Below are 60,948 nucleotides of genomic sequence, written 5' to 3' on the forward strand. Positions count from 1 at the left end.
CAGGCTAGGTAGATTAGCCATGGGGAATGCAGGGTTATAGGAATAGTGTATGAGTCTGGGTGGGATGTTCTTTGGAGGGTCAGTGTGGACTCAGTGGGCTGAATGCCTTGCTTCCACACTGTCGGGAATCTATGAGTTAAGTCATGTAGACAGTATGTTACTCAAATTTCTTATAGCTTAATGCATAGTGGTCTACCTCACTATGTTATAAAACAGGTAAACAGAACACTGTTTTGAAATAAATGACTATGAATACAGAAATAGTTACAAATTAATTATTTGTTTCAGCTATTTATAAACCACATAAACCTCTAAACCAAACTTAAAATAAATGATATTTAAAAAATGTAAGTTACAGTTTATGTCGCAGACAAAAAACACTAATGTCATTTTGCACCCAAATGGCTCTTCCAATAAGAAAGGTAGTGAAACCAATAGCTGAATTAGTAATAAGCATGAGTGACAAAATCAAGGTGTAATGGCAGACAGACAAATATTTTAACAAGTCTGCCAAATTACTGTTCCTGAATAAGGGCTCCTGCCCGAAACATCGATTTTCCTGCTCCTCGGACGCTGCCTGACCTGCTGTGCTTTCCCAGCACCACTCTAATCTTGAAATTATTATCAGAGTTGAGCACTGGGGAACCAGAGTTGAGAGTGTGTTGCTGGAAAACACAGCAGGTCAGGCAGCATTCAAGGAGCAGGAAAATCGACATTTCGGGCTGGAGCCCTTCATCAGGAATGAGCGCAGCAGATCATTGGAGAGCCAGTCAGGGTACAAATGCTATCAATAAAAATTAGACCCGGATGGCAGCTTTGGACATTCATAGAGCAGTTGTCACCTCAATTGTACATTGTGAGCAACTGGCTACCTGTCATAATTACAGGTTAGTACACAGAAATATCAAAGCTGTGTTTCAGCACATGTGGCCAATCAGGAAGATGCTTTGCCTTATGTGTGGGAAATCATGTCTCACTAACTTGTACAATTTTTTGAGGAAGCGACAAAGAAGATTGATCAAGGAAGAGCACTAGATGTTGTCTATTTGGACTTCAGAAAGCTGTTCAGCAAGGTTCTGCAAGGTAGACCAGTTAGCAAGGTTTGGTCGCATGGAATCCAGGGGGAGCTAGCCAACTGAATACAAAATTAGCTTGAAGGTTGGAGACAGAGAGTGGAAGTGGAGGGTTGTTTTTCAGACTGGATGCCTGTGACCAGTGATGTGCTACAAGGATTGGTTAAATGAAAAATTAATTATTTTTAAAACTGATTTAATGTGAATTTAATATGATTAGTGAGTTTTCAGATGACACCAAAATTACTTATGTAGTGGACAGTAAAGAAGGTTATCTTGGTTACAACAGAACCTTGATCAGATGGGCCAATGGACTGAGGAGTGGCAGATGGAGTATAATTTCGATAAATGTGAGGTGTTGCATTTTGCAAAGCAAGGTTAAGGCAGAACTTATACAATTAATGGGGGGGGCCTGGGGTATATTGTCGAACAAAGAGTCCTAGGGGGTAGGTGCACTGATCCTTGGAAGTGGAGCTGTGGGTAGATAGGGTGGTAACGAAGGTGTCTGGCACACTTGCATTGAGTACAGGATATCATGTATAGGACATTGGTGAGGCCAGTTTTGGAATACTGTGTTCAATTCTGGTCTCCCTGCTATTGGAAAGACGTTGTTGAACTTGAAATGGTTCAGGAAAGATTTACAAGGATGTTGCCAGGATTGGAGAATTGCGTCTAGAAGGACAGGCTGAATAGGTTGGGGTTGTTTTCCCTGGAATATCAGAGGTGCAGGAGTGATGTTAAAGAGGTTTATAAAATAATGAGGGGCATGCATAGGTGAGTATCCAAGTTTTTTTTCCCAGTGTAGGGGAGTCCAAAGCTAGAGGATATAGGTTTAAGGTGAGAGAGGAAAGACTTAAAAGGGACCTGAGGGGTAGCTTTTTCACAGAGAGGGGGTGTGCGTTGAGCTGCAGAGGAAGTGGTGGAGGTGGGAACAATTATGACATTTAAAAGGCACCTGGATGGGTTCATGAATGGGAAGGGTTCAAATGCTGGGAAATGTGACTAGATCGGTTTAGGGTATCTGGTCAACATGGCTGATTTGCACTGAAAGGTCTGTCTCCCTATTGCACAACTCTATGACTCTATGATTGAGTGTTTTTATTTGTATGTCTTTAAAAAGTGAGGAATTAACTGTTTTAAGAAGTAACTGTTTTAAAACCAATGTTTGAAAAAGTTGCTGGAGCTTTGAAAGCAAGTGATCTGACATTCATGGCAGGCATGTCAACAGCTGTTTGAATAAGTATTAATTGAAATTCGAATTGTACACGATCTAGAGCCAAGTATGAGTACCGATGCAGTTCTTATTTGCAGTCAGAAATTGATTGGTCTGTGGACTGACAGAGGCTTTTGCTTGCCAGCAACTGTTTGATTGGACAATTGGACCCCAGGCATCTGAGCAGCTTGGAGTAGAAATCAAGTTACAGAGACAGAGACAAAGAAGTGTGCCGATCTTTTTCCAGCCCAGAACTAACTGCCTGTTCTCTGCAGTCAGAACTCAGTTCAACCCGAGAAAAAAAATAATTACCTTTCCTGCGACCAAAAGTGCTGAAGATCACAGCGGGTCAGGCAGCATCCATGCTGAGAAACCAAGGTAACGTTTCGAGTCTAAATGATCTTCATTACTTCACCTAGACTTGAAATGTTAATTTGCCTTCTTTTCATGGATGCTGCCCGACCCGCTGTGATCCCTAGCATTCTTTTTGTTTTCAGTTCAGATTTGAGGTGGGTTCTTTATGCAGAGAGTTGTGAGAACATGGAATGCGTTGCCAGCAGCAGTTGTGGAAGCGAGGTCATTGGGGATATTTAAGAGACTGCTGGACATGCATATGGTCACAGAAATTTGAGGGTTCGTACATTAGGTTTACCTTACATGAGAATCAATGGTCGGCACAACATCGTGGGCTGAAGGGCCTGTTCTGTGCTGTACTGTTCTATGTTCTATTCAAGCATTTGCAATTATTTGCTCCTACTTTGCCTGTAACAGTTATTGTAAACTATGACAGTTGAAATGATAAATCAGATGTTTTTGAAGTGAATGAATTACTCTGTAATTCCGAAAAACTTATGGAAGCATGAAGAAAAAGTGAACAACAAGGAGTTTGGACAGCTAAAAAAAAGTACCATTTCAACATGTGAACCGGAAAGTAAAAACCGCAGAACTGACCTTTCAGGATTTTTTAAACTCTGTCAATAATCTACTTACGTGTGTGTGTGTGTGTGTGTGTGACAGAAAGAGTTTAGCAGGGGATTAGAATTTTAGTCTGTAGTCTCATGTGCAAATGGTATATAATTGTTTACCTGTAGCTATACTTTAATTACTTATAATAAATACTAATTATTGTTCAGGACAGGAACAGTTACTTTTAATTAATAATAATTGTTGTTCAGGACAGGAACATGATCCATGCTTTCTACATTGGTCTAAAAGTCAAGTAAATTGGAGTACTGTTTGCACTTTTTAAAAGAAATTAACATTTGGCGCAACTTCAGGAATAGTGAATCTTAATTTACGGTGGGCTACCCTAGTGGATTTTAACAGTGTGAACTCACCAGTTGGACAGACCACAGATCAGCCATTGGTCCCAAAGATTCATAGCTCCTCTACAATGGAATTTGAACAACAGATACTACCACATCAACAAGTGACACAGGAAAAACATATTCTGGAAGGGGAATAACATTCAGATAAACAGCCAGTATCAATGCACGTGTGTCAATCAGAGATTTAAAGATGATGTGTGCATTGCACGTGCAGAGGCCAATGAGAATAACAAAATAGTGATGCATGCAAACAGGTATGTGCATAGTATATAAGTTAGGTCACTCACAATGTAAATGTTTTTTTATTCTTTCTGTATGAACGGAGAGATGTTTAGATTCAATAGTATACCAATTTGCTTCCTGGTTTGCCATGGTCATATAACCTCTACCATGAGGCACTGATTGCATCCAATTTACTGTTAGTTGAATAAAGACAATGTAAAAGCCATACTCTGAACCGTGAGCTTGTAACAGACTAGATTATGTCTTAAATACAAGGACATGCCTTATGCAATGCTAAGTCTCATCCTGAGAATTCACACAGTGTTAGGAGTTCAGGGTAAGGATGAAAATATGCTGATCACTTAATCCTACCAGAAACAGCAAGAAGCAAGTACAGCTGCATATATACAGTAAAAAAATCTTTGTTAAATATATTACATAACTGCTGAACTTGCTCAGAAAAGTGTTCATAAAGTTACTCTACGCATACTCAGCTGATGCAAATCTCTTCTGTCTGTGATGTTGATGGAGAGTAAATATTGCCCAGGACAACACAGATACATTCTCTGCTATTTGAAATCAGGAAGAAGCTTCAGTTGAATGTCTCATCCAAAAGTTAGCATTCTGTCAGTGTAGGGCACCCTCAGTATTGCATTGGAGTGTTATTCCCCCAAGCTCTAAAGTGTGACTTTCAACCTGTATCTTGGGATTCAGAGGTGAGAATGATACCAGTTCAGCTACAGTTGAATTGGATTGTAGGAAAGACAAAGAAGTACAAGTGTATTTAGGAAGGCAATTTTATGACACAAAAATAGCAGAAACTGCTTCTCCCCAATTTTTTTGTCACAAAATGTTGACGGTTCTGACATGCAACAAAATAGGACCATAAGAAATAGGAACAGAAATCGGCTACTTGGACCTTCAATTCTACTGCTCCATTCAATAAGATCATGGATGAACCAACATTCCTCGTGTCCACTTTTGTGCCTTTTCCCCGTAACCCTTGATTCCCTTACTGTTGAAGAAATGATCTACCTTATCAAGCCCCTTTAGAATCCTATAAGTTTCAATGGGGTCACTTCTCATTTTTCTAAACTCCAGCAAGTAGAGTCCCAACCTGTTCAGCCTTTGATCACAAGACAATCTCTCCATACCAGGAATCATCCCATTGAACCTTCTCTGAACTGCTTCCAATGAAATATATATTTCTGAAAATAAGGGGTCCAAAACTACTCACAGCGCTGCAGATGTGGTCTTACCAGAATCTCATACTGTTGAAGGAAGACCTCCCTACTCTAATACTCCAACCCCCTTTAAAGAGCCAACATTCCATTAGCTTTCCTGATTACCTATTGTACCTGTGTGTCAGCTTTCTGTGCTTTGTGCACAAGTACTCCCAAGTTCCTTTGTGTTGCAGTGCATTGCAGTTTATTTCCATTTATATGTTACCCTGTTATTTTGTTCTTCCTTCCAAAATAAACAGTTTCACATGTTGTACTGCATTTGCCAACTTTTGTCCACTTATGGAAGCTAGCAATATCTCTCTACAAATTATTTGCATTCCTGTCACAACTTGTCTTTCTACTTGGTTCTGTGTTGTCTGCAAATTTAGTTACAGTTCATATGCCTTCTTCCTCCAAATCATTAATATATATTGTAAACGGTTGTGGTCCCAGCACTGTTTCTTGTGGAACCCCAATGGTTACAGGTTGCCAACCTGAAAAAGAGCTCCTGATCCCCATTCATGGTTTCCTGCCCATTAGCCATTTTTCTATCTGCCAATATACTACCTCTAATATCATGGTTTCTTATCATATGACTTCTGTGAGGTATGTTATTGAATGCCTTTTGGAAGTCCAAATACAACATGACTACTATCCATCTGGCTGAGGCTTCCTCAAAAAAACTGCTAATAAATGAGTCAGATATGATTTCCCTTTCATGAAGTCAAGCTGACACTGCTTGATTAGGTTATGATTTTCCAAATGTAGTGCTATTACTTCCTTAATAATTGATTCCAATACTTTTCCAACAATAGATATTTCTATTGGCATATAATTGGCATATAGTTACCCACATTTTGCCTCCCTCCCTTTTTGAATGGGGATGTCACATTGGCAGTTTTCCAGCTCTCCAGTTCTCCAGAATTCAAGGAGTTTTGGAAAATTACAACTACTGTATGTATTATTTTTATAGCTGCTTCTTTTAGGATCCTAGGATACAAGCCATCAGAGTCAGGGGACTTATTTACCTTTAGTCCAATTAGTTTGTCTAATATACTTCTCCAGTGATGTTGACGTACTTAATTCTTCCCCTGATTTCTTTAATATTGATGGGGTTTTTGAAGTATCATCCACCATAGAAACAATTTAAAATATATGTTTAAAATGGGATGAGGTTTCACCCACAACGACAATAATATGTTTTGCACAAAAATTAAATGAGTGTCTGAAAATAAATATTATAAAGGAAAGCTGGAGAAGGGATTGAAGTGAATAAGTCACTCAAGAGGTAGCATTGGCACAGGCATAAAGTGTCAAATGGCCATTTTCAGTGTTGTAATTTGTGTAATTTGTTATTAGGAATGAGATAGAGGTTGTATTTGCATGCCAACTGTAATGCCAGAACCAAATACTTTATGGTTTAAACCTAATTATAATGCAGTCATCATCTAATGTCAATGGAAGAATGCCAACAATGGAAAGCAGAGCCAAATCTAGGGTTAAATTGGAATGAAATATTCAAGAGAAGGATCTTACACTGCTTTGTTTCAAAATCATATCCATCCATAACCCTTGAATTGTCAGATATGGGTGTGGTTTTCCAGATTTCCACATGAGTCGATAATCCTGTATCTGTTCACCTCAGCAAAATGGCAGGCTGATGTGCAGCAAACATCAGTCCACTAGTTTAATTTATCGCCATTATAGATATATAGTAAATGCAATTATTTCAATTAATTCAAGTACTAGATCAAAAATAGGTTTGATAATATATTAATACACTTCAATGTAGCAAAGCATATGATTTCTAAAAAAAAATTCATTGAAATTAAATGAAGAATTTAGGGTGTATGATACATGTACACATTCATGTGAATACTTTAGCCCATAGTTATTCCATTCAAGCACCTAAAGCGCTCTGCTAGGAGGCGTCCAGTCTCCCCAATGTAGAGGAGACCGCATCGGGAGCAACGGATACAATAAATGATATTGATGGATGTGTAGGTAGAACTTTGGTGGATGTGAAAGGCTTCTTTAAGGCCTTGGATGGAGGTGAGGAAGGAGGTGTGGGCGCAGATTTTGCAATTCCTGCGGTGGCAGGGGAAGGTGCCAGGACGGGAGGTGGGTTGCAGGGGGAGGCGTGAATCTGACCAGGTAGTCACAGAGGGAACGGTCTTTGTGGAAGGTGGAAAGGGGTGGGAAGGAAATATATCCCTAGTGGTGGGGTCCATTTGGCGGTGGCAGAAATGTCGGCGGATGATTTGGTTTATGCGTAGGTTGGTAGGGTGGAAGGTTAGCACCAGGGGCATTCTGTCCTTGTTACGGTTGAAGGGGTGGAGTCTAGCAGAGGCATTGAGTATTAGGAAGGAGGGCGATTATGCTCGAACTGTGTAAAATGTTGGTTAGACCATATTTAGAGTATTGTGTGCAGTTCTGGGATCCACATTATAGGAGGGATATGATTTCACTGGAAAAGGTGCTGAGAAAATTTATCGGGACATGTACATGGACAAAATCTTAGACATCTACAGCATAGAAAAATGCCCTTTGGCTCATTGACTCTGTGCCAGTCAAAAATAGCCACTTAACTATTAGAAATTGCAGGAGAAATTCAGCAGGTTGAGCAGCATCAGTGGAAACAGTGAGGTCTGCAGATGCTGGAGATCAGTGTTGAGAGCGTGTTGCTGGAAAAGCACAGCAGTTCAGGCAGCATCCTAGAAGCAGGAAAATTGACATTTGGGCTGGAGCCCTTCATCAGGAATGGCGTGTTCCAGCAGCACATTCCCAGCATCAGTGGAAAACAAAGGTAGCCAATGTTCTGAGTACAGTGACCCTACTTCTTTCTTCTGTCTACCCTGTCTATGCCCATCATAATTTATACATCTCAATCATGATCCTCTGCTCTAAGGAAAGCAACCTTGGTCTATCCAATCTGTCTTCATGACTAAAGCTCTCCAGTTCAGGGAACATCCCAATAAATCTTATCTTGCTTAGTCTAACATTACCATTAAGTCAGAAACTAACCCTTATTTAATGATGAATATATGAGACCAAACCAGGAGAACACCAGGGATACCAAAGAATCAAATGCCAATCTGGTGAAGCAAAACGTAGGGCTAATGGTGGAAGTGGCATGCTATTAACAGAGCTAAGTGATCCCAAAAGTAATGGACCAGATCAAAACTCTGTAATCCTAAACCTTTAATTGTTAAATTTGATTAACAGTTAAACTAACATGTGGAGGCTCAGCATGTAAGTCCAAATGACAAGGCCAAAGCATTTATATCCATTTTCAATCAAAGGTACCGAGTTGGCAAAGGTACTAAGTCTGACAAAACTTAGCAAATCTGACTCTGGTGTTCTGATGAAGAGTCACCAGACATGAAACATTAACTCTGTTTTCACCTCAAAGATGCTGCTAGACCTTCTGAGTTTCACCAGCAAATTCTGCAGTTGTTTCAGATGTCCAGCAGCCACTGTTCTTTGTTATATGGTATTGAGCTGACAATCCATCTTAATCTCCTCATGAGTTCCCCACCAGCACAGATGCTAGTCTTTATCCAATTATGTTTCTGGATTTCATGTGGTGTAAATTAACTTGGCATCTTTGCTGGTGAGGAACTCATGAGGAGGTTAAAGCTATTTCTGCTTAGCATTCTGGATACAGCAATGACTATGACACTGGCAATAACCAGCTATAGTATTGAAAACTTGTGAATGGGTCTTTGCCAATGCTATCACGTGGCACTAACTCATGAATGACTTACTGACCAATACTGAGATGATTTTCATCCAGACCAATCAACTCATTAAAGCCCTGATCCAAATACTGAGTCACTGCTCTTGAATTCAAGGTGGTATATGCCAAATGTTAGAGGAGTCCTACTAAAATTGAAGCTGATAGGGTGTGCAGCCAGAAGTCGTGGTACACATTGGCACCAACGACATAGGTAGGAAGAGGGGCGGGGAGGTCATTCAAGAGCTCAAGGAGTTAGGCTGGAAGCTAAAAGCTAGGACAGACAGAGTCGTCATCTCTGGGTTGTTGCCGGTGCCACGTGACAGAGAGGCAAAGAATAGAGAGAGAGTGCAGTTGAACACGTGGCTGCAAGGATGGTGTAGGAGGGAGGGCTTCAGATATTTGGACAATTGGACTGCATTCTGGGGAAGGTGGGACCTGTATAAACAGGACGGGTTGCACCTGAACCAGAAGGGCACCAATATCCTGGGGGGTAGGTTTGCTAGCACTCTTCGGGGGGGTTTAAACTAATTTGGCAGGGGGATGGGATCCGGACTTGTAGTCCAGCAAGTAAGCTAGCTGTGTGTCAGGATGTCCAAGACTGTAGGGAGGCTGTGGAGAAGGTAGCACTGACAGGGACTACTTACAGACACAGAGATGGGCTCAAGTGCGTATACTTCAATGCAAGGAGTATCAGAAATAAGGTGGGTGAACTTAAGGCATGGATCGGTACCTGGGACTACGATGTTGTAGCCATCACGGAAACATGGATAGATGAGGGACAGGAATGGCTGTTGGAGGTTCCTGGGTACAGATGTTTCAGTAAGATTAGGGAGGGTGGTAAAAAAGGAGGGGGGGTGGCATTGCTAATTAGAAATGGTATAACGGCTGCAGAAAGGAAGTTTGAGGGGGATCTGCCTCTGGAGGTAGTATGGGCTGAAGTCAGAAATAGGAAAGGTGCAGTCACCTTGTTGGGTGTTTATTATAGGCCCCCCAATAGCAGCAGAGATGTGGAGAAACAGATTGGGAAACAGATTTTGGAAAGGTGCAGAAGCCACAGGGTCGTAGTCATGGGCGACTTCAACTTCCCAAATATTGATTGGAAGCTCTTTAGATCAAGTAGATTGGATGGGGCGGTGTTTGTGCAGTGTGTCCAGGAAGCTTTTCTAACGCAGTATGTAGATTGTCCAACCAGAGGGGAGGCCATATTGGATTTGGTACTCGGTAACGAACCGGGACAAGTGGTGGGCTTGTTAGTGGGTGAACATTTTGGTGATGGCGACCACAATTCTGTGACTTTCACCTTGGTTATGGAGAGAGATAGGTGCGCACAACAAGGAAGTTTCTACAATTGGGGGAAGGGAAATTACGATGCTGTAAGACAGGATTTGAGGAGCATACGTTGGGAGCATAGGCTGTCAGGGAAGGATGTGGTGGAAATGTGGGACTTTTTCAAGGAGCAGATACGACGTGTCCTTGATATGTATGTACCGATCAGGCAGGAAAGAAATGGTCGTGTGAGGGAGCCTTGGTTGACGAGGGAGGTTGAATGTCTAGTAAAGAGGAAGAAGGAGGCTTACATAAGGTTGAGGAAACAAGGTTCAGACAGAGCAGTGGAGGGATACAGGATAGCCAGAAGGGACCTGAAGAAAGGGATTAGGAGAGCTAAGAGAGGGCATGAAAAATCCCTGGCGGATAGGATCAAGGATAACCCCAAGGCATTCTATGCGTATGTGAGAAACCTGAGAATGACGAGAACGAGGGTAGGTCCGATCAAGGACAGTGGTGGGAGACTGTGTATTGAGTCGGAAGAGATAGGAGAGGTCTTGAACAAGTACTTCTCTTCAGTATTTACGAACGAGAGGGACTGTATTGTTGAAGAGGAGAGTGTGAAACGGACTGATAAGCTAGAAGAGATATCTGTTAGGAAGGAAGATGTGTTGGACATTTTGAACAACTTGAGGATAGACAAGTCCCCCGGGCCTGACGGGATATATCCTAGGATTATGTGGGAAGCAAGAGAGGAAATTGCAGTACCGTTGGCAATGATCTTCTCGTCTTCACTGGCAACGGGGGTGGTACCAGGGGACTGGAGAGTAGCGAATGTTGTGCCCCTGTTCAAAAAAGGGAATAGAGATAACCCCGGGAATTACAGGCCAGTTAGTCTTACTTCTGTGGTAGGCAAAGTAATGGAAAGGGTACTGAGGGATAGGATTTACGAGTATCTGGAACGGCACTGCTTGATTAGGGACAGCCAGCACGGATTTGTGAAGGGTAGGTCTTGCCTTACAAGTCTTATTGAATTCTTCGAGGAGGTGACCAAGCATGTGGATGAGGGTAGAGCAGTGGATGTAGTGTACATGGATTTTAGTAAGGCATTTGATAAGGTTCCCCATGGTAGGCTTATGCGGAAAGTCAGGAGGCATGGGATAGAGGGAAATTTGGCCAATTGGATAGAAAACTGGCTAACCGGTCGAAGTCAGAGAGTGGTAGTAGATGGTAAATATTCAGCATGGAGTCCAGTTACAAGTGGAGTTCCGCAGGGATCAGTTCTGGGTCCTCTGCTGTTTGTAATTTTTATTAATGACTTAGATGAGGGAGTCGAAGGGTGGGTCAGTAAATTTGCAGATGATACAAAGATAGGTGGAGTTGTGGACAGTGAGGAGGGCTGTTGTCGGCTGCAGAGGGACTTAGATAGGATGCAGAGCTGGGCTGAGGAGTGGCAGATGGAGTTCAACCCTGCCAAGTGTGAAGTTGTCCATTTTGGAAGAACAAATAAGAATGCGGAATACAGGGTTAATGGTAGGGTTCTTGGTCAGGTGGAGGAACAGAGGGATCTTGGGGTCTATGTACATAGATCTTTGAAGGTTGCCACTCAGGTGGATAGAGTTTGTAAGAAGGCCTATGGAGTATTATCGTTCATTAGCAGAGGGATTGAATTCAAGAGTCGTGAGGTGATGTTGCAGCTGTACAGGACTTTGGTTAGGCCACATTTGGAGTACTGTGTGCAGTTCTGGTCGCCTCACTTTAGGAAAGATGTGGAAGCTTTGGAGAGGGTGCAGAGAAGATTTACCAGGATGTTGCCTGGAATGGAGAGTAGGTCGTACGAGGATAGGTTGAGAGTTCTCGGCCTTTTCTCGTTGGAACGGCGAAGGATGAGGGGTGACTTGATAGAGGTTTATAAGATGATCAGAGGAATAGATAGAGTAGACAGTCAGAAACTTTTTCCCCGGGTACAACAGAGTGTTACAAGGGGACATAAATTTAAGGTGAAGGGTGGAAGGTATAGGGGAGATGTCAGGGGTGGGTTCTTCACCCAGAGAGTGGTGGGGGCATGGAATGCGCTGCCCGTGGGAGTGGTAGAGTCAGATTCATTGGCGACCTTTAAGCGGCATTTGGATAGGTACATGGATGGGTGCTTAATCTAGGATAGAAGTTCGGCACAACATCGTGGGCCGAAGGGCCTGTTCTGTGCTGTATTGTTCTATGTTCTATGTTCTATCTATGATAGGAATGTGGGGGAGAACTTTACCTTGCATAAAGGAAAATGCTTCTAGGTATTGCAGATCACAATCTCAGCCCCAGGCAACTTTCTAAGAGTTCTTCAGTGTAGTGCCTCAGGACCAATCATGTTAAGCTGCTTCTTTCAACATAAAATGACAAGTGGGATATTCACTGATGATTGCACTATATTTAGTTCCATTTGCAACTCATATAATGAAATAGTCAATGAACATATGAAAAGTTTGGCCTTATTGAGTTTGAAGTGAAATGTCTCATATAATATTTGCACCAAGTTGTGCCTAGCAAAGACTACCTTCAACAAGAGACTATCCAATCCCACCTCTCCTCCATATTCAATTGCATTATCAACACTGATTCTCCCACTTCTAGGTTCCTGAGTTTCACCAATGATCAGTAATTTAACAGGTTTAACCATATAAATAGTAGAACATAGAACAGTACAGCACAGAACAGGCCCTTCAGCCCACGATGTTGTGCCGACCACTGATCCTCATGTATGCACCCTCAAATTTCTGTGAACATATGCATGTCAAGGAGTTCTCCTAAATGTCCCCAATGACGCACGGCACGGTGGCACAGTGGTTAGCACTGCTGCCTCACAGTGCCAGAGACCCAGGTTCAATTCCCGCCTCAGGCGACTGACTGTGAGGAGTTTGCACGTTCTTCCCATGTTTGCATGGGTTTCCTCCGGGTGCTCCGGTTTCCTCCCACAGTCCAAAGATGTGCAGGTCAGGTGAATTGGCCATGCTAAATTGCCCGTAGTGTTAAGTAAGGGGTAAATGTAGGGGTATCGGGGAGTTGTGCTTCGGTGGGGCAGTGTGGACTTGTTGGGCCGAAGGGCCTGTTTCCACACTGTAAGTAATCTAATCTAAACCCTGCCTCCACAACTGCTGCTGGCAACGCATTCCATGCTCTCACAACTCTCTGTGTAAAGAACCCGCCTCTGACATCCCCTGTATACTCTCCTCCAACCAGCTTAAAACTATGACCACTCGTGTTAGTCATTTCTGCCCTGGGAAATAGTCTCTGGCTATCGACTCTATCTATGCCTCTCAATACCTTGTATACCTCAATTAGGTCCCCTCTTCTCCAATGAAAAAAGCTCAAGCTCAGTCAACCTCTCCTTATAAGATAAGCCCTCCAGTCCAGGCAGCATCCTGGTAAACCTCCTCTGAACCCGCTCCAAAGCATCCACATCTTTCTTATAATAGGGTGACTAGAACTGGACGCAGTATTCCAAGTGCGGTCTAACCAAAGTTTTATAGAGCTGCAACAAGATCTCACGACTCTTAAACTCAACACCCCTGTTAATGAAAGCCAAAACACCACATGCTTTCTTAACAAACCTGTCCACGTGGGTGGCCATTTTAAGGGATCTATGTACCTGCACCCCAAGATCCCTCTGTTCCTCCACACTACCAAGAATCCTATCCTTAATCCTGTACTCAGCTTTCAAATTCGACCTTCCAAAATGCATCATTTCGCATTTATCCAGGTTGAACTCCATCTGCCACCTCTCAGCCCATCTCTCCATCCTGTCAATGTCCCGCTGCAGCCTACAACAGCCCTCTATACTGTCAACAACACCTCCAACCTTTGTGTCATCTGCAAACCTGCTGACCCATCCTTCAATCCCCTCATCCAAGTCATTAATAAAAATTACAAAGAGTAGAGGCCCAAGGACAGAGCCCTGTGGAACACCACTCACCACAGACTTCCAGGTAGAATATTTTCCTTCTACTACCACTCGCTGTCTTCTGTTGGCCAGCCAATTCTGTATCCAGACAGCTATGTTCCCTGAATCCCATTCCTCCTGACCTTCTGAATGAGCCTACCATGGGGAACCTTATCAAATGCCTTGCTAAAGTCCATATACACCACATCCACAGCTCAACCCTCATCAACTTTTCTAGTCACATCTTCAAAGAACTCGATAAGGTTTGCGAGGCATGACCTGCCTCTCACAAAGCTGTGTTGACTGCATTTAATCAAGCCATGCTCTTCCAGATGGTCATAAATCCTATCCCTCAGAATCCTTTCTAACACCTTGCAGATGACAGACGTGAGACTTACTGGTCTGTAATTGCCGGGGATTTCCCTATTTCCTTTCTTGAAGAGAGGAATTGCATTTGCCTCTCTCCAGTCCTCAGGTACAACTCCAGTGGAGAGCGAGAATGAAAAGATCTTCGCAAGTGGCGAAGCAATTGCATTTCTTGTTTCCCAAAGCAGCCGAGGACAAACCTGGCCAGGCCTGGTGACTTGTCAATCTTAATGTTTGACAAAATTTTCAGCACATCAGCTTCCTCTATCTCTATCCATTTCAGCATGCACACCTGCTCTTCAAAGGTTTCATTCACTACAAAGTTTATTTCTTTCGTAAAGACAGAAGCAAAAAACTCATTTAGGGCTTCCCCTACCTCCTCAGACTCCACGCACAAATTCCCTATGCTATCCCTGATCGGGCCTACTCTTTCTTTGACTATTCTCTTATTCCTCACATAAGTGGCTACTTTGAAGCTAGTTATTCTGTGATACCTCACCCAGTGACTCTTTTAACTTTTTCTAACAAAGCACAAATCAGCAGTGTTATGGATTAATACTCAAACTGCCTGGATCAGTGAAGCTCAAACCACATGCAAGAATCTCAACACTATCCAGGTCAAAGAACCCTGCTTAATTTGTACTAACTTGTCATTGATTCCCTCCACCACCATCACCCAGGGACTGCAATGCATGCTATCTAGCAAGATAAAGCAATGCACCAATGCTTCTTTAAAGGCATTTTCCAAATCAATTGCTTCTATCATCTAGAAGGAAAAGGGCAGCATGTGTCCGAAACACCACCACCTGTAACTTCCCCTCAAGTCTATTACCATCCAAATACGAACATGGGAACAGAAGTAAACCATTCAGACCCTTGAGCCTGTTGCACCATTCAGTTAGATAATAGCTGATCTGTGGCATAACTCCATTTACCTGCTTTTGCCCCATATCCCTTCATACCTCATTTGATAAAAAAAATCTAACTCAGATTTAAAATTAACAATAGATCCAATATTTGGTTCCATTTGTGGATGAATGTTCCAAGCATCTACCATCCTTCATGTGTAGAAGTACTTCCTAACATTTCTCCTGTGTGGGCTGACACTAAATCTCAGACTATAACCTTTAGTTCCAGAATCCCCTATTGGTGGGAATACTTTATCTTTAACGACCCTGTCTTTTTCTGTTAATATCTTGAAGACTTTGATCATATCCACCCCTTAACCTTTTAAGCAAGTGCTGGTTGACAGTACATTTGATGATGATCCCTTTTGTAATTGAGAGTTGATTGATTCGGTATTAATTGGCCTGGTTGCATTGATCCTTCTTTTTCTGTACAGGATATATTTAAGCAATTTTCTACATTGTCAGATAGATTCCAGTGTCATAGCTGTGCTAGAGCCATGGCAACTTCTAGAGCACAAGCCTTCAGTTCTATTGCTCAAAGATTGTCAGTACCCATAGCCTATCCAGCATCTAGTGCCTTTGGCTGTTTCTTGATTTCACATACAATAAATTGAAATTTCTGGATACTGGTGTCTGTTATGCTGGGAACATCTGGAGGAGATGGAGGTGGATCATCCACTTGGCACTTCTGGCTGAAGATTGTCACAAATGATTCAGCCTTGGTATTTGTACTGTTGCACTGGGCTCCCCAATCATTGGAGATTGGAATATTTGTGAAGCCTTCTCTAGTGAGTTGTTTCATCATCCATCACAATTCACGTGTAATTGCTACTTGTGCTGTTTGGTATTCAAGTGTTCCTGTGTTGTACGGGGTCCTGTTATAGCTTCAGTTGATTGACACTTCAATTGTGGGCCATCAAAACCAGTAGAATTACATTCAAACATGATCTGAAACCTGATAGGGTTGGCATATCCACCACTCTACCATAACCAACAAGCCAGGAGATTACCTTTGCTTCAATGAAAAGTGAAGGTAGATTTCCTTCCATAAAGAGCATTAATGAAAGGTAAGAGGGGTTTTTTTTACAATAATTGTTTCTCCTAAAACTCAAGTTAATCATTTGCGGTGGGGTACAAACTGAGTTCCCGAAGTATCGTTCTGGATTATTAGGCCAGAAACAATATCTCTATGCTATCCCTTGCCCTGGTGGTTATGGTGGCTGAAATAAAGTTTTGTACATCTGTAAGACAAGACTGTTGGAACAGCAAATGTTGTTTCAAGTTGTATTGCTAGAACAATACAGAAACTAAAATTGACAAAGTACAGGAAGCAGCACATTTCAGGTTTTATGTTGAGGTTTGGTGCATGAAGCTATTGGTTCATTGACATAGGATTGACATAAATCCTAAGAAAGGTATGCTGTACTTTGAAAAAAAAACTTTGCAGGAATCTTCATGCAACCCAGTGGCTACTGCCACATTATATTAGCAAGGCAAAAGTGAGGACCAGAGTTTAGATCAGAGTGGTGCTGGAAAAGCACAGCAGGTCAGGCAGCATCTGATTCCTGATGAAGGGCTTTTACCTGAAACGTCGATTTTCCTGCTCCTCGGATGCTGCCTGACCTGCTGTGCTTTTCCAGCACCACTCTCGTCTAAACATTATGTTAGCAGCGCATCTAGATTAAATATTGTTGATCTTGTTTTGACTGTACCCAGATTATATTTTACTTTATTGCGCACGCCTTACGTTGACAATTTATAAAAGGTTGCATTTATTGACACCTTTTAGAACGGGTCAAATGAACCACGTTGCCAGACCCGCCCAATTTTTTTTACAAACTTTTTGTTGTCTAAGTGGCTGAAAGCACCGCCCTCTCTTTTGTTCCGGCTGTATCCCCGGAAGAGCCGATGGCTCAGTCGGTGTGAGCGGTGGTTGCGGTTGAAGGCACAGTTATTCCGCACAGGTTTCAGAATATCGCGGTGCAGTGCGATGAAGTAATGTAAAATGCAATCAACAGTTGAGCGTATTTGTGACAAACGATCGTGCTCCCTTATTCCTTGTATTAACTTGTAGCCCAGCCACGCCTGGACGTAAACGTGTGCGACGTTTGTCAGCATGATATGCACCAACTGTTTCAACGTGTATTCATTTTCCGGGTCCAATTTACATTTTTAAAAATTATAAAATTCATTTGGTGTTTATATGATAAAAACTTTTCCAGTACAGGCATGTCAGAGGTTCAGTAGCACGATACACATTAAGTAAGACGTGGTCTAATGAAACAAACTGTTGTGTGCGTGTTGTCAACATCTGCATGGTGGAATGATACAACACAACAATCCCACAAAAAGCCAAAGTCATGTTTCTGCATTGATTTTCCAAAGAGATATGAGCACCTACACCCACATCACAACCATTACAGAAGCGACTGTGTAGCGTAAACAATCGCCTTCTGGAAGGAGTCCCTTCCCGTTGGCCGAATATTGACTGTTTATTCCATCTTCCTGTGTGTGGGGAATGTATGATGAGTTGGCTGCCGCCTGCCGCAGGACACCGCCATGTGCCTACAATCCAAGGGTGTCTTCCGACTCACAACTCCACCTAACAACACGACACAGCCATACACAGCATTCATCTCCAGCCAAAAAAAAACAACTCAGTTCAGCCACTCTTCGGAAGCAAGAGCATCGATGGTCTCCACAGACAATATACTTCTGTTTTAATTGCCATATGCGAGGCGGACGCATGCAATTCGTTCTGCACTCTGCAGTGTGAGATCATTCATGCACGAATCCTTTCTGATGTTGCTGAGCCTCAGCCCGGTTTAAGAATTTTGCTTGAATATATGTTTTAGAAATCTAATTTTCCTTTGATCGACTGGCTTGGAATAAAATGCGCTTGTGTGAAATGTTAACTCCAGAGGATGTCCTTTTATCTTAAGTACGCGGATTCCGAGTAACTGACTGCAATTTGCGAATGCAAGGAAAGAAAAGGTTTTGGCGATCTAAGATGAAATTTCCAGTAGAATCATCAAGAAAACACACTAGTTGTGACCCTCCAGGTTCGTAGCTGTATTGAATTTGAGTGTATGTACGTGTGGTATTTTATTCCATGAATTGAACAGTATTTGCCCATAGGGTTAATATTCGGTATATCGTTCAGGTATATGTACATACACAAAGAGGTAGACAGTGGTGGGAACTATTGCCCTTTGGGGGCCAAATCTTTTTTTTCTCGTTTCTCTTTTATTTACGAACGAGAATTCGCTTATCGGGTTCCCAGTCCAGGGTCTGACAAATGCCATTATGATACGATGCTACACTGTTAACTGAGCAGTTACACCAGGGTGTCTGGGTGTATGACTGAGATTTGAATAGTAAGCTCACTTTGAATCTGCCAATCTTTTATTCATTCCAAACTGCATCTCGGCAATACCCAGTTACTTCGCCCGCTTTCTTTTTTCATTTCATTACCATTGTGATTTAATTATTGGTTCCGATTACGAGTACAGCTGGGGTGTAAGTGTGTAGCTGCTTAGTGTTTTTTTTGCATTATTGCGTGGACAGGCAAGCACACAGCAAAAACCCGCAGTCCGCTGCGGCGGGAAGGAATGAACAAAAAAGCCTCACTATTGCTCGAGAGCTAATTTGTTGAGACGAGTGTATGCTATTGACAAAATTAAACCAGGAACTGATATGTTTATACCTCTTCAGCTCTAACCGTGTCCGCATTCGCTCTCCCCTATTTGCTGCTTTGCAATATTCCCGTTGAGGTGATTTGTGAAAATGGTTCTTTCACTGCAGCACACACACACACACACACACACTGGTTCAACAATTTCAAAACGTTCAGCGGCAAGACTTCCCCGATGGAAAACTGCTGGATGGATGTACGATAATAACCATCTCAACTGCTCCAGCAGTCAATTACATCATTCCAAACGGCTTTTAATTTCTCCGAAACAGACTCAAGCTCTTCATCAAGTCTACTCATTTCCCTGTGGCTTGAATGCAAATATCCAAACCGACTCTTTGCAGCCAGCTGCCGGGGTGGGCCGTTGTTACAGGGTGCATTAGTTGGCCACGACCCCCAGTGGAATGTTGCCGAGGAGCTGCCGTTTCGTTGCATGCAGACCGTTTCCGGTAACCCTACACGAGATACCAGTTTCTGTTAACGTTTAGAACGATTCTAAGCCACTGCTGCTGTCTCCTGTCACCCATCGCATTAATGGCCACCAAAACAATACCAGATAGATATAACCTTATGTATTCAAATACATTTGTATCTAATCTAAACAGACCTTTTGTAATCAGTTCGAGCACATTTAGTATTGTCAGTTGCTGTTAGTGCAAGTCAATGGACATTATTTTGCCTGGGAAGATCAAAGTGTAGGTCCAGGAAGAAAGGCATTTTGAATTTTGTAGAGGAGAGGCACACATCTGCATGTATTTTCCTGGGTCCATTTACCCACACATTGGGCGCAGTGCCCAGCTGTACACGCACATGCTGCACCCTCACACTAGAAGCAAAATCAGTCGATGAGAAACGGCAGGGAATAACACGACCGACACGAGGGAGCGCTGACGGCACGCCCCTATTTCATCCAAAGAAAATACTACTCCGGCGACAGCAACACTATTGCATGACACATTGTACAGAGCCAACCTGAAAGGGCTGATTTGCGCACAATTTAAACAGGGCGTTTCGCTGAACCGTACACCTCCAGGAAGCATCTGATTAAAAGGTCAAACTCGAAAGAAAACTATGAAGTTAGTATGTATCTTGAAATGATATCAGACTGACAGTTCAGGCCGCAAATGTCCTTCTTTAGTGCCCAGAGCTGTAGGTTTGACCCCTCTCCACACTGGGATCAGAGTTACTCTTCAGTTGTTTTTGTTTCAGTCGCTGTCCAATCCACAGTGCAAGCCTGTGATCCAAAGACCAACGGGCACTACCCGGTGCCCAGGCTGTCCATATCCTCCAGGACCACGGTGGTAGCCAGCATGGACAGTGGCCCTCAGACATCGCCCACAGTCATGAAGTGGAAAACGGTGCTGGCTATCTTCGTGGTCGTTGTCCTTTACCTGGTGATCGGAGGCACCGTGTTCCGAGCTCTGGAAAAACCTTTCGAAAGCAAACAGAAGCATAAGATCACGACAGAGAAATCCAGTTTCCTTCGAAATCACCCCTGTGTGAACCCCGGAGAACTTGATGCACTCATTGAGGTAAGAAAATGAATGCACACATGGGCTGGCCTCAGATTTAACTCCAAACACATCTCCCAGTTGCAAGTGGTTGGATAAATGCGTCGGCCGCCAAACTTGCCCCACCAAAGAAAACATTATTTTGAAAGGATAGAACTTGTTTTGGTAAAGGGAAGTAGTTGTTTTTTTTTGTTTTGAGAAGGGGTGGATGTTATTGGTCAGACTTAATGCTCAGATCGCACTGACACGCCATTTCCACATGCTTTTTTGTACAAAGATCACCTTGTTTCACAAGTAACCGTCACCAGGTGCTTAAAGTCCAAGAAAGGGTGAAGTTATCCCTCTTTCAATGAACACTTTTCAAGTAAATAGCTTAACTATCTCATGTTAAACGTAAAGGCTGCATCATGTTTATGGCCAAACCAAATCAAATTCAGATTATTCCTACGTTCGAAAGGTAATACTCGAACAATCTACACGGCATGTGATTTAGAACTCCTGTCCATTTCTGGGAGGCCGTGTTACTCCAAACACAAGTACATCCATCTCACTTTTGATTTTGACTTAGTTTAATGCATCATTATTACCATGTAGCGATAATTCCTGTCTTCCAACAGTTCACAGACAGTGGCATTCAACAATTAAGTGTGCAGCCCTTTTGGCGCTGACATAGGGCCTTCCATTTCACCAGAGACAACCAGTCAGATGCTGCTATTAAGAATACAGGAATAAGAACAATGGAACCTGGGTTAAATCAAGCCTTTTTAAATAAAAAAAATCAATAAACGCAGTATGTTACATTTAAACTTGGGTAAATATATTTCTGTTTTACTGTAGTCAATGGTAGTCATGATTTGGAGATGCCCTGTTGGACTGGGGTGTACAAAGTTAAAAATCACACATCAGCAGGTTATAGGCCAACAGGTTTATTTGGATACACTAGCTTTCGGAGCACTGCTCCTTCATCAGGTGAGCAAACCTACAAAACCTTGTGTTTCCAAATAAACCTGTTGAACTAAACCTGTTTCACTGTTTTACTGTATATAGGGAAAGATTTGCAATTAAACACCCTTCCACACCACTTCAGAATATTCTAAAATGTTCTACAACCTATTAGAGACTGTTAAAGAGTAACCACTGCGATAAACACAGCAGCCAATTTGCACGTGGCAAGGCCTCACATATAAGTATTAGATAATGGCCAGATAATCTGTTTTATTTTGAAATGCTGGACTGAGGGATCATTGCTGATCAGGAATGAATTTTGGCGGAACTCTAGTCGTTTTTCATATAGTGTCACTGGATTAGTTTTTTTAAAATTGAAATTGACACATTGAGAATGCACAGAATCACAATTCCTGAATCATATGAAATAAAGTAGGAAGTTTTACTAGAATTGGTTCCAAAAAAGGCCACTGATAGATACAGAATACTGATAGAAAGGATGTTATTGTAAGATTTGAAACAATTTTTGTGGGCTGTTTTCTATAACTTTGTTACACTTGATATTGCTAGTTGAACAAGTATCAAGACCTGTTTATCTGATGAAAGGTCACCAACCTGAAATGCTAGCTTTACCTTCTCCTCCTCCTGAAGAAGGGCTCATGCCCGAAACGTCGATTCTCCTGCTCCTTGGATGCTGCCTGACCTGCTGCGCTTTTCCAGCAACACATTTTCAGCTCTGATCTCCAGCATCTGCAGTCCTCACTTTCTCCTCATTGATACAGCCTGATCTGAGATATTCCAAATTATTTTGCTCTAATATATAAATGTTTGAGCATTATCTTAAATATTCAAACTAGAAATGTCCAAACTTATTTTTAAAGTGGGCCATGAAATAGAATTGGGCTTATCATAACAGTTCCAGTATAGAACACGTATTAAAGAAAAATTTAACTCAGACAATAGAAATACTTCCTTTCAAGCTTTGTTACAAAAAATGTTAAATTTAATACTATAACTTCCACTTGCTGTTGGTTTCTGAAATGACCAGCTTGAGGATAGTTAAAACAAAAACATTACATATTCATTTGAACCTTTGACAAAATAAAATGTCTCAAGGCCCATTGCGGGAGCATTAAAAACAATGTATAACACTGAACCGCATTTTTAATAATTTTTTGATAGGATCAGGGTATTGCCAGCAAGGCTGATATTTGTTACCCATCCCTAAATGCAAAAGATTTCAATCACTTAAATATTAGGCCAGGTGACTAAATGCTTGATCAAGGAGTTGAGTTGAATTAATAAGTGAAACCAGGAAAATAAGGTAGGCAGGTGGAAAGGTGAAGGGAGAGTGATCCAGAAATTGAGATCTCAGCAACTTCATACAGACTCACCAGTAGTGAAGCAATTAAAATTGAGGATGTTCAAGAATCCAGAACTAAATAAGCACAGAAAATTTGGAAAATTATGTGACTAAAAAAATTTTAGAAAAATAGAAAGTGATACCCTGGAGAGACTTGAGAACAATGAAGATAATTTTAAAATCATAACTTTTCTTGACAAAGAACCAGTGTAGGTCAGCAAGCATGGGAGTGATAAGTGAATGAGGAAAATCACAGACAACAGTGTTTTGGATAACATCAAATTTTTGGAGGTTAGAATGTGAGAGATCAATTTTATAATCCCTGTAAAGACTGTTGACAGTTAAAGTGAAATTTGAACATTTAAAAGAAATTATAGAATCAGATCATACCAGATAGTCACAAAGTTTCCATGGCACAGAAAGTAGCTATTTAGTTCATTGTGTCTCCAATGGCTGTTCAACTAAGCAAACCACCTAGTGCCATTCCCTTGCCTTTATACCATAACTGTATGAGTTCTTCCTTGTCAAATACTTGTCTAAGTCTCCTTTTGAAACCAAAGTAAAACCAGTCTGCACCACACTCTTAGGCAGGGCATTCCAGCTCCTTACCACTCACTATGTGAAGAAAGGTTTCCTCATATCACTTTTTCTATTTTTACTAATTAATTTAATTCTATGCCCTTGTTGTTTAAATAATTCATATGTAGGACATGCATGTTGCTGGTTGGCCAGCATTTATTGCCTGTCCTTGGTTGCTGTTGAAAAGGTGGTGGTGAGCTGCAGTTCCTGTGGGAAGGTTGAGCCACAATACCCTTAGGGAGGGAATTCTAGAATTTTGACCCAGCGATAGTGGAGAACTGGCGTATATTTCCAAGTCAGGATGGTGAGTGGCTTGGAAGGGATCTTGCAGGTGGTGGTTTTCCCTTGTATTAGCTGGTCCTGTCCTTCTAGATGGAAATAGTTGTGGGTTTGGAAGGTACTGTCTAAGGATCTTTAATGAATTTCTGCAGTGCATTTTGCAGATAGTACACACTGCTGCTACTGAGCATTAGTGGTAGAGGGAATGGATGCTTTTGGCAGTCATGCCAATCAAGCAGGCTACTTTGGCCTGGATGGCATCAAGCTTCTTGAGTGTTGTTGGAGTTGCACCCATCCAGGCAAGTGGGGAGTAATATTCCATCACACTCCTGCCTTGTGTCTTGTAGATGGTGGACAGGCTTTGAGGAATCAGGAGGTGAGTTACTCGCCACAGTGTTCCTAACCTCTGACCTACTTTTGTAGCCTTTGTGTTTATGTGGCTATCCTGTTGAGTTTCTGGTCAATGGGAACCCTAAAGATATTGATAGTGGGGATTCAGTGATGGTAACATGAGTAAATGTCAAGGGCCAGTGGTTAGATTATCATTTATTCAACATGGTCCTTGTCTGGCATTTGTGTGGCATGAATGTTACCTGCCACTTGTCAACCCAAGCTTAGATATTGTCCAGATGTTGTTGCATTTGAATATGGAATGCTTCAATATCAAATGGTGCTGAACATTGTGCAATCATTGGTGACCACCCCCACTTATGATGGAAGGAAGATCAGTGATAATGCAGTTGAAGATAGTTGAAACTAAGACACTACCTGAAGAACTCCTGCAGATGTGTGTAGCTGAGATAACTCACTTCCAGCAACTACAACCATCTTCCTATGTGTCAGGTGTGACTCCAGCCAATGGACGGTTTGCCTCCTAATACTCATTGATTCCCATTTCTGGGCAGATGTAACTGTACTAAAAGAACTTGACTAGATGAGCTGATTCATCAGCTGAGGGAGGTATGTCATAATCAGCAAGAGGTTTCTTTTCTCATGTTTAACCTGAAGCCATGTGGTCCAATATTGAGGATTGCCAAGGCAGCTCCTCCCCAACTACATACTACAGTGCTGCCACCTCTGCTGGGTCTGTCCTGAAGGTGAAGAAAATCACTAACCCAGGGTTGGTGATTGTGGCAGTGGGACATTGTCTGTCATGTATGATTCTGTGAGTATAATTGTGTCAAGCCCCATTCAGCCTCCAGATGATAGTAAGGAGCATGTAGCAGAGTCAACGAGGTTGTTTCTTCTGTTGTCTTTTCCTGGCATAGAGGTTGATGCCTGGTGGTCTGTCCAGTTTCACTTTTTTGTTGAGATGTCGTAGAGATTGATGCAAATGAGTGGCTTGGTAGGCCATTTCAGAGGGCAGTTGAGGATCAACACATTGCTGTGGCTTTGGAATCACATGTAGGCCAGACCAGATGATGGTGGCAGATTTCCTTCCTTAAGAACATTAGAGAACCAGATAGGTTTTTCTGACAATTAACAATGGTTTCATGGTTATCAATTCCACCATCTGCTGTGGTGGGATTTGAATCTGGGTCCCCAGAACATTACTTGAGTTTCTTGATTAATAGTCTAGAACAAATACACTCAGGTTCCTCTGCTCCTGTAAGAGCAAAATACCTCAGATGCTGGAAATTTGAAACAAACTCAGAAAATGCTGGAGAAACTCAGTAGGTTTGGAGACAAGGTTAGTATTTTGAGTCTGATATTCCTCTTATTCAGAACCTGAAGGTTCCCCTTGGCTCAGTGAGCTGCAGCTTCCTCGTCTGTCCCCAAATTAAATTGCTGAATGCCTGTTTCTGTGAATGAGAATGTAGAGATAAACACCACAAAATAGTACAGTTCCATATCCATTTCATATCCATGACAATGTGGCATATATGGGATCTTACAAACAAAAATTTGCATTAATTAAGCCAGCTTTGATTCTTAAACCCACAGGAATAATTCAAATTTTGAGTGAGACCAGAGTAAGCTTCGTCTTAAACTTCCCTATTTACAATGGTGCTTTTACCTTAGATTAAATTACTTACAGTGTGGAAACAGGCCCTTCGGCCCAACAAGTCCACACCACCCCGCCGAAGCGCAACCCACCCATACTCCTACATCTGCCCCTTACCTAACACTGCAGGCAATTTAGCATGGCCAATCCACCTGACCTGCACATCTTTGGACTGTGGGAGGAAACCGGAGCACCTGGAGGAAACCCACGCAGACACGGGGCGAACGTGCAAACTCCACACAGTCAGTCGCCTGAGGCGGGAAATGAACCCGGGTCTCTGGCGCTGTGAGGCAGCAGTGCTAATCACTGTGCCACCATACCGCCCCTTCATTTCGTCAGAGAATGACATAAGTAATTTAAATCATTTATTGAGGTATATATAGATTTAGAAATGGGTCATCTATTGTTTAAGTTTATTTTCATTTTAATTGCATGTAAACGCATAAATTTGAAAGCGAGTTAGGCCATTTATGCCCTCAAGATGAGTCCGTGATTTGATAAGAATCATGGCTGACTTGACTGTGGCCTTTACTTTCTTATTTACTTCCAATACCCTTTGAACCATTGTGGATCAAAAATCTGTCTAATTTAGGATTAACAATATTCAATGACTCTGCCTCCACTACTCTCTGGGGAAGAGAATTACATAATACGAGAGAAACAAATTCTCTTCACCTCCAGGTTAAATGGGAGATCCTATATTTTTAAACTGTCTCCTTTTAATTTTAGTCTAATCTATAAGGGAAAGTATTCTTTCAGCAACTACCCTGTCAAGTCCTCTTGGGATTTTATATGTTTGAACGAAACCATTTTACAATTGTTCTAAACCCCAATAGATACAGACCCAATGTGTCCAAACTTTTATCATCAGACAACCCCTTTATCTGAAAATCAGCTGAATGAACTTTTTTTCTGCACTACTTCTTATGTAATTATTTCCTTCCTTTGGTAAGGAGACAATACTCCAGATGTGATTTTACCATCACCATGTACAATTGTAACAAAACTTCCTTAATCTTGCATTCCTTGCTCCTTATAATTATGACAACATTGTATTTTATGAATCATGTACCAAGACATCTGCAGCTCTTTGTATAGCAGAGTTCTGCAATCACTCTCTACCTAAGTAATAATCTGCCTTTCTGTTCTTCCTGCCAAAATGGACAAATTCACATTTTCTCACATTCTATGCCATCTGCCAAATTTTTTCCCAAACATTTAACTTATCTATATCTCTTTATGTCCTCTTCATAATTTACTCACCTATCATTTTGCTATTCTATCAGCAAGTTAAGCAATCGTTCATAAAGTCGCTTCGTCAAAGTCATTGATATAAATTGTAAATAGCTGAGGTCATGGCACTGATCCCTCTGGCACTCCAATAGCTACAGCTTGGAGAAAGTGAGGACTGCAGGCGCTGGAGGGTCAGAATCAAAAGGTGTGGCGCTGGACACGCACAGCAGGTCAGGCAGCATCCGAGTAGCACAAGAGTCGACGTTTCAGGCATAAGCCCTTGGTCAGGAATGAAGGGCTTATGCCCGAAATATCAACTCTCCTGTTCCTTGGATGCTGTCTGACTTGCTGTGCTTTTCCAGCGCCACACATTTTGACACTAGCTACAGCTTGTCAATCTGAAAATGATCCATTTATACTCACTTGCTATTTCATGTTAGCTATCCAATTCTTTATCTATGCTAATATGTTACCCTCTACCCCATGCGTTCCCTGTATAGTGATCATTGATGTGGCATTGGACTCAGTGGTTAGCACTCACAGCGCATGGGACCTAGGTTCAATTCCAACCTCAGACAACTGTCTGTATGGAGCTTGTACATTCTTCCTGTGTCTGCATGGGTCTCCATTAGGTGCTCCGGTTTCCTCTCACAGAACACAAATGTGCAAGTTAGGTGGATTGGCCATGCTAAATTGCCATGCTAGTGTTCAGGGATGTGTAGGCTAGGTACATTAGCCATGAGAAATGCAGGTTTACAGGGAAAGGGTAGGGGAATGGGTCTGGGTGGGAAGCTTTTTGGAGTGTTGGTGGGGACCTGTTGAGCTGAATGGCCTAGTTCCATACAGTAGAGATTTTGTGGATTCCATGGGCACATTGTCAGATGCATTCTGGAAATCCAAGTGCACCACACATACAAGTTCCCCTTTTTTCATGTTACATGGATCCTCAAAAAATTTAATAAATCAGTCAAATGTAATTTACTTTTTGCATACCATATTGACTGCCTGATTGACCGATGTTAAGCTAACTGGTCTAATTCTGACCTGATTAAATAAACACTCTGAAGTATAATTAATCAAGGTCAATTTACAAGTTCTCTAACCAAGAGAATCTATTTAACTTACATTTAACGCTTTTGTCCCCAACCAAAACTTCAGTTTTGTAAAACTATACCTCTAAATTGCATAAATTATGGAGTCAGGTATTCACAATACCAATGGAAATGTTTAGAACAATCAGAGAGAATGCTGGAGAAATTCAGCAGGTCTGCCAGTATCTGTGGAGAAAGAAATAGAGTTAACATTTTGTGTCTGGTACAATGCTTCTTCAGAACTGGAAGGTAGTGGAAATATATTTTTATACTTTTGACAGAGGCAGAGAAGAAATAAGTCAGAAGGGTTGTTAATGGTGGAGAAAGAGAAAAAAAATGTAAGTTGGGCATAAATTAGCATGTGAAAGAGAAACAATGTGTTCTCTCTACTAAGGACAAAATAAAGAAGACAAGACTGTGGGGGTTGGTGTAGGGAATGGTGGAATTGGTAGAATATAAGAAAATGGAGAGCAGACATAACACTGCCAATTTCTGAAGTTATTGAGTTCAGTATTGTGACATTGAGACTGTAACGTGCCTAAGCAGAAAGTTGAGGCTTTTTTTTCCTGAAATAACTTCACAGAGGCTGGTGTCCCATCACCAAGTCAACCTTTATTTACACATGGAAAGTCCTTGATGCTGATCTAGCTCCCTCAAGAGCCAGCTCTCAGAGTGCCAAGATGTCTGATACTCCTGCTGTTTTTTTCTCTGCGGTAGTGAATGTCAGTTTTTTTTTAAATGTTATTTTTTCTCCCACTCTACCGCCTAACTGCGATAGTGCTTATTTTTTTCCCCAACACCCATGTTGTGTGTGTGCAGGTGTGAGACACAGTGAAAGACACAAGGTGCACAAATCTTTATTCAAATTTCTACCACCAGGAAGAAAAGAAACACCCAAGTGGCCAGTGACAAGCAGTGCCCTTCACATCAAAGGGCAATGCTGTGTGAGCAGACAGTGAAGGGGAGGGGGAAATAATACACTTCACTCCCTGCGGCACCCACCTCTTCCTGAACAACTCCAGGGTGTTGGTGGACACCGCGTGCTCCTTCTCCAAGGACACCCGGGCACTAACGTAACCGCGGAAGAGGGGCAGGCAGTCGGCCCTAATGACCCCCTCCATGGCCTGCTGCCTGGACCTGTTGATGGCCAGTTTGGCCAGGCCCAGGAGCAGACCCACGAGGAGGTCTTCAGACCTGCCCTCCCTCTTCCGTACCAAGTGCCTGAAGATCAGGAGCGTGGGACTGAAGTGCAACCAAAAGCAGAGGAGGTGGTTTTTAAGAAAATCAAAAAAGGGAGTGCAAATGCCCCCACCCAAAATATACATGGTCCACGGACTCCACAGAACAAGCAGTTGGGCTGGGAGTCCGGGAACCACCGCAATCTGCGGTTGCAGGGGACTGCTGCATGCAGCACCCTCCACCCCAGATCCCTGAGAGAAAGGGGGAGGACTCCCACATACAGAGCCCTCCACTGGGGATCTCCACCGCCTGGTGGCAAATGGCCACGCCAAGGCGTGTCCGGACAGTGGATGAGGGAGAAGAGGTGGATTGTATGCAGCAGCAGTCGATACAGGGCCCGCCTTTTTACATCCTTGAAAGGGACAAAATTAAAATTCCGGAGGCGGCTCAGGTTGTGGGGCACAGGCTCCCGCGGGAAGTACAGGACCTTGGGGCCAATGTGAAATTCCATCCGGGCTGGGGTGAGCGCAGACAAGATCCCACCGCACACCTGAGCGTCCTCCAACTGGTGCACTACGTCGGGTCAGAGCACCGCCGTTTTAAGGCGTCAGATGGCGGTGGCCATGTACCGGACGTCTACTGCTGCCTGCTCGCTATGTCCTGCGGCAGCGTCCAGCCCAGGCCCCCAGCATGTCCCGACCCAGGTCACCCTCGCAGCCACGGCCCTCCCTCTGACAGCCACTCGAACCCACGAGTACGGAGGTGCGGATTCCTGAGCAATGGCTCCATGATGACAGCCGCTTTGCGATTCGACCATGTTCCAGACAGTGATCAGGTCCTGGTAAAAGACAGGCAGTGTCTTGAGGGCGACCTCCAAACCGTCACAGTCGACGAACAGGAGCTGCGTGTCGTAGTTGAGGCTATGCACCTGGCGGAAAAAATACGGTTGCCAGGGCGCACCACCTAGGAGGATGCTCGATGTAACGGTATCGTTGCAAGGTCTGAAGGCGGAACGTCGCGACCTGGGAGTGACTGACTGCCCTCCTCAATAGGGCGACTCAGAACCTGCGCAGCGACCCAATGCATCTTTTTGTCCCAGAAGAAGTTGACCAACGTTCTCTGGATGTCAGCGACAAAGCCAGGAGGAGGGACCAAAGTGACCAGCTGGTACCACAGCCTGGCGGCCACCAGCTGGTTTATGACCAGCACTCGACTCCTGTAAAATAGCACTCGGAGCAGTCCTGTCCAGCAGCCTAGGCGAGCTGAGACTTTGGCCTCCAGCTCCTGCCAGTTGGCCAGCCAGGATTCCTCAGCCAGGCTGAGGTAGACCCCCAGGTAGAGGAGATGGGTGGTACTCCAGCTGAAGACCTGTAACTCCTCCGGCAGAGAGTCCACCCGCCACGGACCGACCAGTAGTCCAGAACATTTGGCCCAGTTGATCCTGGCGGAAGACGCTGCCGAGTACACAGCCTGGCACTCTCGCATCCTCCCCAGGTCAGCCGGGTCGGTGAAAGTGAGGAGCACGTCGTCGGCGTAGGCCGAGAGGACCACCCCCGTGCCCGCGCCGCGCAGAACCTGCCCCGACAACCTCCTCCGCAAGAGGCGCAGGAAAGGCTCCACGCACAGGGAATACAGCTGGCCGGACAGGGGGCAGCCTTGACGCACTCCTCTCCCGAAGCGAAGGAGCGCCGTCAGGGACCCGTTAACTTTAATCAGACACTCTGCGGCGGCGTACAAAAGTCGGATCCGGGTGACAAACTGCGTCCCGAACCCGAATGCCTGCAGAGTCCCGAGCAGGTACTCATGATTGACCCTGTCGAACGCCTTCTCCTGGTCAAGAGACAGGAAGGCGCTCGGCAGACCAGCCCGTCGACAGAAATGGATCAGGTCCCGGACCAGGTGGACGTTGTCGTGTATCCACCAGCCCGGGACCGTGTAGGACTAGTCCGGGTGAATCTTGTGGGCCAGCATGGAAGCCAGGCGAGAAGACAACACCCTGGCGAAGATTTTGTAGTCCGTGCTGAGGACGGAGACTGGACGCCAGTTCTTCAAAGAACGAAGGTCCCCCTTCTTTGGCAGCAGGACGATGACCGCCCTGCGCCAAGAAAGGGGCAGCTGTCCGGCATTTAGACACTCCCCAGGACCTGTGCGTAGTCACTCTCCAGGACGTCCCAGAACACCCTGAAGAACTCCACAGTCAGCCCGTCCAGCCCCGGGGTTTTGCCCCTCAAGAGGCGGTCAGCTCTTCTAAAGTGACGGAAGCGCCGAGCCTTCCAGCGTCCTCCGGGCCAAGCTGCGGCAGGTCCTCCCATATAACTCTGCGAGCATCCTCGCTGGATGGATCCAGAGAGAACAGAGCCGTGTAATAGTTCCGGATGTGGGCCCTGATACCCTCCGGATCAGAGACGAGGGACCCGTCGTCGGCCAGCAGCACAAGGAGCTGCTGACGGGTGCCACGCCTTTTTCCAGCGAGTAGAAGGGGGAGCTGCGGTCCAGGTAAGGGTCCGCGCAGGGCCGGGTCTGCGTCGGGCTGACCGAGGCGTGACTCCAGGTTGAGCATCTCCCTCTCCAACTTCTCGATCCTGGATTTCCGCCTCTTCGTCGACCCCCTCGTGTACTCCTGACAGAAGACGCGGACGTGAGCCTTGCCCACGTCCCACCATAGCCTCAGGGAGGGGAAGCTTCCCCGCTTCCTTCTCCAGCCGGCCCAGAAACGACGAAATGAGTCCCGGAACCACTCGTCCTCCAGCAGCAGGTTGTTAAAGTGCCAGTACGCGGAGCCGAGCCTGGCACCGAACAGAAGGAGTTCCGCCCACACCAGGTGATGGTCCGTGCACGACACCTGCCGCATGGAGGCCTTCGGAAAACAGGAGGCGTACGCCCGCGAAACGTACAGGCGGTCGATTCTGGACGCTCCAACCCCAGGCCTCACGATGGTGAAGGCGATAGAGTCGGGATGGAGATTCTGCCAGACGTCCACCAGGTCGAAGGACTTGACCAAGTCCCCCAACCTCTTCCCCGATGCCCAGCCAGTGCGGGCACCGCCGTGGTCCCTGCCCTCGAGGACGACGCACTGGTTCTTATCGATGGAGGAGAGATGAGCGGACACTTCTTCGAAGAAGCTCGCTTGCCTCGGCCCGGCAAGGGGAGCGTAGACGTTCACCAAGAGAAGCAGCGCGCCCCCCAGCCGAACCGTCAGGTGAAGCAAACGGCCTGGCACTGGCTCTCTGACCCCCAAGATCTCCGGCTGAAAATGCGGGGCCAACAAGATAGCCACCAGACACCCCGCCAGATCTGCAGGTGAGGTGACTCATGTAGACCCCCCCCACCTCGCCACTCCAGGAGCCAGGTGGCTTCGTCTCCTGGGGTAGTGTGGGTTTCTTGCAGGAAGCACACCGCATACCTCCCGTCCCAGAGGACCGAGAGGGTCTGGAATCTGCGCTGTGATTCCCTGCTGCCGTTGATGTTGAGGCTGGCTATAGTTGTCTCCATGTCGGAAGCGTTGTGCAACCACGACCAGTACATTTAAAAACCGATATATACATTTACTGGAGGACGGGGGAGGGGCACAGAAGTCCCTCGCCCTCACCCTCACCAGGAGTGCCACCAGGAAACTCCTGACTCGCTTTCGCTCATTCGCGTCAAGCCCAGGCGCCTGGCGAGCAGCGTGGGCCGACCAGTAAGCTCTTTCAAAGGAGCTCCAGCGGTCGAGCGCCAGTTGGGCTCTATCCCGACGACTCCTGCTGTTATCTGTCAACCAGTGCTCCCTGACTGGACTAGATTAACAGCTACAGTCAGAGAACTCATATTTTATGAGGTCCATCTGGCTGACCTTATTACAATCACTACAGTTCTTTGAGCTTGTTTTGTGCTTGGATCATTGCAGCAGGCCTAGGACAGAAATGTAAGCTTGAGAGCAAGGTGGTTAATTGGAATTACAAGCAACTGGGAGGTGAGGGTAATGTTGTGTAAAGTGATAACCCAGTCTGTTATTGGTCTCACCACTGTAGAGGAGGCAGTGTTTTGAGCAGCAAATACAGTAGACTAGATTAAAAGCAAAATGCTGCTTCATTTGGAAAGTGTATTCAGGCCTTGGACAGTAAGGAGAGGGGGGAGATGAATAGGCAAGTTTTACACCTTCTGCAATAGGACAATTCTATGTCTAGCGGGAGTGAGGAAATGTTAGGAGTGATGTAGGATTATAATGAAGTAGTCCAGCCTAGAGTTAATGAAGACATGAATACAGAAGTGTAAATAGGTGGTATTAGTGATGACACAAATATTGAGTTGGAAACTCATTTGGGATGAAGTCTGAAACCATGGGTTGCGAACACACTGATCCACAGGGAGTGAGTTGGCATCAGTAGTTAGGGAATGGAGTTGGAGTGGGGACAGAGAAAAAGTGTCTTCCGTCTTTCCAGTATTTAATTTAAAAAAATATTTGATCATCTAATGCTGGATATCTGATAAGCAGTCTAATAACTTGAGAACAGTGAAGGGATCAAGAGAAGTGATGGTGAGCTAGATTTGTGTGTCAGCTGCATATGTGTGAAAATGTAATGCAATGTTTTCATATGACTTTGTAGATCAGGAAGCTATGGCTTGTGTGCTGTACGTGAGTTACATATAGTATTTTAAATTCCTCTTTAAAGTTATAAGTCTGGGTATTCACTAACAAATGTTTCAATTGCTTTATTGTGAATTTTTCTGAAAGTATAATTTATTAATGTACAACTGTTTCTTTCCAGCATGCAATTGAGGCTCTTGGTGCTGGAGTGAATCCTGTAGATAATTCAGCTAATAATACAAGCCACTGGGAACTTGGTAGTGCCTTTTTCTTTGCTGGGACTGTGATAACCACCATAGGTAATCTTTTAAAAATTAAACTTTATTACCAAAATTAACAGCATATGTAAAAATAGTTTCAATATAATTTTAGAATATCTGTGTGATGCTCTGCACTATTCACTTTTACAACATCCTTCTCTTCATACTTAAACAAGATACATGCATTATCAGCGGCATAACAAACAACGGTAATTTGGATGAGCCCTATCTTATGGTGGACATACAATGGCCAAAGTTATGCTGATCCCTCTTCTAGTGGCTGATCACTTTGTCCCTATTTTGATTAGTATCTAATAAGTGCATGGTTGGAGAAGGTATGCATCAATATTTAAAAAAAACTTTCAAAAATGATAATCTAGTTAAGATTAAAAATTCTCCATTCAATTTGGAGCTTTTAATTATGAATCGCAAATAATGTTAAACTTGACAGCATTGAAGTACTGTGCCATAAACTGTTTCCACATGCATGCAAAAAACTTACCATTAATACTATTGCTTCTTCTTTCCTCTATTATTTCTTTATAAAAGCCCATTTTTGAATTTGCTACCAATTTGCTGAAAAAAGTAGATACATCTTTCCAGCACCTATTTTTCATTTTCTTTGTTCCCATTTCAGGGTCTCACAGCCTAACTAGTGGAGGAGCCAGCTTGGAATGGCTCTTCCCTCTCTATTGAGCTCTTCTGTTGGCAAAATTATCTGATTTCCTTCTTCAGTTCTCTGAGCAAAGGCAGGTCTGACCCATGATACCAAACCTTGGTAGGGTGAGGAGGCATTGGGCCACAAGACCTCCTATGCCTTGATCTGAAAGACATAAGCAAATCATTGCTGAATGACACTCGTGATTAATGAATCCGGAGATCTTGTCATAAAGGCTAAAAAGTGTTGAGTGAATATGAAGGGAGTGTCAAGAAAGATTTACATTTATGCTGCACATTTTTCCTTCCTAAGGAACTTCCAAAGTGCTTTACAGCCAACACAACACCTTGAAACCTAGTTAGTATTGCAATATAGGAAAGTCAACAGCTAATTTGAACACAGTAAAATCCCATCAACAGGACTGTAACGTTGACCAGACAATCTGGTCAAATGGAATTCCTGACTGTACTTTTATAACCAGTACTGCTTCATGTGTTCCTAATGGGCTATGCAAAAAGAAAACGCATAAAGTAGAACACCATCTTATAAAAAGTATACATAAGCCTTACACCCAGGAACAACCCCCGCCTTCATATTGTCAAAAAGCAAGAAGTCACGCTTATTGGCATGAGGTATCGCCAAGCATAATGTTGGTTACTGTTGGTCCCTGCTAGCACAATTGTGATGTGAATCATGTAAAATTATTAAGGTTATTCAACAGTTGTAACAGTGATGATAGAGGATGATATACAGCATATATCGCAATAAGAAACTCCTATTGAATTTTCTCAGTTTATGCAAATTGATTTCCTTTGGCCTCATGCAAACAAAAAGAAATAAACAAGTAGCCTGTACTAGCAAATGGTGAGCTGTGTCTGAGATTTCATCAGGCAGATATTGCCAACCTCATCCCTTCCTCTCCTCCTTACTTGTCCTTTGCACTCTGTACAGTCCTGGTTGGTTCAAATTCACAATCACATTCACTAGTTGTCTGTGAGTTGTTTCGGTATGACTGGGCATTAGTTATTCTTCCTAATTTTAAAAATTGTTTCAATTGAAACATGGCTGCTTTATTAACTTGGACCAGAAAGTTCCTAATTCATTCGTGGTGTGATTCAGTCTCCTGGAGATATTTGTCCCATTTCATTGCCCACTGTAATCCTGGGAGGAAACCTGCAACACTATCTGTACAATTCATTTCTGCATATGAGCACACTCACTCTCCTGACTGGCTTACAAACAGACCTTTCTAGTTGAGTGATAGAAACTGAGGTGCTCAAGACACCCATATGTGTGAGCCAGTTGAGGATAACTAGACTTTGCTGCATTTGCGGAACCGTACTTACACAGGTTTAAAGTTAGTGGTGCAAATTGTAGGAGTTGTCTAGACACTTGTGCTTCAGAGCCAGCTCTCAGAGTGAGCAGGATGTGTGACACTCCTCTATTTTTCTTCTTTCTCGATATCTAACGTTCCTGGTCTTTTTTTTATTACCCCCACACTACCGCCTAACTGCGGTCGTGCTTATTTTTTCCCCAGCACCCATGTTGTGTGTATGCAGGTGTGAGACACAGTGAAAGACACAAGGTGCACGAATCTTTATTCAATTTCCACCACCAGGAAGAAAGGAAACACCCGAGTGGCCAGTGACAAGCAGTGCCCTTCACATCAAAGGGCAATGCTGTGTGATCAAACAGTGAAGGGGAGGGCAGGGATTAAATCAAAATAGAGTTGGGGAGAAATAATGCACTCCACTCTCTGCGGTGCCCACCTTTCCCTGAACAGCTCAAGGGTGTTGGTGGATACCGCATGTTCCTTCTCCAGAGACACCCGGGCTCTAATGTAACCGCGGAAGAGGGGCAGACAGTCGGCCCTAATGACCCCCTCCACGGCCCGCTGCCTGGACCTGTTTATGGCCAGTTTGGCCAGGCCCAGGAGCAGACCCACGAGGAGGTCATCAGACCTGCCCTCTCCCTTCCGTACCGGGTGTCCGAAGATCAGGAGCGTGGGACTGAAGTACAACCAAAAACAGAGAAGAAGGTTTTTCAGAAAATCACAAAGGGTGTGCAAGCACCCACAGCCCATATATACATGGTCCATGGACTCCGTAGAACCACAGAACAAGCAGTTGGGTGACACTTGTGCTTCATTGCAATATCTTTTGATTAAATGACAACAGAGTGTAAAATGGATCCTTTTGAGAATAAGTATTTATTGCAAATATTGATTTGCTAAATTAACAATGTTTCCTTCAGTCTAGAACATTTTTACTCAATCTTTCTAACTTTTCTTACTTGAGAAAGCTTTGGGAAACCGATCACCAATTATGCCTTCAATTGTTTTTCATCGTTTGTTGACTGTTTCTTTTCCATAAAAACTTTTGAGATGTTTGTTGTTTTAGAGGCACTATAAAAATAAAAGTTGCATATGGGGCAGCATGATGGCACTGCTGCCTCACAGTACCAGGGACCCGGGTTAAATTCCAGCCTCAGGTGACTGACTGTGTGGAGTTTGCACATTCTCCCCCTGTCTGCATGGGTTTCCTCTGGGTGCTCCAGTTTCCTCCCACAGTCCAAAGATGTGCAGGTTAGGTGAATTGGTCACGTTAAATTGCCCGTAGAGTTAGGTGCATTAGTTAGGGGGAATGGGTCTGGGTGGGTTACTCTTCGGAGGGTCAGTGTGGACTAGTTGGGCTAAAAAGCCTGTTTCCACATGGTAGGGAATCTAATATATTTGGAGAATACTGCACTATTCTGGACTGCTGATTCCAAGGAGATATGCTGGTGGAATTTTATGAATATCCCCAAAGGAGCTGGTAGGAAGAGAGGCTGCAAAATCAGTTACAATAGTGACAGCACCCTGTCAATTACCTATCCACCTTTTCTCATGTTTTACCAGTGGCACATGAGATACTGTCCACTTTAAGGTCTCTTTCCATTGTCACTGTCCCTGGTATTTTACCAGGAGAAGCAGGAAGTCTCTATACTAATTTTTTTTGTAGGCTAGAGGTGGGAGGCTGGTGTCCAGACTGTTCATGCACCTTTAGCCCAAAGGGGAGTCTCTCACACACCCACAATATGCAGGCAACTCAAATGTTTAATCATCCCTTACCAATCCTCCACACCCCTTATCACGGTCTACCAGATTGGCCCTGACTGACAGCCCCAACTTACATTTTCATCCAGCTCCATCGATGATTGTTGTTGGATACATTTTGCAATTCCACCAATGACCAGCACTCCTGGTGGTGTTTCAGGGACTTCAAAGCTGTTGGCCATCTAATTGTCTGGTTATTTTCATGAGCAAGATCTCCTCTGCGGTTGAGCAGAATTCTTGCCCTGACAAGTAAGATCTGACATCTGTTACACCGGCTTAAGGCAACCTGGCCACACGGAGGCAGGCACAATCCATTTTTTAAACTAGAGTAATGGACCCAACACCTCTGTATAAAATTCAGTCCCATATTACCGGTCAGATGAAGGTTTTGGGTTGTAAACAGCGTATGTGAGTTAATATTGTAAAGAACGTGCAATCATGATGTGAATCTATCTTTCATTCTTTTAAAGGTCCAATATGAAATATAAATCATGCACATGTTTTTGAATATGCTTTTGTGGCATTATATACAAATTCATCTTTTATTCAATGAGCATCAACTAAAGCTTCCATGCTTTGCTGTAGCTATTATCAAATGAGAATAGTAAGGAATAAGAAATGAATAAGCATGCTCTTTGATTTTATTTTCTTTGTCAATAGCTAAATTAATTATTGTTGAATTCGAGGATCATTGTTTAAGGTTATTTTAGAGGTAAAATACATTTGACAAAAATGATAAAGAATATTTAGTGACCGTGTATAGAGAGATGGAATTTGGCACATATGGAAATTTGTAGCATGTTTAATATCCAGAAAATGAGAAAGGCTGATGATGTCCAAAATCATCAAAAATGGCTGCTGATCGTTTTGGTGACTGGACAGAAAACCCTGATGTCCAAAAAAACCTGTCCTTTAAGCGTAAAATCTTTATTAGCACTGGTACTGATGAAGGAGCTTCAGCCAAGCGATTAACCTCTTTTTCTCAGATTCTGATGGATTTTTGGTATAAATGCAAATTCCCACTTGCAATGTAGTTCTTTTTTGATTAGAATTTTGAGAACATTTGGAAAATTAAGCACACTCCACTTATTTCTGTACAAAGAATGGGATTTCAGAACTCCTTACCAAAGATACAATGTTACAAAATACGGCTACATTACACACTGCTGAAAAAAATTAATATTGCAGTCATCTACAGTGAGATCATTTTGAGTCTTGCTGGGAGAACACCACATTTCTCATTTTCTGGATATTAAACATGCTACAAATTTCCATATGTGCCAAATTCCATCTCTCTATACACGGTCACTAAATATTCTTTATCATTTTTGTCAAATGTATTTTACCTCTAAAATAACCTTAAACAATGATCCTCGAATTCAACAATAATTAATTTAGCTATTGACAAAGAAAATAAAATCAAAGAGCATGCTTATTCATTTCTTATTCCTTACTATTCATTGGCTGGAGGCAGGCCTTCTCCTTCCCCATCTGGGGAGGAGGGGGTTTTGTCCTAGTGAGCAATCAGCCAATCCAGTTGGCAATCAGTCAATCCAGTTGGCCAGCAGCCCTCTAGTCTCACCTGTGCTAAACTGAACAGTTTTAAGGAACGAAGAACAGGATAGACCATTCAAACTTGGTGGTGCTACAAAAGAAAATTGATTTTATAATAAAGCAAATTTTAATTTTCAAATCAAATCTAGTGATTATTCATAAACAATATCATAACACTATTTGTGATAAAGTCCCTCATGATCGACTGGTGCAGAAGGTCAAATCGTGTGGAATCCATGGTGAGTTGAATACAAAATTGACTTGGCCACATTAGACAGAGGGTGGTTGTGGAGGATTATTTTTCTGATGGGAGAACTGTAACTAGTGGTGTCTGCAGGGATTAGTGATGGAAGCTCTGTTCTTTATGTATAAGTGATTTGGTGAGCTGATTAGTAAGTTTGCAGATGACACAAAGGTTGGTGGAATTATAGATAGTGAGAAAGGATATTAAAGGATGCAGCAGGGTTAAAGATCAGTTAGGAAGTTGGGCAGAGAAATGACAAATGGAATTTAACCTGGACAAGTGTGAGGTGATGCATTTTGGGAGGTCAAATGTAGGAGGAGAGTGTACAGTCGATGGCAGAATCCTTTAGTAGCATTGATATGCAGAGGGATCTTGGAGTCCAATTCCAAAGCTCTCTGAAAGTTACAACACTAGTAGATAAGATGGTAAAGAAGGCATATGGTATGCATCCATCAAACAGGGTATTGATTATAAAAGTTGGCAGGTCTTTTCCCTGGGGTGGGAGGGTCCAGAACTAGAGGGCATGGGTTTAGGGTGAGAGGGGAAAGATATAAAAGAGACCTAAGGGGCAACCTTTTCACACAGAGGGTGGTATGTGTATAAAATGAGCTGCCAGAGGATGTGGTGGAGGCTGGTACAATTACAGCATTTAAAAGGCATCTGGATGGGTTTATGAATAGAAAGGGTTTAGAGGGATTTGGGCCAAGTGCTAACAAATGGGACTAGGTTAGGATATCTTGTCAATATGCCTGTGCTGTATTGTTTCATTATGAGGTAATATCTTCATTCAAAGTTCAATTGCCTCGTCTTGATAATTATTGGAACACAGTTACTTTGTGCATGTAGATTAGGTCCAATTAGCATACTGTATCAATGTGTTGTCTATAATGGCATAACACGTGCAGGCTTCAAGTACTATAAACAAAGTATGCACAAATAATAACAAATAGAGTTAATACTAGAGTCATTAATTTCTCCTCCTCATTTTTCCCCTAATATTCAGGTAAACTAAAAACTGCAGAACAAAAATAGGTTTATTGACACCATATTTCAATCCATCACCTCTGAACTGTTTCTCTGGGACATCACTGATTTTAATAGTTGAACATTTCTGTGAGGTATACAGGACATTCAGATTTCAAAATAAGGTATCAACGCTTCAGAACCTAAGCAGAGAAATCGAACATCAATTTTGGATTGCTACGATTTCTAAATAGATCTCTAGAATTGTGAATGCTTATATAATATATTATTTGCATTTCTTGTGCTGCTGCAAGGCACTGAACTAATCTATATTTAGGACTGAACTAACTATATAATTACTGAAAAATGTTTTCTTTGGCTCCCAAATAAGGACTAAGATACCTGGAAATAAAAGATAGATTAGTTTAATTGTATAGTTTGATAGCTCACTGATTCAACTCCCGTTGCCACTTCAATACTTCATTTTTGTCTGTCTCCAAACTTATTGATTTATCGATTTAGTTCCTAGTTCATTAAGTAGCAAGAGATCTTTATGTCTTTATTGTTATATCCCAAAAATATGTTTCTATTTATTTTGATAGGTTATGGGAATATTGCACCCAGTACTGAAGGAGGGAAAATATTCTGCATCTTATATGCTTTATTTGGAATTCCTCTCTTCGGATTTCTGTTAGCAGGGATTGGGGATCAATTGGGCACAATCTTTGGTAAAAGCATTGCAAGAGTGGAGAAAGTATTCAGAGTAAGTTGACAGATGTTCAATATTTTGTTATATTATTTTATGCTCCATGAACTCTACAGTGTGTAAACTATTCATCCCTGGAAGTCGTTAATATGCTAAACACATCAACAAAGTCAAAGTTGATTATATATTTAACGAAGTTTACATCATTTCTGATTAAAATGTTCACACATTTTACTCTATTATTGAAACATAGACTTCCCTTTATCAGAAAAAATGAATAGGTCACACGTCTGTTGGTGCATGATGAAAGAATGATTCGCATGTGAACATGATGCTGAGTTGCCGGTGTTGGACCGGGGTGGACACAGTTTGAAGTCACACGATACTAAGTTATAGTCAACAGGTTATTTGAAATCACAAGCTTTCAGAGCATAGCTCCTTCATCAGATGATGAAGGGTTTGCGCTCCAAAAGCTTCTGACTTCAAATAAATCTGTTGACCTGTAACCTGGTGTCACATGACTTCTGACTTTGTCCACATTTGCACAGACAGCAAAAATAACTATAGAAATCAAAGCAGTAGAAAAGCTAACTATAACTAAAGAATCAAGAATACAATATCAAACTACTGGGAGCTACACTTCAATGTTTTATATATTTAAATTATTTTTGAGAAGTGGATGTCACTAAGCCTTTTACTGACCTGAGGAGGCCCCTCTCTTGAACTACTGCATAAAGATTTTGATAAAACTGGAAGACTTGCTGGGGCACTTTAGAGAGCCTTATTGATGAGACAACCTTATTGATGGTAGACTGGAATAATGTCTGAACCAGAGGAGGTAATGACATGCCAATTCTATAAAAGGCATTAGTAAACTGCTTGGAAGTTTATAACAATTCAACATCTTCATTGTTACTGGTTCTGGCCATTAAAAAAAAACTGAATTCAAGTTCCCAAGTGTCCATTGTCCTATTCTCACAGTCCCATACTTAATGTTATTCAGCTATACCAAATAATGATGGTGTTCCAGATTTTGTAGAAAATTCCCATGGATTGAGAAATATAAAGGTACTCAAAGACTTTATGAACAATTTTCTAATTTGAAAAGACTTAAGCAAAAAGTTATGTTGTTATTCTTCAGGCACTGGAATCACCAATATTGCATCTACACTGCTTCATTTGACATATGAAGTAAAAAAAAAGTTAATTGTGGGGCATATATTTAATGTAGATTTAAAACAAGTACCACACCCAGAACTAATGAAATCTTTTAGCCTAAAAGAAAACCTATTCCAAACTAGAAAATACAATTGACTTCTGAAAGATCTGCTTCCAGCTGCTTTACAGCCCCTGGCAAATTCTCTCTTTACCTGTCTCAAAAACAGCTGCTCACAAGTTAACCTCCACTTACCATGATAAATGAGGTAGAACTCAAAACAAAACAAAATCTCCCTGCAATTTATTCCCATGGCAACATGGCACACATTAACACCTAAAAAGGGAAGAAAATTAATAAAAGTGATCTTTTGTTATAAGTATGTGGCGATCTAGTCTATTTAAAGAATTAGACTTTCAGGCAGAATGTGGCTAAATGAGGGACATTGGCACCACGGTCCTCTACATTATTTAGCTAAATGTGCAGAATGCTTTTTCTTTAACATATAATTATTTAATTCTGTCAAATCATTAAACAACATTCTCGCTTTGGAGGAAACATTGACAAGTGTGATACACCCCTTTTCAGATAAAGAGATCGCCTGACCAACTGGATTACATTTATCACGTCAATAAGCTAGATGGAACGTCATATAGCACCTTAACAGTACATACCAGTTAAATCAAAATTAAGCCTCCTGTGCTGTGTCACTCATTTGTAAAACTGTAGTTATTATGGAGAAGTTTATGATAAAGACTATCATGTCTTTTTAGGAATTATATTAGGAGGCAACAGATCTAAAGAAAATGTAGACAGACCTGGGCTCAAAAATCCAATCATGGACCAGACAGATATGGGGTAGGTTGCCTGATTTTTGGCTTCACCAGTTTCCAAAGGGTGGGGCTCATGGTAAATCTTTGGTATGGTTTTACCCCCAAACCTCCCATCTGCAAAGAAAGATCAAAAGGGATCCCTGAGTTGCTCTGAGAATTTAGCCATTAAATGGTTTCATTGGAACTCATGCCAGTTGAAAATTGGGTTACATTCAGCTGAGGCTATAGGAAAGGTGCCAAATCTTGGCCAATGTAAAATAATAAATCTTGGAGGGAATTAATTACATGGTTCCATTGAGCTATGAATTTGTTGAACTCGTGTATTTTTCAGTGCTGCTTTCTTTTAACCTGAGAACAGCCTTGTTGTGCAATCTGATAAGATGTATTCATTCTTCTGGCAGGCTGATTGGGACTGAATTCTCCAGATGTGGTCTTACAAGTTATTGCTACCAGTTTTGAAAACACTACTGAACCCACTGCCTTCCACTTCTTCAAATAGTCCGAGCTAGCAATGTGATCTGAATTGGGTTAATTAATTCAGATTTGACCTGATTGCTTCTATGTTTTGTTTTTAATTTGATTGTTCATTCCTTATGCAACATCTGACAGAGATGACAGTTAACCAAACAGTATTGTACTTAAGTACAGTACTGGGAAGTCTGCAAGAATGCCCTTGTTTCCTTTCCAGTTTGGTTTTCTTCCAGCCTGTGTGGGAATGTCTTGCTTTTCCTTTACACCTCATGCTGATAGCCTCTGGGATAGCACGGCTAAGGATAGAAATTCACCATATGGTCAATTGGAAAGAAAAATCCAAAACCTACCGTTTTATGGCATTGTACTTTGACATGCATCAACATGCTGTTTTTCAAAGCAGAATTGCAGATCAATTCAACTTCAGATGGTTCTTTTACAATTTTAGGTAAATATAGCAATAGGCACTGCGAGTGTTATCAGAAACCACATCAAAAGTGATTTTATTATTTCAAAACCTAATTCAGGTTTTGACTCCACGAATCCAAAAAACAAAGGATGAATTTAACATTCTGTTTTAAATTTTTTATTTCCTCCAATTGTGTGCAGTAGTTTTTAGACCTTGGAAATATATGCTTGGAATTCCCACAAGTTCTATCTGCAGGGTGATGAGCAGAACCCCTGGAGAAATGGCACAAATTGCTGGAAACATTAAATACAGTTTCTCCAGGGCTCCCACTGATGATCTGTTGGAGGTTTACCAGGCGTGCAGGAAAATTATGTAGAAATTCTTATTACATGATTTTAAATCCAGTTCAAACATTGTTTGCCTCTCTCTGATGACTATCTGACAAGCTTTCTTGCATTGTAGCATTTGATCCCTATCTGTGCTTTCACCTGAAATCAATACTCAGAGGCTTCACGCACTTGAGAAGGAAAAGTGTTTCATTTCCCAATATCATTTATGACTGCAATAATAACTACTCAGTTACATTAATTTTAATCAAACAAAATATTCATCGCTTATTTCTTCTTTTCAGAAAAAGCAAGTAAGCCAAACAAAAATCCGGGTGATTTCCACAATCCTTTTCATTCTAGCGGGATGCCTTGTTTTTGTGACTATCCCAGCAATTATTTTCAAGCACATTGAAGGTTGGACAACTCTGGACTCCATCTATTTTGTTGTTATCTCCTTAACAACTGTAGGATTTGGTGACTATGTAGCAGGTAAACAATGTATTGGCCTAAGATCATTTCAGGTACAAATTTATGACTTTAGTAAATTCTTTTAGTTTATGTATTTACTTCACTTGTTTGATAATCAACCCAGTAATTATTTGAACACAAAATGTTTCTGATGCTGGAAATCTGAAGTAAAAGTAGAAAATGTTGAATCTACTCAACAGATCAGGTAGCTTTTGTGAATAGACATGATTTGGAGATGCCGGTGTTAGATTGGGGTGTGCAAAGTTAAAAATCCCACAACACCAGGTTATAGTCCACCAGGTTTATTTGGAAGCACTAGCTTTTAGAGCACTGCTCCTTTATGCAACCACCTGACAAAGGAGCAGCACTCTGAAAGCTTATGCTTCCAAATAAACCTGGTGGATTATAACCTGGTGTTGTGTGATTTTTAACTCTGTGAATAGAGAGATAAAGTTAATGGACAGAAAGCAGTAGAGCTTAATGGGGTGAAGCAGACACTCAATTTGGCTGTAAAACTCATTGGATCTTCCAGCTTTTGACAAGTATTAAGACCCCAAAAGAAGAAATCCTACCTGCCAAGAGCTGCCAACCAATCACAGGCTGGCAGTTCTCACACTTGGCAATGTCATGAAGGAGGCTATGGCTGTCAGTGCAGCACCCCATAGACTCTAAGGATGGAAGCTGCAACCGTAGAACATGGGAATATTATTGGAATTTTCATGGTAATCACTAGGAGGGGACCCTCAGCACCTTTATGCTTAGCAAGTCAACCATGCACAAATTATTGCAGATTGAGGGCATTCCTCCAATTGAGTCTGTTGCATTGGTTTATCAGTCAAATGGACTGATTCTTTCTTATCTGCCTGGAGCTCAGGTTAGAATAAACCTTTAATAGGTCATTCATAGACCAGTAAAGATCTCAATTAGCATTAGGGTGGGAAAATTGAGTTTGGCCATTCTCACCCAAATTTAGTTCCAGTGAATGTGGGAAGACAACAAAGAACTACCCTATCTAAAATATGTTGATTTCCTGCCTCTAGACCTATTGCCTCTGGAACTAGAAGACTTTTCCACATTTCAGCTCCGTGACCTTACTTTAGAACTGGGAAAAGTACAAGGTGTGAGCAAGTGAAAAGGAGGTAGATGGAAAACTCAAAAAGAACAAAAGGGGAAGTCTATGATATGATTGGAGGGCAGAAAAGATTAAATGACGAAAGATTACATTGTGCCAGAAAAAAAATGGAGTTGTGACAAGAAAAGTAAAGAAACAACATATTTGTCTCCAGGAGACGTGAATGCCAGGATCAAGCAATTGCTGCCATCTGAAAGTAAAGTGAAGGAAAAATGAGAGAAATAACTGATAAAACCAGACCAAGAAATAAATAGAAATAAAATGTGAATAATGGTTAAAATCTAAAATTGTTGAACTCAATGTTAAGCTCAGAAGGTTGAAAAATACCCATGGAAGAATAGAGTGCTGTTTCTTGAGGTTGTGTTGTGCTTTATTGAAACAGTGAATAACACCAAGGACAGAAAGGTCAGAGGAGGTGTAAAGGGGATAATTAAAATTAACAAGATTGAAAAACATTCCTGGTGAAGGGCTTATGCCCGAAATGTCAATTCTTCTGCTCCTCAGATGCTGCCTGACCTGTTGTTCTTTACCAGCGCTACACTTTTTGACTTGGAAACTCAGGGTCAAGCTTGTGGACTGAACAGAGCTGTGTTAAAAGAGACAACTGCTGAGCTTGCATTTGATCTCCCTCCTGAGCAGCAAATGTAATTGACTACATTTAAAGAAAAACAAGTAAATAACTGTTTCATCTGACACAAGTGTTTGGGGACTTGGATGCTGAGAAGGAAGGAGCTTGTGTTCCTGAGCTTGAATGGAGAGACATCATAGGAAGAGGTAGGTATTGTGGATGACTAAGAACTGGACCAGGACCTTGGAATGTCCCCATTGGAATGCTGCGAGGGAGGCTAGTGAAGATATACATCATAGTCCATATGATACTAGAAGTGGAGGAAATGGCTGAGAATGATTTGTTAAACTTAGAGGATGGTGCTTTTCATGACAAGAATAAGGAGAACTCCATCATAGTTTTGGGAGAGGGATGAAGATGTGACAGCAGAAATGTCTGAAATAGAACAAACGTGATCGATGGCCCTGTAAACCATGGCGGGGAGGATTTCTTGGATCAGAAGAAAGAAAGACTTAATTGCATCATCAGAGTACATAGCTATTTCAGTCTATTATTAGCTCCATTCCAATCATATGCCAGGATCAGAATCAGATTGCAATTTGTTGAATAAAGGATGAATGTAAATTTGAGGCCAAGCCTGAGCTATCTGAGAGATTGCAATGTTAGGAAGCATATAAGACCGTGATTACAGAATAATGACATTCTGAATTGATCCTTGGCAGGCAGAGCATTGCATTAGTGACTGTCTGAGTGACCCTGGCAATTTAAACAGCCTGTCACATAAATTTTAGAAACTACAATGTCTAATTATATTACTTGTATATCAATTATTTCACAGTTTAGAAAGGTGTTAATTATTTGTGATGAAAATAAACAAAGTGAGATCTTACACTTAATTTTTAAAAAATGTTTCCGATATGCATTGCATTCCGGGATGTGTACAAACCTCAGTTTTTTGGAACAACTGTATTAATACTGATGCATTATGAACTTCATGTTTTTATGAGAAATTATTGCTCTGTAGTTTGCACTTCAGGGCTCAACATACAACGTGCAGCCAGAAAGCATGAGGCACTGTTTCGTTTTGTCGAAGTTGTTATGCTTGCCACACAAAATGATCAGCATAAGGCTGAAGATTATGACTTGAATCTTTCTAATCGACCTGTTTAGAGATGTTATTACACAACTCTGAAGCAGATGAGCCTTGAATTCAGGCCTCTTAGTCCAGGGACACCACCACTGAGCCACAATACCCCCCACCCCCCCCCCCCCCCCCTCCACCCCAACAATGAATTTTTCTATATGGGAAATGACAAAGTTCATCATAAGTCACTGATATGTGTGGGCCTATGGCAAACTCTCACTCAAGTGCAATACTTATTTTATCATCCATTTGCTTGTTTTACCTTGCCAGAATTGCTGCATGATTCGTTATATCACTGGGATCAGATAGCCAGATCCATGGATTCTTGGGTTGTTTGCCCCATACCAACCCTGGTGTACAAGCAAATTTACATAGAGATTTTCCCAAGAGCACAGTTCACAGTAAATCAGCTGGAGTGTCAAAGCCTTCAGCAACAGGGCAATGCTGACAATACTCACCCAACCCAAAAATCCTCACTCTTTTCTGACAATCCTCACTCCCTCTAGGCAATCCTCCCTCCCTCCAGACAATCCTTACTCCAGACCCTGATAATCCTTATGCCCTACTGACAATATTCACACTCACTCCTGGACAATTCTCATCCCCTCCTGACAATCTTCATCTGCTCCTGACAATCCTTACTCCCTCCGAACAATCCTCATCCCCTCTTGACAATCCTCACTCCAGACCTTGATAAACCTTTAATTCCTACTGACAATGTTTACACTCCTCCCTTGACATTGTTACCCTTTTTTCACCAACAATGTCGCCCCTCCCTCACTGACAATGTTCCCTTTCCCTCCTTGACAATGTTACCACACCTTCACTGATAATGTTACCCTTCCCTCACTAACAATTCTATCCCTCCTTCACTGACATGTTTCCTCTCCCCCACCAACAGTGCTCCCCCTCCCTCACTGAACAATGTTACCCCACCTTCACTGACCGTATTCAAGGAAAGGGGGATACACAATAGCCAAAAACAAAAGCAGACCTGGGCAAAGTACAGTTTCAGCAAAGGAAAGGGGAGGTGCAATGAATCCTGAGTGCTTTTGTACAGTAGTCATAGTGTCATTGAGTCATAGGGATGTACTGTACGGAAACAGACCCTTCGGTTCAACTCGTCCATGCCGACCAGATATCCCAAACCAATCTAGTCCCACCTGCCAGCACCCAGCCCAATATCCCTCCAACCCTTCCTATTCATATACCCATCCAGATGCCTTTTAATGTTGTAATTGTACCAGCCTCCACCCCTTCCTCTGGCAGCTCATTCCATACATGTACCATCCTCTGCGTGAAAATGTTACCCCTTAGGTCCTTTTCAAAATTATCCCCTCTCACCCTAAACTATGCCCTCTAGTTCTGGACTCCCCCACACTAGGGAAAAGATTCTGTCTATTTACCCTGTCCATGACCCTCAGATTTTATAAATCGCTATAAACCCTCAGCTTTGACATTCCAGGGCAAACAGCCCCAACCTATTCAGCCTCTCCCTATAACTTGAACTCTCCAATCCTGGCAACATCTTTGTAGATCTTTTCTGAGCCCTTCATGGTTTCACAACATGCTTCTGATAGGAAGGAGATCAAACTTGTTCATGATATTCCAAATTTGGCCTAACTAATGTCCTGTACATCTGCAGCATAACCTCCCAACTCAATGCTCTAACCAATAAAGGAAAGCATACCAAACACCACCTTCACTATCCTATCTACGTGTGACTCCATTTACAAGGAGCTATGAACCTGCACTCCAAGATCTCTTTGTTCAGCAGTACTCACAAGAACCTTATCATTAAATGTATAAGTCCTGCCCTGATTTGCCTTTCCAAAATGCACCAACTCACATATATCTAAATTAAACTCCATCTGCCACTCCTTGACCCATTGGCCCACCTGATCATAATCCCATTGTACTCTGGGGAAACCTTCGCTGTCCACTACACCTCCAATCTTGATGTCATCTTAAACAGTGGCACCATGTTAGCCAACCTCCAATCTTCTGGCACCTCACCTGTGACTATCGATATTCTTGCTTGAGTTCTCTGGACATCAGAATGCATCTAAGAAAAATTAACAAACAGCAAAATTCACAGCTGACCTTGGAGGAGCCTGTGTGGGAGAGCTCACAGCACAGGAGCAGTTAAGTGCCTGGTTTTTAAGTGTAAGCTTGCTGTAAATCTACAGTTGAGTAGAGTGGGTTCTTTTTCGATTATATATTTCACTGAGATCTGTCTCTTGATTAAATTTTTAAACTAAAGAACATAGGTAGAAAGTTAGCCTGGAGCAGTGTTTTTAAAACAGTAAGACAGTAATATTTTCTGGGTCTATAGATTGTGAAGGAGCAAAGATGGCCTTTAGTAGAGTGCTGTACTCTTCCTGTCAGACGTGGGAAGTTAGGGAGGGTTTCCATGTTACTGATGATTATGTCTACAGAAAGTGTTTCTGGTTGCAAATCCTATCTGATTGCATGGATTGATTGGAGTGGCAGTTTGAAGCAATAAGGAATTTATAGGAGCTGGGAGTGTGATGAATGGCAGTTATATGAAGGGAGAAAAACCACAATTACAGTCAGGTAGATGGATTACCTCCAGGAAAGATAGGAGAGGCCGACGGGTTGTACAGGAGTCGCCTGTTGCTATCCCCATCTCAGACAAGTATGCTGTTTTGAAAAATGTAGGGGGTGATGGACTCTCAAGGGAATGTAAAACGAACAGCTAAGTGTCTGGTACCAAGACTGGCTCTAATGTAAGAAAGAGTAGATCAGGTTCCAAGCGATCGATTGTGACAGGAGACTCTCTAGTCAGAGGCACAGATAGATGTTTCTGCGGCTGGCAGTGAGAAATTAAAATGGTGTGTTGACTCCCTGGTTCCTGGATCAAAGGTATCTCGGAGATGGTGAAGAATGTTCTCAAACAGGAGAGGGACTGACAGGAGGTCATTGTACATAATGGAACTAATGACATAAGAAGGGAAAGGGATGTGATTCTGAAGGGAAATACAAAGTTAGGCAGGAATTTTAAAAGGAGATCCTCGAAGGTAATAATATCTGGATTATTCCCAATGCTACAATCTGGTGAAGATAGGAATAGGTGGATAGAGGAGATGAAGGTGTGGCTGAAGAGCTGGTGCAGGGGAGAAAAGTTCACATTTTTGGATCATTGAAAAATTTTCTGGGGTAGAAGTGACCTGTACAAGAAGGAAGAATTGTACTGGAATTGGAAGTGGACTAATACACTGGCAGGGAGATTTGCTCGAACTGCTCAGGAGGATTTAAGCTATTAAGGTGGGGGGGTTGGGACCCAGGGAGATAGTGAGGACTGGTACAGTTTGGAAAAGGAGCAAATCAAACAGTCAGGGCAGGCAGGAACAAAGCAGAGAATGAGGTAGGACTGATAAGTTAAACTGCATTTATTTTAATGCAAGAGGTCTAACAGGGAAGGCAGATGACCTCAAGAGCATGGTTAGGAACATGGGACTGGGATATCATAGCAATTACCAAGATGTAGCTCAGGGATGGACAGGACTGGCAGCTTAATGTTCCAGGATGAAAATGCTACAGGAAGGATTGAAAAGGGGGCAAAAGAGAGGGGAGTGGTGGGTTTTTGGTAAGAAAAAATATTACGGCCATACTTAGGGAGAATATTCCTGGAAATACATCCAGGTAAGTAATTTGGGTGGAACTGAGAAATAAGAAAGGGATGACCACATTGTTGGGATTGTACTATAGACCCTCTCCCCCCCCCCCCCCTCCCCCAGTAGATAGCGGGAAATTGAGAAGCAAATTTGTGAGGAGATCTTTATTATCTTTAAGAATAATACAGTGGTTATGGTATGGAATTTTAATTTTCCAAACTGAGACTGCCATTGTGTTAAGGGTATAGATGGAGAGGAATTTGTTAGGTGTGCACAAGAACATTTTCTGAATCAGAGTGTGGATTTACCTACTAGAGAAAGTGCAAAACTTGAACTACTCTTGGGAAATAAGGAAGAGAAGATGACTGAGGTGTCAGTGGGTGAGCACCTTGGGGCCAGAGACCACAATTCTATTAGTTTTAAAATAGTAATGGAAAAGGATAAACCAGATCTAAAAGTTAAAGTTCTAAATTGGAAGAAGGCCAATTATGACAGCATTAGACAAGAACTTTCAAAAGCTGATTGGGGATGGATGTTCGCAGGTACAGTGGGGCGGCACAGTGGCTCAGTGGCTAGCACCGCTGCCTCACAGGACCAGGGTCCAAGGTTCAATTCCAGCTTCGGGTGACTCTGTGTGGAGTTTGCACATTCTCCCCGTGTCTGTGTGGGTTTCCTCTAGGTGCTCTAGTTTCCTCCCACAGTCCAAAGATGTGCAGGTCAGGTAAATTGGCCGTGCTAAATTGCCCATAGTGTAAGGTGTATCAGTCAGAGGGAAATGGGTCTGGGTGGGTTACTCTTTGGAGGGTCAGTGTGGACTTGTTGGGCCAAAGGCCTGTTTCCACAATGTAGGGAATCTAATCTAAAGTAAGGGGCCGGCTGGAAAATGGGAAGCCTTAAAAAATGAAATAACGAAAGTTCAGAGACAGTATCTTCCTGTTAGGGTGAAAGGAAAGATTGGTAAGTGTAGGGAATGCTGGATGAGTAGAAAAATTGAGGTTTTGGTCAAGAAAAAGAAGGAAGCATATGTCAAGTATAAACAGGAGAGATCGAATGAATCCTTAGGGTATAAAGGTAGTAGGAGTATTCTTAAGAGGGAAATCAGGAGGGCGAAAAGGGGATATGAGATAGCTGTGGCAAATAGGATTAAGGAGAATCCAAAGGGGTTTTGTAAATACATTAAGGACAAAAGGGTAACTAGGGAGATAATAGGGCCCCTCAAAGATTAGCAAGGCAGTCTGTGTGGAGAACTGTAGGAGATGGGGGAGATATTAAACGAGTATCATTTATCAATGATTGCATCACTGTTTACTGTGGAGAAAGACATGGAAGATATAGAATGTGGGGAAATAGATGGTGACATCTTGAAAAATGTCCATATTACAGAGGAGGTGGTGTTGGATATTGTAAAATTGTAAAACTGGATTAGTCCCCAGGACCTGATCAAGTGTACCCTAGAACTCTGTGGATGGTAAGCAGGCAGGTACAGCAGGTGGTGAAGAAGATAACTCTCATCTTAGCCTTCATATTGACAGGATTTAAGTGCAAGAGCAGGGATGTCTTGCGACAATTGTATAGAGAGTCGATGAGACCACACCTGGAGCACTGTTCAGATTTGGTCTCCTTATCCGAAGAAGGATATTCTGGTGATGTAGGGAATGTAATGAAGGATACGGGGTAGGCCACTTTGGACTGAGATGAAGAGAAACTTCTTCACCCAGAGAGTGGTGACTCTGTTAAATTCTCTGCCACAGAAAGAGGTCAAGGCCAGAACATTGAATGTATTCAAGAAGGAATTAAACATAGCTCCGAGGGATCGAAGGGTATCAGAAGAAAGCATGAACAAGGTACCAAGAGAAATGATCAGACATGAATCAGGCTTGAAGGCTGAATGGCTATCCCCAATGTTACAAATATTTGTGGAGAAATTGTGACGTTGACTGTTGCAATTCAGTAAATTTAGAAATTAATGGAGAAAATTGAAATGTTTATTTCAAATTCATTTATTTTATTTACTGTTTATATATTAACGTTACGCTCCTTGCTTTACATTTGTATTACTTTTGCATTATCCTTTGTGAGTGTACATTGTTCAACCACCAGCTTTCTCTGTCAGATAGAAGAACTGGGAAGCCTAATTAGACTAAACAGGCTTAAGCTAATGACAAAATGGGGAGAATTGAATGAAAAACTGCATTTCCAGCAGCATAAATAGATTCATTAATTTTTGTTTTCATCAAAATAGGTTTCCAATATGGCATATAAATCCTTGATAGAAATGGTAACTTGTATCCTGGAAAAAATATACCGATAAGGACTTGAAAACTAATTATGTTTTGTATATTCCACCAGGTATTGAAGGGATCTTTTTCTTAACTTTTTAATTAGGGTGTAAATTTAAATTAATCCAATAAATCAAACTGCAGTTTTCATTTTTCTGTTATGGCTATCAGATCAACTGAAATGAAATTAACTTCAAAATCATGAATACTTATGGTAAATTCCAATCTTACATAACAACTAAATTAAACCAGAGATGAGCAGCAACTTACAATTGAGGACTCAGTTTCTTTATTTATCAAAATGTCCTAAGTTTTTCTATTAGTTTCTTTTATGTATTTTTGATATCTTGTTAATGGCAGTGCCCAGTGTTAGATTAAACTCATGGTATAATGTATTACTGTGTATAAAGTGATGTATAATTGAAAGACAAGGTTGTGCAACAAAATTAGCACAAATGAAATGTGGCAGTGAATTATTTTATCGCAATTAATGCAGCAAGGCAGCAGACAGATAAAGCAATGACTGGTTCTATATTTGAGGTCACATAAATGGGAATAAATTTGGATAAATATGCTGATTGTGACAAAGCTTCTTTTTTTCCTATTGATTTCTAATTGGAAATAGTAATTTTAGCTGAATGTTTCCAGCTCTGAGTTTGTTTGACTTAGACCAGTTTCAATTAAACCAAGTATGTGAACCAATGCTAATAAGAACTGCTGATGTAATGAGTGTTTGATAAATTGGTGAGTATTTTTGCTAACTTTAACAATTATGAAAATGCTTTACAAATTGTTGGACATCACAAATATTTCTGATAGTGCTGAACATGTCAGTGTTTCACTGTTACTGAATGATCACAGTGGGTAATAGAGGTTAGCAGTTGCTATGAGATTAGATCATCTTTGGAAATCAAGCAACAGGCTCTCCATTTCCAAATATACTGTTCAATGCCAAGAGGCAATTAGAAGTTTTGAATTTATAAAATGCATCCACTTAGTTCTACGTCATCTGTTTATTCAGGTGGAAACATAGCTATTCATTATCGGGAATGGTATAAACCATTAGTCTGGTTCTGGATTCTAGTGGGTCTGGCATACTTTGCAGCTGTCCTCAGTATGATTGGAGATTGGCTACGTGTGATATCCAAGAAAACAAAGGAAGAGGTAAGATGCTGTATTTTCTCTTAGAAACCTGCCAACCCTTTTTTTAGAGCTAAAGACCTCTTACCAATTAAATTACAGATCCTGGGTGGAGGCTGCAGAGTTAATGTACAGATCCTGGGAATAGATGCACAAGAGAGTCACTTGCATCGGGGAAATGCCAAGATCAGTGAACTTAGTTTTGGGCACCTGCTCCTTTCTTATCCACCCATGGAACAAATCCAAAGGTTGAGTTGCTCAACGCTCGTTGAGCTAGCATGCCAGATTTAGGAATAATATTTGCACTTTTTTTTTAGCACTTTATTGCTGAAAAAAATGTAGGACTCATCTCCAGTTATATCTTGCACAGAAGAGTTTGAAGTTCTTTTCCAAGTGAGTACAGTGAACATAAATAGTCTTTGTGTGGGTTTGCGCAATGAGGGAGGTGGGGGTGGGGGTGGGCGTCTTAAAAACAGCAGTTCAACTTTGGAATAAGGACTGATATGGCATGTTCTTGGTTGGGACAATGTGTGGATTTTCATATCAAAAGCAATTGGTTCAGGGAGTTGTATCCATTACTGGAAGAAGTTCTTGATCACAGATTGCATCACCAATCTCCCTACCTGTACATCAACTCCTTCCATGTTGATCTCCTCCCCTGCCTCATCCTCTTTCTGTGGTCCTGCAGGCCCATTGGCCTTCTAATCGAGCTGCTACATGCCCCCTCCTCGTTGGATGGCAAATTATAATGCAAGATGGTGATGATTTTGGAGACCCTGGCTGAAGTGGAAAGCAACATCCTGCCTGAGTAGCCCAAATAACGGAATCATTACTTTAGCATTCCTAAGGTGTGTTCGACAGTACAATGGATAGTGGCATGGAATCGTACTTGTACTTAGCTGTGCCGGGTTTTTATCTGGGAATTGAGACAGATGCAAGTAGTAGATCTGGTCTCCCAACAATCCATTCTTTCAAGGGTTACAAGTAATTTGGGTACTCTCAAATGTTACATTCCTGAATACTGGAAAATTAGTTTGCAGAAACCATTTGAATATTTAAGGACTGGTATTCCTTCCAGATCAGGTATGCATTAAAGTTGGTGATTAGAAGATTCATTGACATATGCATTCCATTTATCGCAATCTGGGCTGTCAGAAAGCCTGTCAGTAAAATAATCTGTGCCTACTCTAGTTTCCATTGGTAAACATGGCATCAGTCACTTCTTCATATAGATATGTGCTGGTTTGTCTGGCAGATGTCCCTTAGTGATTTAGAAGGATCCTATTGCATAAAAATGTGATTCCATTGAGTCTTTTGCAACTGAATGTGAAGCTATCCCAGCCATTAACGTTACCCCAGCACAATCATTGCTTTTGCAGTTAAGTGGAGACAGCAAACTATCTTCTGACTGAATCAGAGAGAAGTGTTTTAGTGTATAAATACAGGTACTTGAATATTGATTGGACTGATCCTATACCCTCTTAGTGATGATTTTGTCCCTTCATGAACCTGATCTCATCAAATTCATACAGCACAATAGAAACACTTGCAACGATCACAAGAAACTGGAAGTTTTATAGCAAAAGAATGGAAATGCATAGATCAGAAGTTTATGCCAGAAGTGTAGCTGTAGTAAAATCCTCATTGCAAAGAAAATTTACAGTTCATCACCCCACTGAAACCTTTTTTCACTGTTTAGCTTCTGGCATGATCACTCCATTTAACTTTCAGTTCTGTGGGTAAGGTGCACTGGGACAGTTTTTCACCAAAGTCATGGGTCAAAATTTTGTGTACACCCCACCCCCAACCTCCACCACCACAATACCATGCCCTCCTCCCTCATGCACCACCACCACAACTACAATACCATCCCCCACCTTCCAGAGGGATGAATGTTGGGTAATATGCAGCAGCCCATTTTCAGCACCTACCTACTAGCCTCTACTGCAATTTAGCAAATTGTCAGAGAGACATCAGCTTATGAGACCCTTTAAAGTCCCTTCTCCTGCTGTTGCTGGGACTTCTCCTACTGCAGGGGAGCTTACAGTTGCCTGGTACAATTCGGCAAATGTGGGTGTCTCCTTGATGACTACCTGTGGCCATCAGAGGCCACCACCCAAAGTGCAAATCTCACTGCATTCATCTCTTGTCCTTCCAACGATGATATCTGTGGCCACAATGTTACCCAGCTTCATGTTACATCACATTACATTCATTGTTGAACATCTTCCACTTGACCCCACGCAAGTTCCAGCAGTGACTGCCTCTGCAATGGTGCTGGTAAGACCCTAGAGCTGCTGACCCTCTGTTGCACAACTGCTCTCCAAGGCAAGGCCACTTTTTGGTGATGGGTGGGCATCCCACTTGTGGCCAATTAAGGGCCTATATGTTGAAAGGCAAGCGAGTGAGGTGAAAACAAAGAGTCTGCAGTGGGATGTAGACAGGCTAAGTGAGTGGACAACAAATGGGCAGATGGAATTTAAAATGGGAAAATTTGAGATTATGCAATTCAGCAGAAAGAATGGAGGAACTGAGTATTAAAATGAAGAAATACTAGAGATAACTGCAGCACAGAGGGATTTTAGTTTGTTCATCCATGAATCACAAAAAACTAGCATCCGAGTTCAGTTGTTAAAGGGAAGGTAAAGGAAATGTTGACCTTTATTTCAAAGTGAATGGAATATAAGATAGAGAAGTTTTACTAAAACCATACAACACACTAGTCAGACCGTGTCTAGAATATTACAAACAAATTTGGTCATCCTATCTTAGGAAAGGTATACTAGAATTGCAGGCAGTCCAGAGTAGGTTCACTAGGTTGATCCAGGCATGGAAAGACTGTCTTATGAGGAGAGGTTGAGAAGGTTTGGCATGTAGTTTAAAAGAATGAAACATTATTGAACCATCCAGGAGTCTTGGGGACATTGACAGAATGAATGTGCAGAGATGTTGTTTCCCCTTGTGAGAAAGTCTAATACCATACAACATAATCTCGGAGTAAGGAGTCACCCATTTAGGACAGGGATGAGGAGGATTTTTTATTCCTTCAGAAAGTAGTGAATCTGTGAAAATCTTTACTGCACAAGGCTGTCAAGGCTGAATTATTAAGAATATTCAAGGCTAAGAATCAAAGGTTATAGAGAAAAGGAAAATGGAGTTGAAGATTATTAGATCAACCATGATCTCATGGAATGGTGAGCAGATTCAAATGGCCCGCTTTGGCTCCTATGCCTTATGGTCTTATTTATATATTTATAGTCTTACTTAAAGCCAGAGTTCTTCTCACAATCAGCACTGCTTCCTTGGTTCATATAAATCATTGTAATAAATTCAGCCTCCAAAGTATCATGTATTTAAGTTTATTACATTACCATCATGAGTGTTCCTCCCTAATTCCAACAAAACCTCACAAAATCAAAACTATGTTGTATAGCTTTACAACTAAACCATAAAGTTTATCTTGAGGAGTATGCCAATAAGCAAAGATGCAACCCTTATTAATAAGGACATAATTTGAAAAAACTCATAAGTTAATTATCAAAAGTGACATTGTCACCCCACATTGGCATTGCTCTAGTTTTGAGCAAATGTGGTGTGTAAAATTTTAGGCGAGATGATTCATTTTCATTTGTAGGATCTGCTCACACAGGCATAATTAAGGTTTTCAGTCTAATGGGCTCTCTAGACTGAAATGAAATCAGGATGTCTCAATTTATTTCCTAGGGATTTGAAACCAATTGCAAAGAATTTCCCATAGGATACCTTAATTGTCTTGCAATACTGTTATTTGGTGATGAATCCCAAAGGTATATTTAGAATCTTGAAACTTTTTGCTTCCAGAATTAGAGATGGTTTTTCAGTTTATAAAATCTAAAGGTCTATAATTGCAGTCTTTTTCTATTTAAATATTTTGCTCCTTTGGTACAATTTAAAGACAAGATAAAACACAAAAGGAAAACCTCCATTGGATGTATTAGTGAGTAGGTATATCAAGAAATGGGTTAAATCTGTAAACTCAACCATTAAATGTAATGTTTATTCAACTTATCCCCTTTTGCATTATGTAACGATGAAATTGAATAGTCCTTATCAAAGGGAAACAAAATGTTCCTGGTACAACTGGATTAACATAGCTTGGCAATTCATTATCTAAAATAAACTCCAAATGACTTTCTTTCTGCTTGTATAGAAGTCCCAATGTCTTTCAAACTTTCAAAACGCACAGATTTAACAAACCCGCCTATAATTTCAAAAAGCACCCACATGGTGATGACAGCAATGGAAACTGCCACTGCCGTGAATGCATGCAATTTCTACCGCCTTTCCTATTTCATGTGTAAACTAAGCTTTATTTAACACTCTGTTGCTCTTGTACATGTTACTGTTGCCTTGTTACTGAATAATTCTTTGTTTTATGTGACAACATATAATAATTTCTTTGTGCCGGAAGGTTGGTGAAATTAAGGCTCACGCGGCTGAATGGAAAGCAAACGTGACAGCAGAATTTAGGGAAACACGAAGGCGATTAAGTGTTGAAATTCATGACAAACTTCAAAGGGCAGCAACTATCCGAAACATGGAGCGAAGACGGCTTGGTTTGGACCAACGAGCCCACTCCCTTGACATGCTCTCCCCTGAGAAACGATTAGCATTTGCAGGTCTGGAGACAGGTCAGTTCAAGGCGTCCTCTCAGGAAAGTATAAATGGCAATTCTAATAATCTACAGCAGAAAGAAACAAAGCAATATGATAAACACATGCAAGGAGCTTCAGAGGACAACATCATCAATAAAGTTGGATCTTCAGCAAGAGGGCCCAAGAGATTCAAAAGTAGAGAACTAAAGAAAGAGATACCAGAGAATATTAGAAAAATATATGAAACATTTGGAAATCGCACATTGGATGAAGAGAAAAAGGAACAGGAAAAAGAGAAAGAAAACAACACAAATGTTCCAGCTATAACAAGTTACGTCCAGCATTCAGAAATAGAAGATGACAGAACAACCAATGAAGCCAAATATCCAGAGAATAGGAAATTACTTGAAAAAAAGATATGAAAATACTATGGCGAACAATATAAAAAAGTTTGTTTGAAGTTTTTTTTATACTATTGACATGTGCCTTATCATTTTAAAAATGTGGGAAAGCCATTTTCACACATGCATGGTCTACACAAACCTTTAGATTGATTTGTTATGCCACTGTGATATAGGGTTGAACTACCAAATATCAAACATAGGCTTGAATTAATCTGAACTATGGGAATGTGTTTGAAGACTACATTAGTACCAACCTGGGAACATTTTATGTGGACTTAGTGCTCATTACCAATGCAGTATATCCAAGGAAAGAAGTGGATGACTCTGTACATTATCAGAAGCTCCACTATGTTTATTACTGAGAGGATTCAGCTTTGGAAAATTTATGTACACTTATTTATTACAATTGTTCTACAATTTTTCAACAAACATCAGTTTGTTTTAGGACCCTTGTGCATCTGCTTTGGCGTGTGTTGTACGTCCTGTTGAAGATGTTACATTTCTGATAGGTGTATGAATTTCTGCAGCAGAGAAACACATCAGAGTCATGACATTGCAATATTCTTGTGTAATTGTTGAAGACTGACATGAGCACTGAACAAAAGACTGCGGTCTGCATGTCCGTGTCTTTGTAATTTAGTAAGAAACTTCTATGACTAGTCTTGATAAATGTTGACTTCTCAGGGCTCGCTTGTCCTGCTTTTACAAGGTTTCCTATATTAGGTTTTAAAAAATATAGGGTGTTGGGAATAATATTACACTGAAGTAATAATTCAAAGAAAGCATGTTGGTGTATGGATCTATGATCATTCTCTTTGTTGTCTGTGTACTTCTGCAAATAATACAATTAATTTGTATTGGTTCTTGAAAATAATTAATGAATAAAGCAATGACAGAATCTGATAAAATTAAACAGATATTTTTAATCCTTGTGCTGTTTTTATCTTTTCTCCTCAGTTAATACATCAACCCACTGCTCAGCCTTGTTGACTAAGTTGTTAAAACAGGCTACACACCTCTGAGTTGTCTAGAATGCAACAGTTGCAGGTCAGAAAGGATTAGAACAATATTTTCCGCAGAGTCAGGTACTTCTCTGTAGGATGTTTCATTTAGTAGCCGAACTGAGATTGACGCATGGATTTATATTGC

The 60,948-nt window shown here is 41.8% G+C and overlaps 1 protein-coding gene across 2 annotated transcripts; it reads left to right on the forward strand.

The window, feature by feature from the left end:
• The first annotated feature begins 17,216 nt into the window (after positions 1 to 17,216).
• On the forward strand, positions 17,217 to 60,716 carry LOC140476197 (potassium channel subfamily K member 10-like). 2 transcript variants are annotated; one of them, XM_072568411.1, is made up of 8 exons: positions 17,217 to 18,331; positions 20,173 to 20,495; positions 33,897 to 34,014; positions 41,091 to 41,251; positions 44,695 to 44,881; positions 53,094 to 53,186; positions 54,643 to 54,785; positions 59,212 to 60,716. In XM_072568411.1, the coding sequence occupies exons 1-8, from the start codon at positions 18,247 to 18,249 to the stop codon at positions 59,815 to 59,817; spliced, it is 1,716 nt and encodes a 571-aa protein (XP_072424512.1). In that variant the 5' UTR covers positions 17,217 to 18,246; the 3' UTR covers positions 59,818 to 60,716. The 2 variants fall into 2 exon arrangements, with proteins under 2 accessions (XP_072424512.1, XP_072424513.1); XM_072568412.1 differs by lacking the exon at positions 53,094 to 53,186.
• The last annotated feature ends 232 nt before the right edge of the window (positions 60,717 to 60,948 follow it).

Source organism: Chiloscyllium punctatum, chromosome 4 (assembly GCF_047496795.1).
Source record: "Chiloscyllium punctatum isolate Juve2018m chromosome 4, sChiPun1.3, whole genome shotgun sequence".
In the NCBI taxonomy this organism is placed as follows: domain Eukaryota; kingdom Metazoa; phylum Chordata; class Chondrichthyes; order Orectolobiformes; family Hemiscylliidae; genus Chiloscyllium; species Chiloscyllium punctatum.

Bases quoted from the DNA above. Each gene is read 5' to 3' on its own strand.
- LOC140476197 (XM_072568411.1), top strand. From the start codon at position 18,247: ATGCAAGGAAAGAAAAGGTTTTGGCGATCTAAGATGAAATTTCCAGTA. The intron at 18,332-20,172 runs GTTCGTAGCTGT...TTTTTGTTTCAG, and splicing joins CACTAGTTGTGACCCTCCAG to TCGCTGTCCAATCCACAGTG. The intron at 34,015-41,090 runs GTAATCTTTTAA...TTATTTTGATAG, and splicing joins GACTGTGATAACCACCATAG to GTTATGGGAATATTGCACCC.